This window comes from Hyla sarda, chromosome 2 (genome assembly GCF_029499605.1).
Source record: "Hyla sarda isolate aHylSar1 chromosome 2, aHylSar1.hap1, whole genome shotgun sequence".
NCBI classification, from domain to species: domain Eukaryota; kingdom Metazoa; phylum Chordata; class Amphibia; order Anura; family Hylidae; genus Hyla; species Hyla sarda.
Window position 1 is genome coordinate 263,458,961 of NC_079190.1, and position 72,089 is coordinate 263,531,049.

Sequence of the window (72,089 nt, forward strand, 5' to 3'; positions counted from 1 at the left end):
CCCAAATTTTTCATTTTCACAAGGGGTAATAGGAGAAAATGGACCCCAAAATTTTAAGCCCAATTTCTGCCATTTAAGAAAACGCCCCATATGTGGGTGTTTATTTCTCTGCTCTCACACTACAATGCTCAGAAGAGAAGGAGCAAAATGTGGCTTTTTGAGAGAGAATTTTGCTGAAATTGAAGTCAGGGGCCATGTGCATTTTCAAACCTCCCATGATGCCAAAACAGCAGAAACCCCCCACATGTGACACCATTTTGGAAACTAGACCCCTCCAGGAATGTAACAAGGGTTACAATGAGTACTTACACCTCACAGGTTTTTTGAACAGTGGGCTGTAAAAGTGAAAAAGTAGATTTTTAACACTAAAATGATGGTGTTACTCTTAATTTTTCATTTTCAAATGGTGTAATAGGAGAAAATGGACCCCAAAATTTGAAGCCCAATTTCTCTCGATTAAAAAAATGCCTTATATGTGGATTTTAAGTGCTCTGCTGGCGCACTACAGGTCTCAGAACAGAAGGAGCGCCATTGGTCTTTTCAAGAGAGACTTTTGCAAAAAAATTGAAGTCGGGGGTCATGTGCATTTTAAAACCTCCCATGATGCCAGAACAGCAGAAACCCCCCACATGTGACACCATTTTGGAAACTAGACCCCTCCCGGAACGTAACAAAGGCTGCAGTGAGTACTTACACCACACATGTTTTTTAAACAGTGGGCCGTAAAAAGGAAAAATTAGATTTTCAACACTAAATTACTTGTATTAACCAAATTTTTTCTAGTTTCACAAGTAGTAAGAGAAAAAAAGCTCCACAAAATTTGTAGCCCAATTTCTCCATAATAAGGATAAACCCCATATATGGTGGTAAAGCACTATGCAGGTGCAAAACAGGGCTTAGGAGTAAGACAGCACCGATGAGATTTGAGGCCTAAAGTAGTGCTTTGCACTGCATTGGTTGAGGTTCTGATGTAAAATCTAAAAAAAAAAAAACCCCAGCAAGTGACCACAATTTTGAAACTACACCCCTCAAGGAAGGTAACAAGAGGTACAGTGAGTACTTATACCTCACAGGTTTTTGAACAGTGGGCCGTAAAATGAAAAATTAGATTTTTTTACACTAAAATGCTCAATTTTTTACATTTTCACAATGGGTAATGGGAGACATTGGGTTACATATTTTGGAGGGCTTTTTCTCCTGACTATGGAAACACATCCACATATGGGGCAACGTGCTGGGCGGACGTTCAACAAGGCTCAGAAATCATGGAGGTCTGTTTGCATTTGAGGTCTATGGCATATCAGTAGCTGACAGTTACATTCAGAGAAAAAAATACAAAAATGAAACACCCACATGTGAGCCCATTACAGAAAGTGCCCACCCTGAGGAATGGGTATATGGCTAAAGAGGACATTTTGACCACATGGGTGTTTCCTAAATTTATTTTCCAGGAATGGATGAAGGGTAGCTTTTAAAAATTGCAATTTTCAGCCTATACTCTGCGTCATCTTTCTGGGAACAACTAACATGTGACTCTGAATTGTCGCCTGGAGATACGACAGAGCTCATGAGCGAGAACTCTTCGGGTCTGAGGCCGCTGTTTCTTACGGACCTAACAGTTACATACTTTAAGAGGAAAATACAAGAAAGGAACACCTACATGTGAACCTATTACAAACAGTACACCCCCTAGGGAAGGTGTATAGGGGTAAAGTGGACATTTGGAACAGACAGGTGTTCCCTAAATTTATTTTCCAGGAATGGATGAAGTGTACTATGGGGGGGGATGAAAATTGCAATTTTAACACTGATATGCCAATTGAATGGTGACCCAGAGTATAGCCAAAAGTAAAAATTATGCCCGCCCCAAACCCTATGCTCTGAATCATCATTCTGGGAATGTGATTTGTGTGGCTGTGGCCGTCCCTATTCTGTTACCTCAAATGCGCACCCCGCTCAGGTGGAGAGAGAGCGCTGCGCATTTGAGGCAACTGCAAACCCTCAATTCTGCTGACTCTGTGTCCCATGACCCATTTTTTTTTCGGAAAAAAAAAGATTTCAGGGATATTGGGAAACTCTGCATTTTTTCTGGTATCATCCCTTCTTTCCAGTGTGGGGGACCTCACCTGGAAAGTGTTGTCCGGGGGCCCACAGTTCCAGAGGTGCTCTGACCCGCTCCTTGGCGGCCACCAAAGATCAGGGCCTTTAGAATGACCTCTTGAAACTGTAGGAATGTCCCTGTGTTGCTAGCGTACTGGGACAGTACAAAAGAGTTGTACATGGCAACCTGTACCATGTAGACCGCAACTTTTTTGTACCATGTCCCCATGGCATCATATGGCTTGAGGACTTGATCAGAAAGATCAACTCCCCCCATATACCAATTGTAGTCCAGAATACAACCGGACTTGAGGACCGGTCCCACAGTACCTCGAACAGGGACAGGGATGCTGCTGTTCCCATGAATTGTGGTGAGCATAAGGACATAAGGATCTCTTGTCCTTATACCTGACCAGCAACAGGTTTTCATGGGAAAAGGCACGGCATTCACCCTGGGGGATAGGGGCGTGTAGGGGATGGGGCGGAAGGCCTCTTTGATTCTTCCGGACTGTCCCAGAAGCAACCGTGGATCTGGCGTCGAGGGATGTGAAGAGAAGGATACTAGTATAAAAGTTATCCCCGTAAAGGTGGTAACCTTCATCTAGCAATGGGTGCAAAAGGCCGCAAACGATTTTCCCACTAACACCCAGAGTGGGGGGACATTCTGGGGGTTCAATACGGGAATCTTGTCCCTCATACACCATAAACTTGCAAGTGTACCCATGTTCCGCTGGCTGAGTCCAGACAAGTTTGTCGGTACAGGGCACCAGTAAACTTGGCTGGGGGGCTTGACTAGTATGAGCGCCAGGGGGACTCATACTAGCATGGGGCACAGGGTCAGGAGCAGAGGAGGCTTGCGGCCATGCATGACGGCGTCTCCGCCGCCTTGGTGGCTTATCATCAGAAGATAATGAGGAGGATGAGGAAATAAGGAAGGGGGGCCTTCCTCGTCCTCTGAGGCGCTTTCAGAGTCAGAGGCAAGTAAGATATATGCCTCCTCCGCTGAAAACGCCCTTGATTGGCAATTTCCCTACTCTAATGGGGGGTGAAATGTGTATATGTGTGTGTGTGGGGGGGGGGGGGGAACTTTATTGGTTTGTGTGCTGTGTGTGGTGTAGTGCAATGCTACCTCCCTAACCCACCCTAACCTAACCTAACTCACTAACCCGCCCTGAGAACAAAAATATAAAATAAAACTAAACTAAAAAAAAGAAACCAAAAAAAAAAAAAAGACTTCTAGTGCAAAAAACCCTGCGCCAAAAAAAGTGTTTACCTAATCAGTGGTGTGCACACTGATTAGCGCTTGGTGGTGACAGGGAGCACAGAAGTCAGTGGGGGGTCTGACCACTCACCCCACACAAAAAAAAAAAAAAGTTTTACCCAAAAAAGCACCCGCTCCCAAAAAACGCAAATCAGTGATAAATCACTAACAGTGGTGGGTGTGCTACTGGTGGCATTGACCACCTATTGGTGCAAAAAATAAAATAAAAACGATGCTTTAATTCCCAAAAAAGCACCTTCACCACAAAAAAAACGCTGATCAGTACTACAGGACTGACCAGCGGTGGGCTTTAGCTAACGGTGGCAGACCACTCTTTTATAGCTAAGAGGGCCCGCCACATGTTTAGCAAAAAAAAAGGTCTGCGCTCCCCAAAAGACGCTGGGGGCAGACCGCAGCGACCCTGTAGGGCCGGGGTCATGCAGCTAAAGATGCTGCGAACCTTCGGACACCTACAGATTGTACGCTGAAAAAAAAAAAGGTCTGCCCCCCCCAAAAAAGCAGGGGGCAGACCGCAGCGACCCTGTAGGGCCGGGGTCATGCAGCTAAAGGTGCTACGGACCCACAGACACAGACGGTATGCCAAAAAAAAAAAAATAATAATAATTTTAACCCCTATCTGTCCCTACCTAATCTAATGCTTTCCCTGACTGCTTTCTGTGCCAAGGGGCCAGGGGGCACTTTTTAACACTTTTTAGTGTATGAGGGGGGAGATGGCAGCAAGCGACTCCGTCCTGCACACCAGATCACTGAAGAATGGTGGGCAGAACGGAGCAGCGTGCTCCTGCACCCACCTCCCCCCTCCCCATACTGCAGTGATTGGTGCAGTCACTACGGCCGCCCAATCACTGCTGTTCTGGGGGGACCATTTTAACCTTAAGGACCAGGCCAATTTTATTTTTGCGTTTTTGTTTTTTCCTCCTTGCCTTCTAAAATCCATAACTTTTTTTTATATTTCCATCTACAGACCCATATAAGGGCTTGTTTTTTGCATGGCCAATTGTACTTTGTAATAACACCTCAAATTTTTCCATATAATGTACGGCAAACCCCAAAAACATTTTTTTAGGGAGAAAATTTTAATGAAAACCACAATTTTGCTAATTTTGGAGGCTTTCGTTTTCACACTGTTCACAAAATTACATGTTTTCTTTATTCTGTTGGTTAATACAATTAAAATGATACCCATGGTTACATACTTTTTTATTACTGTACTGCTTTGAAAAAATCTCAGTATGTTTAAAATCGCCCTATTTTGACCACCTATAACTTTTTCATTTTTCCTTATATGGGGCGATATGAGGGCTCCGTGATCTGTTCTTTTTTTTATACCCCATTTGCTTACATAAAACTTTTAAATCACTTTTTATTGTCATTTTCTTTGAATAAAATGTGACAAAAAAGCAGCAATTTTACGTTTATGCCGTTCACCATATAGGATCATTAACATTATATTTTGGTAGTTTGGATATTTGGTGATACCAAATATGTTTATTAATACTTTTAACGCTTTTGGGGGCTAAGATGGGAAAAATTGACAATTTCCATTTTTATTGGGGAAGGTTTTTTTTTTAATTTTTTTAACTTATTTTTTTGTTTTATACTTTTCATGTCCCCCATAGGGGACTATCACAATCCCTTGATTGCTAATACTGTTCAGTGCTATGCATAGGGCATAGCACTGATCAGTGTTATCAGCTATCTTCTGCTCTGGTCTGCTCGATCTCAAACTAGAGGAGAAGACCCCAGGAGATGGCCGGAGGCAGATGAGGGGACATCTGGTTACAATCGCAGATGATTGGAACCCCGTGGCAGCGCCGCGGGCGATCCAATCAACTTTTTAATTGTGCGCATTGCTGCAGATGCCATGATCTGTATTATCTGCTGATAGCAGCTGGGACCTGCAGTGCATGACGTGAGCACCGCTCCGATGCTCACTGTCATGTACAGGACATAAATGCAGATCCTGGTGCGCGAAGTACGTCCGTGGTCGTTAAGGGGTTAAAGGGGTACTCTGGTGGAAAACATTTTTTTTTTTTAAATCAACTGGTGGCAGAAAGTTAAACAGATTTGTAATTTACCTCTATTTAAAAAATCTTAATCCTTCCAGTACTTATCAGCTGCTGTATACTACAGAGGAAGTTATTTTCTTTTTGAATTTAAAGGGGTTATCCACCATAAGGTGATTTTAGTATGTACCTGGCAGACAGTAATGGACATGCTTAGGAAGGATCTGCGCTTGTCTTGGGGCTAAATGGCTATGTCATGAGATTACCATACACTGTGGCTAGCTTTTTGTGAACTCGTTTTTCCTGTTTGACTTTTCTTTTTTTACTTCAAATCCCACAATTCCATCTTCCTCCCTCCCACACATCAGCCACCCCACCCACTGAAACATAAATGAGCTGCATCCATCAAAAGACCTGTGGTTTCCAATCAAGGTGCCTACAGCTGTTGCATTAGTTGCAGATTGATCCCACCAAGCAATCTCTCCACCCATTGAAGCAGACAGGCTCCCTGTCATCAGCTGACTAGTGAGTCAGGTCTCGGCCACATTGCAACCTGGGAAAAATCTGAAACAACAGTCATTTTGTATGCTATTAAAAATAAATATTGGGTGAAAATCCCAAAAGAATTGTGAGTAAACCATCACACACAGGTACAGACACTATATTATGAACTACACTAACTTTACAGCCCCTGTGGCATAGTCAAATAAACTCCCCCCCCCCCCCCATGTCAGCGATCGTGGCAAATCGTTGGTCAATTCAGACCAGTGATTTGCCCGCGATCCGGGCTAATCGGGTCACTGGTGACCCCATCTTCAGGAAAATAAGCATGATCGGAGCTGTCAGCTGCCACCCCCTCCTATCCCCTGCCATTGGTCGGTCAGGCTCATTTCCCCCGCTCTGCCCACCGATCGGAAGCCGGTGCAGAGCGGGGGGAATACGGGCAGCGAGGGGGAAGCATGGTCCGGCTTACCCGGACCGGTGGAGGCATCCTGGACCAGCGGCAGTGGCGGCGGCATCGACGGCAGTTGGAGCGGCGGGAAAGTGCGGCGTGCAGAAGGCTGCAGTGAAGATCGCGATAAGTGATCTTCTCTGTGGCCTTCTAAAAGCTGCAAAACTACAACTCCCAGCATGCCCACACAGCCAAAGGCTGCCTGGGAATGCTTGGAGTTGTAGTTTTGCAACATCTGGAGGGTCACAGTTTGGAGACCACTGCATAGTGGTCTCTAAACTGTGGTCCTCCAGATGTTGCAAAACTACAACTTTCAGCATGAACTGACTGTCTGGGTATGCTGGGAGTTGTAGTTTTGCAACATCTGAAGTGGCACAGTTTGGAGACCACTATAAGGTGGTCTCCAAACTGTAGCCCTCCAGATGTTGCAAAACTACAACTCCCAGCATGGCCAGACAGTCAGGGATGCTGGGCATGTAGTTCTGCAATATCTAGCCCTTCATATGTTGCAGAACTACAACTCCCAGCATGCCTGGACAGTCTGGGCATGCTTGGAGTTGTAGTTTTGCAACATCTGGAGGGCCACCGTTTGGAGACCACTACTTAGCAGTCTCCAAACTGTTCTTCCCCAGTTGTTGCATAACTACAACTCCAAGTATGCCCAGACTGTCCAGGCATGCTGGGAGTTGTAGTTCTGCAACATATAAAGGGCCAGATATTGCAGAACTACACGTCCAGCATCCCTGACTGTCTGGCCATGCTGGGAATTGTAGTTTTGCAACAGCTGTAGGCACACTGGTTGGGAAACACTGAGCTAGAGTCTGTTTCCTAACTCAGTGTTTCCAACCCATGTGCATCCAGCTGTTTCAAAACTACAACTCCCAGAATGCACTAACAGACCGTACATGCTGGGAGTTGTAGTTTTGCAACAGCTGGAGGCAAATTGGTTAGAATCACTGAGCTAGAGTCTGTTTTCTAACTCAGTGGTTCCCCACCAGTGTGCCTACAGCTGCTGTAAAACTACAACTCCCAGCATGTACAGTCTGTCAGTGCATTCTGGGAGTTGTCAATTTGCCACAGCTGAAGTGGCAAATTTTCCGCCACAGCTCAAACTCCCAGCGGAAAAATTATTGTGAACCCCCACCTGTGTGAATGTACCCTAAAAACACTACACTACACTAACAAATAATAAAAAGTAAAAGACTACACATACACCCCCTTACACGTCGCCTCCCCCCCCCCCCCCAATAAAAAAAAAAAAACGTCTCATACGCCAGTGTTTCCTGAACAGAGCCTGGCAGGCTGGGAGTCTTGCAACAGCTGGAGGTACCCTGTTTGGGAATCACTACTGTAGGGTCTTACTGTAGGTAACTGGGTCCGCCCCTATTGCAAATTCCTTATTCAGGCCTCAAATGCGCATGGCACTCTCTCACTTCAGAGCCCTGTCGTATTTCAAGGCAACAGTTTAGGGCCACATATGGGGTATTTCCGTACTCGGGAGAAATTGCACTACAAATTTTGGGGGCATTTTCTCCCATTACCCTTTGTAAAAATGGTAAATTTGGGGGGAAAAACTGCACTTTAGTGAAAAAAAATTTTTTTTTTCATTTACACATCCGACTTTAACGAAAAGTCGTCAAACACCTGTGGGTTGTTAAGGCTCACTGGACCCCTTGTTACATGCTTTGAGGGGTGCAGTTTCCAAAATAGTATGCCATGTGTTTGTTTTTTTTGCTGTTCTGGCACCATAGGGGCTTCCTAAATGTGACATGCCCCCCAAAAACCATTTCAGAAAAATTCACTCTCCAAAATCCCACTGTCGCTCCTTCCCTTCTGTGCCCTCTACTGCGCCCACTGAACACTTTACATACACATATGAGGTATTTCCTTACTCGAGAGAAATTGGGTTTCAAATTTCTTTTCCTCCTATTACCCCTTGTAAAAATTAAAAAAACTGGGTCTACAAGAACATGTGAGTGTAAAAAATGAAGATTTAGAATTTTCTCCTTTACTTTGCTGCTATTCCTGTGAAACACCTAAAGGGTTAACAAACTTTCTGAATGTCATTTTGAATACTTTGAGGGGTGCAGTTTTTATAATGGGGTAATTTATGGGGTATTTCTAATATGAAGGCCCTTCAAATCCACTTCAAAACTGAACTGGTCCCTTAAAAATTCTGATTTAGAAAATTTTGTGAAAAATTGGAAAATTGCTGCTGAACTTTGAAGCCCTCTGGTGTCTTCCAAAAGTAAAAACATGTCAACTTTATGATGGAAACATAAAGTAGACATATTGTATATGTGAATCAATATATAATTTATTTAGAATGTCTGTTTTCCTTACAAGCAGAGAGCTTCAAAGTTAGAAAAATGCTAAATTTTCAATTTTTTCATGAAATTTTGGAAGAAATGATGCAAGTATCGACAAAAATTTACCACTAACATGAAGTAGAATATGTCACGAAAAAAAAAAGATCTCGGAATCAGAATGAAAAGTAAAAGCATCCCAGAGTTATTAATGCTTAAAGTGACAGTGGTCAGAATTGCAAAAAATTTTCCCGTCCCTAGGGTTATAATGGGCTCCGTCCCCAAGGAGTTAAGGCTTCATTTTTTTTATTTTATATTTACATGAGGACTGTGGTGGTATGAAGTGATAGTACGGAAAAAGTAGATTATTTTCATGTTTTACTACTTTCATTTCAAATTAGGGCATTAAAAGATCTAATTTTGCTAATAATCAACCAATCAGCCCATCAGCTTTTATCTTCCCAGAGCTCCTTAAGATGTGAAAGCTGAGCTGTGATTGGTTGTTATGGTTGAAGCCAGACAGTTTTTGTTTTTAATGTCTTTATGCCCCCAACATGTTGGAAATATGTGGTTCGACAGCTTAACAGTATCCACCTCATAAGTATAGACAATCTACCGTAGCTATAAATCTAGTCATAATTCTCAAATATGTGACTCTGATTATGTTTTTAACTAGGGAAATGAGAAGTAAATACATGTAATTGGATTTATAATTTTTATGTGCAATTGATGTTTTGGGCAAAGTGCCTGTGTCAATTTTAAGCCCAAGAAGACACAAAATGAAGAATGTTTTATGGGAAAATATATGCATGTTCATTACTAAATATCTTTAATACCATCAATTTCAGGCATGCAAATTATAACAGGAGGCTGCCATTTTGCTTTGGGCAGTATGGAAGTGTTAAAAATTCTCACCCCACCCGTATCATATTGCAAATTATATAGTGTCAAATTAGACAATTAATGATTAATATTTTTGTATGGGAGTCGCTTTCACCAACCATTATTTCATAAACAAAGTAAGCATGCCCTAAAAACATATCTTTTACATAGGCCTATCATATTTATGAACTGACTTTTTTAATTATAATTCTTGTAGCCAAATGTACTTCACTTATGTACTCCACAAGATATGTGTGAATGGGAGGACAACTCCTTTAAGACTAGGAGAAGCTTGATAAAAGAAACCCTTTAGAGATGGCGCTGCGGTTCCCTCTACTCAGTACCCCATCATCGCTGGGGTGAAAGGCTTTTATTCATCTTCTTTAAGGTGAGCGGCCATCCATATGGTTTTTGGGCTAAACCCTGAACCCCATTGCTCCTGTTGCCAAGGGTAATGCTCTAAGCACCGTTATCGGTCTCTTTCTTTTTTCCTATACAGAAACTCCTTTAAGAGATTCTTTTAGGCATTCATTTGGCTATACTTTTGCATAGAACTAAATATCACAAAAGTATACTGTTGCTCTCTATCTACAGTATCTATCTATCTATCTGATATTCCACAGAAGAAGCAGCACAACCGGTAAGTTGTTCGTAGTAGGTGGGTGCCAGCAGAGAACAGGCCAGGTCACTGTCTGTATACTTAAAGACACAATGCAAAAGAGGATCCGCAGCACTCCAAGTAAGGTGAAAATCAAACGTGCACTTTATTCACCCATGTTTCAAGGCCTCTTGCCATCTTTCTTGAGCAACTAATGCTAAGACAGGGCATCATAGGCTCATGCGTACTATATGACGCCCTTTGGCATTCTGTTTTAGCATTAGTCATTTGCAATTATTTGCCCTCTTCCAATATGGCCACAACAGATGCAGAATGCTACTGCCCATTGTCACAAATTGGGCTTCACTTTGATTGGTTACAGCCATTTCCCAGGAGCCCTTGCACGGCTTGTAAATGCAGGAGCATGGATTTGTCACTAAAAAGGCCAACAAACTTACTGTATACTCCGGTGAGTGTGACGTCTCCCCCTCTAGAAGAAATATGATTGTTTTTAATAACTTTTAATTGTGCTATTACACTTTGGGGATAAATTTAACACTATTGAGCTATAAGTCTACACCATTTGCTGAATACACCGCTGAGCATATTATCACTGTAATATACTTGAATTGGAATTGTGATCTATACACTGTATTTTTGATGTTTATTGATGATTTGTGATGACTGTACACTAATTAATGATGATTAGTTATAATTATTCTAATACCACATAAATATGTAACACTTGTAATCCTCTGCATGCTTGAGAAAGATGGCGAGAGACCATTAAAATTTGTATCTTTAAACATTGGTGAATAAAGTGCACGTTTGTTTTTCACCTTACTTGGAGTGTTGTGGATCCTCTTTTGCATTCTATCTATCTATCTATCTATCTATTTAACTTTCTATCTATCTGCTGTGTATATATCGAAAAAAGAAAAAAAAAACTAAAACCTAAAAAGTCAGCATATCCATAAAAAGCATTTATATAACTTAAATATGCATTTGCACACTGCACTGCCATGGCTGCAACATAAATGCAAACATACAGGGGGAGATTTATCAAAACCTGCCCAGAGGAAAAGTTGCTGAGTTACCCGTAGCAACCAATCAGATTGCTTCTTTCATTTTTTAAAAGACCTCTGAAAAATGTAAGACGTGCCCTGATTGGTTGCTTAGGGCAACTCAGCAACTTTACCTCTGGACAGGTTTTGATAAATCTCCCCTGAGATTACAGCAGAATACTGCAAGATAACCACATCACAATGGACCCACTGTTAAATAAATATCTATATCTATGTAGAGGCCAAAGAGCACATGTAGGTGAATTGCAGAGTAGCTGGTACTTGTAGTCCTTTCCTCAGCAATAAAGAGGCAACTGTGTCATAAATGGTTAGAGTGGGAACAAATTGGATCCCAAGTGTTGTCAGAAGGTGAGAGGCTGCACTAGCGTGATGGTGATAACTGGTCCCTGGCTGATGGATATAGGGCGCCCAAAATGGTGTAGGTTGAAGTGATACCAGACACAGGGAGATAAAGAGGAAATACATAGGGTACTTAAAGGGGTACTCCACCCCTAGACATCTTATGCCCTATACAAAGGCAGCGGGACCCCCATGATCTCTCCAGAAGACCCCCTGTCATCTGGTGCGTGGAGTGAGCTTCGTTCCCTGTCTGATGACTGCCGATGCAAGGACCGGAGGATGGTGATGTCATGGCCCTGCCCCTCATGACATCACCTCCCACTCCCTTAATGCAAGTCTATGGGAGGGGACGTGGTGGCTGTCAAGCCCCCTCCCATAGACTTGCATTAAGGGGCGGGACGTGATGTCACAAGGGGGCAGGGTCATGACATCACGATGCTTCGCTCCCTGCATCACCAGTCATCAGGCAGAGAGCAAAGCTCACTCCGTGCACCAGATGACAGGGGGTGCTGCAGGAGACTGCTGGGAACCCTAGTGATCAGACATCTTATTCCTTTGGATAGGGCATAAGATGTCTAGGGCCAGAGTACCCCTTTAACTGGGAGATTTGCAAAATTTCTTGTTGACCTCCCACTTCTGGTGGTGGAGAAAGGGTTACTTGTGTATAGAGGGGGTCTGTCACTGAGAGTATGTCCATGTTCCTTAAATGTTGCTGGCTGTTACTGGACATTACTGCCCTTAGGTGATTTGTGAATGTCGCTAGTTGGCTCCCAGGTATTTTGCCTTAAGAAAAAAGTCAAGAAATATACAAAAATTATATATATGATCCATTTTTAGACCCTTGAAAAAATCCCCTTTTAGAAATGTTATTTAAATGATAAAAGGAAAACCTAATTTTGCATTGACTTAAGTATTCAGACCCTTTGTTGTGACACTTTAAATGTAGCTCTGGGGTGTCCCATTTCTCTCCATCATCTCTGAGATGTTTCTACACCTTGATTGGAGTCACCTGTGGTAAATACAGATGATTGGACAGGAGTTAGAAAGACACAACCCTGTCTATATAAGGTCTCATAGATGACAATGCATATCAAAGCAAAAGCCAAGCCATGAGGTGGAAAGAACTGCCTTGGTAAGAGAAGCGGCCAAGAACTCAATGGCCACTCTGGCTGAACTCCAAAGATCCTATGGGGAAAACTATGGGTGGGGAAAACTTCCAGAAGGCTAACCATCACTGCAACACTCCACTATTCTGGGCTTTATGGCAGGGAGGCCAGAAATAATCCTTTCTTCAGTAAAAGACACATCAAATTCTACCTGAAGATTGCAAAAAATGCACCTAAGGGACTCTCAGACTGTGAGAAACAAGATTTTCTAGTCTTATGAAACCAAGATTCAAGTTTTTAAACATGATCTTGAGGAAACCAGACTGAAACGCTGCTGGATGTGGATCCACTGACCTGTGTGGCTGATGACACAAGCGTATCGGGGAGCGGAGTCTAAAGTGTCACTGATCTTCACCAGAGTCCGCCGCAGGGCAGGATGGGCTTGCTGCGGCAGGCGACACCCAGGTCACTACCCCCAAAACGACTCGACCACACAGGGAGCTGGTCGAGGTGAAGTACAATAGGATGAGGCAGAGACGAAGTCGGACTTAGCAGAAGGTCAAGGCAGGCGGCAAGGGTGCGTAGTCAATAATGCAGCTGAAGGGTCAGAACACAGGCTAGGCAAACAGACAAGGGTACGCTTAATCTCAGGCAAATGGCACTGAAGATCCGGCAGGGAAGAGTGGGGGGTGCAGTGAGTATATTACTACTTATAGAGTAGTGTCAGGTGTTGCACATAATTCTGGGCGTTTTGTAGTCAAAACATTGACTGTTCTATTTTTGACTACAAACCCCACAATTCTATTTTCCTCCATCCCACACATCAGCTACCCCACCCATTGAAACATAAATGAGCTACAGACCTGTGGTTTTCAATCAGGGTGCCTTCAGCTGTTTCATTAGTTGCAGATTGATCCCTCCACCCATTGAAGCAGACAGGCTCCCTGTCATCAGCTGACTAGTGAGTCAGGTCTCGGCCGCATTGCAAGCTGGGAAAAATCTGAGACAGCAGTCATTTTGCTTGCTGGTAAAAATAAATAGTGGGGTGAAAATCACAGAAGAATTGTGAGAAAACCGTCTCACACAGGTACAGACACTATATTATGAACTACACTAACTTTACAGCCCCTGTAGTATAGTCAAATAAAAAAAAAATCCTGGAATACCCCTTTAAAGCTTTGTACTAAAGAAAAACAAAAATCAAGTTTTTGCCATCATTCTGCACACAATACCCTATAATGAGAATATGAAAAATGTTGAAAATCTTTGGTAATTTATTCCAAAGAAAAAAAATTGCATTGACATAAGTATTTAGACCCCTCACTCAGTACATAGTTGAGGCACCTTTGACAGCGATTACAGCCTACAGTCTTCTTAGAGATGCTGCCATACGGTTTGCACACCTGGATTCAGGTTGGATGGGTACTGTCAGTGGAAGCCATTATTAGGTCACTCTGGAGATCTTTCAGGGTTCTGGCTGTGGCATTTAAAGACATTCACAGAGGCCACTCCTTTATTGTCTTGGCTGTGCGCTTAGGATCATTGTCTTGTTGGAAGGTGGACCTTCCGCCCAGTCTGAGGTCCAGAACACTCTGGATCAGTTTCACCCCCTGCATCATAAGGAATACATATAAAATGAATTCATTAGAATTGCATTACTGTGAAATTCACTGCATACATAAAATGGAGATTATTAGCACACCATTTGATCAATAGTGTATACCATCCAACCACTGTAAGGTAACTACATCAGGATAGATCCTACACTAAATCTATATCTATATGCACATGGTGGTAAAGTGCAGGTGTTGCTGGTTCTAGCCATTTGGTACTAAGTGCACCAGGGTGTACATTTATGCCCTGTTGCATGTGCAATCTATGAAATGAGCATAGAAGCTCTGCTCGCTTCACAGACCACAGTTTGCCACTAATGATGGACACTAGCAATCATGCTGATACCCGCCATTAACCCGTTAGAAGCCGTGATCAATTTACGGGGCTTTGTAACACTACTCGGTAAGTGAAGATGGTGGCTGAAGGTGTCTTTACCTGCTCTATGCTGCTCCTTCTGGATCCACTTGTATGGTCTGCTTTCTGTCTGGTTGTACAAGTGGAGCAAAGATATTACTGCTATGCCAATGCATAGTACTAAACAGTACTAGCAATCAGAAGATTGCTATCAATAGTCCCTTACAGAGACATAAATGTAAAGTCTGTAAAAATATGAAATTGTGTTCTAAAATCTGAATAAGCTCCTCCCTCAATAAAATTTTCAGTCACCCTACTTTTTCCCAATTTCACATAAAAAAATAAATGTCCGAACTATTACAATATAATGTGAAAGATGTGAATGGGGTAAATTGCTGATTTTTGGTCACATCATTTTCCAGAAAAAGTGGAATAAAAATGAATAAAAAGTCACATATAAGCAATGAGGTACAGATAAAAACTGCAAATCATGGCACAATAATTTAGCCCTCATACAGCTGTGAATACGAAAAAACAGGAAAGTTATAGGGGTCATAATATGGTAATTTATATTTTTTATTTTAAAAAAGTTAGATTTTTTTTCCAAAGTCAGTACAATAATAGAAAAAAAGTGTAACATGGTTATTGTTTTACTCATATTGACCCACAGAAAAAAGAGAATATGTTATTTTTCCCCTAAAGTGCACAAAGAGTAAAAACAAAACCCTCCTAAAGTTGCAAAATTGCAGTTTTTTTTTCAATTTCCCCCCAAAATAAAAATGTTTAAGCCCCTTACAACATAAACAGGACCAGAGAGATAATAAAGCTTTTTGTAGATGTTATCTCTATGCTACAAGTACACATCCGTACTGGGCTTAGTCTGCTCATGGGAGAATTTAGTGTGAACAAGCAATATGCCACGGAATTGTCAAATGACAGTGTAATGAGGTACGTACTCCTTAATGATTGCCTTGCTAAGATAAAGGTTACTTTTGGAAGCTGCAATCCAAGTCCAGAAAAGTGTAAAAAATAACTGCTATCTCTATAGTTACATCCAAAAGGAGCCGCAGCAATGCCAGAAGCTGGAAGCAGGGCACCTAGGAGCCTATCTAGCACTTCACAGACTAAAATAGGGCTTTACCTTGGACCTGTCAACAAGCAAGATAAAGAAACACTACTGTCAACATTTTTTGGTCCAACTTCTCATCCAGTCAGAGCAATAATGAATCACTCCTTTAGAAACGCTAGAAACCGTTCTATGGAAAAATATGGGATCACTTCTGAGATTAGCTTCCCTTCCATTTCCCCCTCTTCTGTGCCATGATTAATAAAAACAACGTCAGATCCCCAAACACGTGTATATATCCTTACAGGTCTTTCTCATTTTTATGTGTGGTATAGAGTTTATAGTGCTACTCAGATGTCAACAGTAACATAGTTCATAAGGTTGAAAAAAGACCAGAGTGCATCAAGTTCAACCTATAACCCTAATGAGTCCCTACTAAGTTGATCCAGAGGAAGGCAAAAAAAAAAACTCATACTAGAGGTAAAAATTCCTTCCCGACTCCAAATATGGCATCAGAATAAATCCCTGGATCCATAACCTGTAATGTTATTATTCTCCAAAAATGCATCCAGACCCCTTTTAACTTTTACAGAGTTCACCATGACCACCTCCTCTGGCAGAGAATTCCACAGTCTCACTGCTCTTACAGTAAAGAACCCCGTCTGTGCTGGTGTAGAAACCTTCTTTCCTCTAAACGTAGAGGATGCCCCCTTGTTATAGATACAGTCCTGGGTATGAATAGATCATGGGAGAGATCTCTGTACGGTCCCCTGATATATTTATACATAGTTATTAAGACTTCCCCAAAGCCTTCTTTTTTCTAAACTAAATAACCCTAATTCTGATAATCTTTCTGGGTACTGTAGTCCTCCCATTCCCTGTATTACTCTGGTTGCCCATCTTTGAACCCTCTCCAGCTCCACTATATCTTTCTTGTACACTGGTGCCCAGTACTGTACACAGTATTCTATGTGTGGTCTGACTAGTGATTTGTACATCGCTAGAATTATTTCCTTGTCGTGGGCATCTATGTCCATATTGATGAACCCCATGATTTTATTTGCCTTGGCAGCAGCTGCCCGACACTGGTCACTACAGCTAAATATACTGTTAACTAAGATTCCCAAGTCCTATTCCATGTCAGTCTTCCCAAGTGATCTCCCATTTAATACATAATCCCAGCCCAGATTTTTCTTCCTCATGTGCAGTACCTTACATTCATCAGGGTTGAACCTCATCTGCCACTTCTCAGACCAAACCTCCAACCCATCCAGATCCATTTGTAACAGTGCACTGTCCTCTATTATGTTTACTGCTTTACAGAGTTTAATATCATCTGCAAAGTTTGCTACTTTACTATTCAACCCCTCAAGGTCATTAATAAATATATTAACCCCTTAAGGACCAAGTGTTCTTCTGATTTTGCACTTTTCCTCCTTACATTTAAAAAATCATAACTCTTCCAATTTTGCACCTAAAAAATTCATATGATGGCTTATTTTTTGCACCACCAATTCTACTTTGTAATGACATCAGTCATTTGTTTACCCAAAAATCTACAGCGAAAAGGGAAAAAAAAATCATTGTGCGACAAAATTGAAGAAAAAACACAATTTTTTTACATTTGGGGGCTTCTGTTTCTACGCTGTGCATTTTTCAGTAAAATTACACCTTATCTTTATTCTGTAGGTCCATATGATTAAAATGATACCCTACTTATATAGGTTTGATTTTATCGTACTTCTGGAAAAAATTTTAACTACATGCACGAAAATTTATATGTTTAAAATTGTCATATTCTGACCCCTATAACTTTTTTTTTTCCACGAATGGGGCAGTATGAGGGCTCATTTTTTGCACCATGATCTGAAGTTTTTATTGTTACTATTTTTGTTTTGATCAGACTTTTTGATCGCTTTTGATAATTTTTTTATGGTATAAAATTTGACCAAAAATACACTATTTTGGACCTTGGAAAAAAAATTTTTGTGTACGCCATTAACCTGGTGGTTTAATTAATTATATATTTTTATAGTTTGGACATTTACGCATGTGGCGATAAGAAGGAAGGGGTTAATGCGTGTTATTTTTTTTTTTACTTTTATTAAACTTTTTTTTCACACTTTATTAGTCCCCTTAGCTGACTTTTAGGAGGAATCATTAGATTCCTCATACAGATCAATGGGGTTCCATAGAACCCCATTGATCTGTGTAATAAAGCCTGGTCCTGCGACAGCCGGGACCTGCACGGAAGGAGAGATAAGCCCTCCAGCTACCTCCGCAGTGGATCGCCCTCCACGATCGCGCTGTGGGGGGGGGGGGGGGCGGTCAATCCACCCCACCAGGGAGCATTTACAAGGTTCTTTAGACACCACTCTCAACTTTGACAGCGGCGATCTAAAGGGTTAATAGCTGTCTGCCGCCTCATGTTGGCTATTAACGCTAGTCCTCAGCTACAAGAATCAGCTGGGGGCCAGCTGGTATGACGGTTAACGGCACATGGATGAGTATACATGTCCTTGGTCGTTAACTAGTTAAATAGAACAGGACCCAAGACTGATCCCTGTGGTACTCCACTAGTAACAGTCACCCAATCAGAATAAGTACCATTAATAACCACCCTCTGTTTCCTATCATTGGGCCAGTTACTTATCCACTTGCACACAGTTTCCCCTTCAGCCCAAATGCTTTGGAAAAATCCAGATAGATAACATCACAGTGCAGTGAGTGGTGTAGCAGTCCCATGTTAACTCTCCCAGGTGCGCAAAGCTTTTGTCAATGGAGGGCTGCACTTGGAAGTATGGCTGGATTGTTGGGGAGCATCCCGGTGTACCATGTGTTATTAATGGAAGTCGGGATGGCCTTGATGTTTGTGGGTGCAGATAACCAGACACAGGAAAGTAAAGAAATTATATTAAAGGGGTACTCCGGTGGTTAATTTTTTTGACTATATGGCATCTTCTTTGTAAGTTTAGTTTTTTTGCAATATACATGTGTTATATGTTTTGGCAGCATGTATGTGTTTTTCTTACCTGTTTGTTGGGAAGGAAGTTCTGTAGTTCAGAGAGTTTTCTTTTACTGTTGTCCACAGTTCTGAGTCTGTTGTGGACAAGATGTCACAGCTTTTTTTTCTCTGTCTGCATGATAAAAAATAAGCCACGCCCCGTCATCTCATCCAGCTGAGTATACAGCTCGTCACCTCTGCTCCCCCCTGCTCTGTATTCTGAGGACGCAGGTTTGCACAGGTGAAGGACCTCACAGAGAAGATAAGTGTTATCTGAAGGGGAGGATGAGAAGGTGCATGGTCTGGGGATGTATGGACTGTAGGGGAATACATCTCATACTGGGAATGATCTCTATATGTGAAGGGGGAGGGGGTACTCCTGAATGACACATGCTGGGAGTTGTAGTCCCTCTTGTGTGTGTGTATGCTAGTGTTTACAAACCAGTGTGCCTCCAGCTGTTGCAAAACAATAACTCCCAGCATGCCCTGACAGACTCTGGGCATGCTGGGAGTTGTAGATTTGCAACAGCTGGAGGCACATTGGTTGGGAAACACTGTTCTAGTCTATTCAGCATACACATCATGTTACACCAGTGTTTCCCAACCAGTGTGCCTCCAGCTGTTGCAAAACTACAACTCCTAGCATGCCCAAAGGCTGTCAGGGCATGCGGGGAGTTGTAGTTTTGCAACACATGGAGGCACCCTGGTTGGGAAACACTGGTGTATGCCCTATAGAGGTGTGGTGAACTACAACCCCAGGAGACTACAGAGGCAGCCTGCTGGTGTTATACCACAGACTGAAGACTCCTGAATGACACATGCTGGGAATTGTAGTCCCTTTTGTGTGTGTATGACAGTGTATCCCAAACAGGGCTGATTATATTAGTGTGCTGTATATAAGGGGGTCGACCCGGGAAAATAGTAGGATGGGTAAAGGGCGGAACAAACAAACAAAAAAAAAAGGAGCGTCCCCAAACCAGCAAGGCATGTGGCATGCTGGTATTTGTAGTTTTCAGCACAGCAAGAAACAGGAAATAGAAGCAAACATAGGAAAACAAAGTGATAAAAAGACAACAAAGAAAGGAACAACAAAGAGTAGGCTAAACAACAAGAATAGAAATGAAACAAAACAAATAGAGTAAGTCAAAAATGGAAAAACAAGTTGACCACCGGAGTACCCCTTTAAGCATTAAACAGTTCTTTAACAAAATCTGGGCTATAGCGTTGCAAGGGTTACAAGTGTGTGCTTAGGAGAGGTTGCCGTTTCTGTTTATCAGAGACGTAATAAGCTTTGCTTAACCACTTAAGGACGTAGGGCGTACAGGTACACCCTGGCATCCTGGTACTTAAAGGGGTACTCCGGCCCTAGACATCTTATCCCCCATACAAAGGATAGGGGATAAGATGTCTGATCGTGGGGGCCCCGCCGCTGGGGACTCCCGCGATATCTCCTGCAGCACCTCCTGTCATCTGGTGCATGGAGTGAGCTTAGCCCTCTGCCTGATGACTGGTGATGCAAGGACCGAAGGATCGTGATGTCATGGCCCTGCCCCCTCGTGACATCATGTCCCGCCCCCTTAATGCAAGTCTATTGGAGGGGGCTTGACGGCCCCCACGCCCCCACCCATAGACTTGCATTAAGGGGTTGGGACGTGACATCATGAGGGGCGGGGCCATGATGTCACAATCCTCTGGTCCCTGCATCGGTAGTCATCAAGCAGGGAATGAAGCTCACTACATGCACCAGATGACAGGGGGTACTGCAGGAGAGCTCTCGGGGGTCCCCAGCGGTGGGGCCCCCACGATCAGACATCTTATCTCCTATCCTTTGGATTCTGTTAATCAGAGACGGAATAAACTTTGCTTAAGGTATGCCCTGGTGTCCTGGTACTTAAAGGGGTACTCCAGCCCTAGACATCTTATCCCCTATGCAAAGGATAGGGGATAAGATGTCTGATCGCAGGGGGTCCCGCCGGACCACTACAATCTCTCCTGCAGCACCCACTTATCATCAGCCTCACGGAGCAAAGATCCTCTGATGACTCACGATGCAGGGGCAGGAATATCGTCATGTCATGACTCCGCCCCCTCGTGATGTCACTCCCCGCCCCCACAATGCAAGTCTAATGGAGGGGGCGATGTCCAGATCAGCTGAGAGGACAGCGAGAGGGTGCTTACCTCCCTTCTCACTGTCCATGCAGGCTGGAGCAGCAGAGCACCGATAACACAGATCAATGCTATGCTATGGCATAGCAATGAACAGTGTATGCAATCAAAAAATTACATGGTATAGTAGGGCAAAAAAAAAAAAAGTAAAAAGTGTTAAAAAAAATTACAAACCATGGCGCAAAAAACTTAGCCCTCAAATAGTGCTGTATGTGGAAAAAAAAAGTTATAGGGGTCAGAAAATTAAAATTTTAAACATTATCATTTTGGTGCATGTAGTTTCATGCATCTACATAAATTGGGTAACCTTGTAACCGTATGGACCTAGAGAATAAAGATAAGGTGTCATTTTTAACGAAAAGGGCACTGCGTAGAAACGGAAGCCCCCAAAAATTACAAAATGGCATTTTTTAAATCTCACCCCACAAATACCGTATTTATCGGGGTATACCACACACCGGCCTATAACACGCACCCTCATTTTACCAAGGATATTTGGGTAAAAAAAGTTTTTTACCCAAATATCCTTGGTAAAATGAGGGTGCGTGTGTGTGCATGTGTATACTCTGATACACTGTTTCTGACCCCGCAGAAGCCCCCAGGAAAGGTAGGGGGAGAGAGGCCGTCGCTGCCCGCTTCTCTCCCCCTGCCTTTCCTGGGGTCTAGAGCCCTGCTGCCGCCGTTTCTCTCCCCCTGCTATCGGCGCCGTTGCCCCTTCTCTCCCCCTGGCTATCGGCGCCGCTGCCCCATTGCCGGCGCCGATAGTCAGGGGGAGAGAAGCGGAGCCGGCAATGGAGCAGCGGCGCCGATAGCCAGGGGGAGAGAAGGGGCATCATTACTGTCAGGTTCCTGGCTGCTATCAGCAGCTTGGACCTGCCGCGCATGACCCGAGCATTGCTAAGTACCACTTCACCAGGACGTACATTGACATCCTACATCGTTAAAGGGTGGAAAACAATTTTATTTTTAATCAACTGGTGCCAGAAAGTTAAACAGATTTGCAAATTACTTCTTACTACTTAAAAAATCTTTGGCCTTCCAGTACTTTTTAGCAACAGGAACTGTCCAGACCTGAAGAAAATCCCCATAGCAAACATATGCTGCTCTAGACAGTTCCTGACACAGACAGAGGTGTCAGCAGAGAGCACTGTGAACAAGACAAAAAATAAATTCAAAAAGAAAAGAATTTCCGCTGTAGCATACAGCTGCTAAAAGGAATGGTAAAGATTTTTTTAATAGAAGTAATGTACAAATCTGTTTAACTTTCTGGCACCAGTTCATTTAAGAAAAAATATTTTTCACCAGAGTACCCCTTTAAGGCCAAAATGGGCTGAGTACTTAAGGGGTTAAGGGCTCATTCACATGAGTGGATTACTTTTCAAACCAGCAGTGGATTTCCCACTGTGAGCTTGAAAAGGGACAGGGGCCTCCGTGCACTACCGCAACAGATTTTCACCAGCGGAATCTCTGCTGTTGAAAATCCGCCACAGACACCATTGAAGTCAATAGAGTCTGCAACAGATTTTCAACAGCATAGATTCCACTAGCAAAATCTGCTGCGGGTAGCGCACGGAGGCCCCTTTTCAAACTCGCAGTGGCAGATCCGCTGCGGGTTTGAAAAGATATCCGCTTGTGTGAATGAGCCCTAAGAATAACTTTACTTGGTTAAGAGTTGTGGACTCAGTGGTCAGGTATATCTCTGAACTTCTTATAGGTCACAAAATTGTGATGGCCAAACTTGTTTCTTGACTATGGAAAAATTACAAATAATTGTGGGGCTCTCTAGCGCAACTCCAACTTCATAATCACTGAACCAAGGTATTCTCAAGGGTGTAGCTGAGATGACTTTTAGAAGACTTTGACATCAGATCCCACACAACTCTGGCCCTGATGAGAGACTTTCCATCCGGCGCATCCAAATGGGTATCCCCCGACGTACAATTGATCTGCTTAACCATGTGCAGTCAGGCTTTTACTCAGTGTGGAATAGGCTAGTCCTCCTTATTCTCTACTCATGCTCAACCTAAGGACATGTGAAAATGGTTTTTAAAGACCCTGACTCACGAGTATCCTGCATGTGCTTTGGCCCTTAAAGGGGATCCCCCATACACAGATCACAGACCAGACTTCTAAACCCCCTAAATGCAAATCCCCAACCAGAAACTTCCATGTTCACACCCCAGAGCAATCGGCCGATCTATACAGATTCTATTTTATATTTAAACATGTTCTATATAGTTCCAAATTATAATGCTGATGTCTTAGATCAGTTAAAATCATGGTGGATTCCCATATGTTACAAAGTTTCTCAACTACGTGCACTATTATGGTATAACTACTTACCGAATCATAATCTGTCCACCAATATCTGTGTGGGAGTCGGTGTCAAGAGTATGGGGAATAATGCCTAAAACTTATTCACAGGGTTATTCCTGACTCTAACTATACTGAGTGGATAATAAAGAGGATAAAAACAATCTTGGATAACTTTGATGATTAGGGGCTTCTCCCATTTGAGCAGCTGGTGGATAAATATCAGTTGCTTTTCTAGAGATTTTTTTTTTTTTTTATGGGCTTGGAAAATATTTCAATAACGGGAAAAGGTAGTACAGAATGAATATCTAAGGTCTACCAAGCTCTAAGAGAGAAGGATGTGATTATGGCATGTTGTGTGAAATGGGAAAGGGAACTAGATAAATCACCTACTGACAAATGGACTCCCATGTAGTCAATCAGTTCCGAGGTGTCTCACAATGGTATCCATCTAAAGGCCTCAAATAAACTAATTTTAGATGGTTATCTAAAATACACCCTACTAATTCTGCCCAATGTTGACATTGCCATACTCATGTTGGCAATTTAAGGCACTGGTGGGACTGTAAAAAAAATTAGACCTTTTTGTATTCAAATTTTTAAGGAAATCGCCCTTATTCTTGGATCCATACCACCATGTGGCCCAGAGGTAGCACTTTTAAATGTAATGATGGCGGATCTGCCCTTAAAAGATAAAACAGTAATGATTCATCTACTGATGGTGGCTTGAACAAAAGTGGCCTCTAGATGGAAATCCAGAGAATTAACTACTTTATGGAAAATAATGTGATGATTACCAAATGAGTAACAAAAATTTTTTGGATCCATAGCCAAATGGGGTACTCAGCCTCTAGACATCTTTTCCCTATGTCTAGGTCCCCCTGCGAGGCCAGAACATAAGGAACAATATTTTTTCAGAACGCTGGGTGCTGCAAGGAGATCGCAGTGGATCCCAGAGGCTGGACCTCGCGATCAGACATCTTATCCCCTATCCATAAAATCCCTAAATCAAATCAGCTTTATAATACAACTTTATAAAGAATTTGTCCAAGGCCACAGCCCTGCTTCATACTAGGATACAGTAAAATGATATATTTCTGGTTGCTTGCTGCCACCATTAGGTGGAGTTAGATGCATACACATTTATGCAGCTCCTTTGTAGAGCTATGTTTTATCTCTATGGTGGATGCATCACAGCTGTTTTAACATAGTTTATCTTTTTACATTTCTTCTTTTTAGCCACAGACTATAAACAGTTCTCTTAATAAGTGAATGCTGACTTTCCAGCAGCTTGTATTCTGTCGCTAATGAAGTGATGAAACATGCAGAAAAGACTGAGCACACACGTTTATCATTTCCCACCGAACTTCCAAGGGTGTGTGTGTGGGGGGGTTTGGAAGCAAGGAACCTTGTCCTGCTCCCAGTATCAAATTTATTTTCTCATACTGGAATACACAAGTAAACCTACTGCATTGAATTCAATATACAACTAGCTGCTGTCATTTTTACATTCATAAGTTAATATACATAATAAGTCATTTAGATGAAGTTAATTAATCTATTTTCTTTGGTCATACGCTTTCACCTTAGTTTGAGGTCATGGTGCACACGGTCTGACACTCACATAAAGTACAGTATGTTACTTAATTAATCTCTTTAATCTTTTTCTCTGACTGTAGAGATGCAAAGATACCTCAGGGATATTATTAAAGTGTAAAATATGTAATTGCATTGGAGCACTTAAGTTAGGGTGTTGTCTGCAGATCTGTTTTGTTTAAGCATTGTATAAGATATTGATTTTCCGCTTTGAAACCAAACATTGTATTGGCAGCTTTACTACCCCTGAATTCATGACACTATTACTTGGAAAAATACAATAAAGTTTTAACAAATAACTCAAAAAAACAACAACAAAAACCAGAACACAGCAAAAAGTATGTTGTGGCTCTTATCTAGGTTGGTAATGTACATGGCATTTACTGGATGTGTTTTTATGCATGGTAGTTATCTTTTTTGGCATCTTATTTATACATTGTGCTGTTGTGTATATGTATTTCATGATTATCCGTGGATGGTTCATCCAGTGAAAGTAATCCACATGTTTTATCTGCCATGTTTGTTGGTCAAGTCCATTGTTTTTTTTTTTTTATACATATATATTTTTTACATCATGCAGTAATAAAAAAACAGCATGTTTTATATTATTATTGTCATCCCTTTTCTTTTTTGCGGAGGGATATGTACTGTTTGAACAAAAGAACAGCAACAAATTGCAACAAAGGGCTGATTTCCCAATTGTGCAAAACTCTAATACTTGCTTAACTTTTAATTGTACAATTTAATTGTTAGTTTATTTTATAGTACAATTAAAAGTTATTAGTGGTTTGCACAACTGGGAAATTGGTATTTTGTTTGTCCTGTAGGCAATTTGTGTGTATATATATATATAGAGCGAATTCTTAGCTAATCAACAGACCTGACCAAGGGTCCTACATACTCCATAGTCCAAGAAAGCAAAAGGCATCACTTCAGCGGTCCAATAGCAAAATGGGATATTTATTAGCCCATCCAGTCAATACAAAAATGAAATAAGTCCTGCTCGAAGAGTTCCTTTTCAAGCAAAATAAAAAAAAAAGCTAAAACAGACTCAATTTGCTATAGGACCACTGGAGTGCCATTTTTTTTTGCTTTCCATGCCTATAAGGCCTATATGTCACTCTACGGCCTGGTTCACATGTGTCTGGCAATCGGGAGTCACCCTGGATGGAAATTCTGGATGCAACAATCTGGATCCATTGCATCCAGTAGCCTAGGGGGGAAATTGGTTTTGGAGTCATACCTAATATCAGATCTACAAAATATGACTTTTGATTAAAAAAACTATAATTTTTTTTTGCCAGGTGTGATCAATAAGATTTGGTGTTCCTTTGAAAACACTTAACCTGACAGACTTGCCAGCCTGGCCAGGCCAGAGCAATGTTGATATGACCACACAGGAGTTATGAAACTGAAGGCTTTGGATCTGTATTATCAAACACATACATCTTAGTTTCCTGATAAAGACAACCCCATTTTAAGGAGAAGTTGTTATCACCGATAGAATTTATAGCTAACCATACATTTGCTTTACATTAATGTCAAATTTGAAATGCAGTTTTACATGCAGCCATTCAGGTGACATAGACTGCTCAAGTCCAGTAGAACAAGATATACTCTGATGGATCAAAGGGGAAGGTCCTTCCTATAAGCCTTAGAAAATATAGACAGCTTGTCTTAAACAACCCTTTTAAAACTTGTTGTTACATTGTACTGTACAATGAAAAATCTTTAAGGTAACATTTTTGGCCGGTATCCTTTGGTGCTTTATTATGGAGCAGTGGCACTGGTTGCTACACAAAGCAATATGTCTTATGCTGCCTTCTCAGTCATTGTCAATATCTTAATTCCCTTAGGAGAATTTGGGACAGATTATTTTTTCACCATAGTTTAGATCAATAAGAGGCAGAAAACAATCTACCCTCGGATTCTTTATTAAACTAATAGGATTTTAATTAATATGTGCTAAATAGGCAAAATTTTGCCAAAAAGTATAATTATTTTTATAAGACATTTTCCCTAAAGGGTAATTGAACACACAATACCCAGTCTTTGTTTTGGGATGTTATCAAGGTAAGTAAACAAAAGTTCTATGGTGGAATGGAGTGCTGACGCTGGACCGGGATCGGTGAGCATGGCATAGTTAGTTGTTTTACAGTGCTAACTGCCGGTTTCTTACTTTTAAAACAAACTATTAACCCCTTTAAGGGTCTATTTACATATAAACATATTTACTGCGCAGGATTTGAAGCTGCAGATTTGAAGCTGTGTTCAGTTATTCAGTTTACATTGATCTCTTCAGGTTCAAATTATGCACAATAAATATGTGCATGATACTGTATGTGTAAATACACCCTAAGGGTAGGGTCACAGATGCCGTATTTTGATGTTCATTCTTCTAGCTTATTTTGCTATTCAAAATTAAAGAGGATGTCCAATTCTAAGAAATGTACCCACTATCCTCAGGATAGGGGATACATTTCTGATCTCAGGGGGTCCGACCGCTAGGACCCCCCACGATCTCCTATACAGGGCCCTGACACGGCCTGGGGTGAGCTGCTGAGTGTGATGTTTCGCACACAGCAGGTCAGAGTTCCTGTGTCTCCTGCGGATAGGGCATAAGTTTCTTAGCACTGGATATCTTTAATGGGAAGGAAAATATGCAGCAGCAGAAACGCAGCAAAATATGGTACCTGTGACCAACCCCAATGTACAAAACTATTTGTCATTAGGTATGACTGCTGGGACCTCACCATAATCTCCACAACAGTGCTCGAATTCCCCCTCCATGTATTTTGTATGGGAGTTCTAGAGATACATGTGTGTTGTACTCGGCTGGTTCAGGTGCTCCCATACAGAATGAATGGAGGTGGCGTGTCAACCTTGCTCAGTGCACAGGGGGATCTTGAGGGATCCCAGGTGTTAGACCTCCCACAATCACACATTTATCCACTATACTGGGGAAAAGGGATATGTTTTCATATGCTGGATAATCCCTTTAATGGGTACATTATTTATATTAGATGGATATATTGTTTATAGAAGTCTGGTTCTGTAACACTACTTAGCTGCTTAGTGTAAGGAAACCATTGACCCATATTTAGTTCTTCAACCTCTACTTTTAACAGTACGTTGTGTCTTACTGCTCTTACTGTAGCCCCATCATAGGGGAAGCCACAATCACACTACATTACAATACCCTTTGCTTGCAGACTAGTCTTGAGAATAGGTTATAGAAGGCATATTTTACCCCTTTCTACAACTTTTCTTTGATATAACATACTACTGAAACAGGTAACTTCCTACAACATAGTTAATAAAGATTCATTGGTCAAGTGCAGGAGGACACCGGAATATATTATTTAGATTTGTTAAATTGCTTTGTTTCATTCTTTTTCATTATATTTTATTATTTTGTCCCCCTAGTCTGTTTGCCTTTTTGAACCTATGTGCTGTACTTTTATGTTTCTATTTTTCCTGGACATTCATTATTGTTTTATTTAGTTAAATGTATGGCCTGGAGAAAAAAAAAATAGCTCCTAGTTTCACCAATAACCACAGGCTGCAGAGCTGTTATGTAGAGCGAACATTAATATCTCACATTTGTTTTAATTTTGAAAAAATAATTGTGTGTAATTATGGCGCCAGTAGAAGAAAAAATCATTAGCGATAAAAGTACCATTATTTTGTTTGTGGAGGTAGCGTCCAGCTCTTAGCATATTTAAGATGGTAGAGATGTGGTCTGTTTCTACGGTGACAATTTGTTTCTAATAAGTAAATTAAATAAATTGTATAAAGTGACACACACAGAATTTGTATCATGGGGTCAAGACACCGTAGCATAATATTAAGCATTATTTATTAATGTGCTTTGCTGTGAGTACAACTGTTTGGACTGTATATTAGATTTATTACCAGAATGGCTATTAAACTAAGGGTAAACAGTGGCTGGAATGTCACCAAGTTTGCATGTCATTTGTAGGATAAATGTGCATAGGGAACAGACTGTATAGAATTTTTGCCTCAAAGTGGCATTAAACCAGTCTATAGTATTAAACTGTTTTTCCCATATAATAGAGTCATGGCAAATCAATGGGATATTTCATTATTTTATGATCAAAAGGGGTCTGATCTATGCCCAGCCACTGATCCTGTCAATAAATGTGAATTATCAATGCAGCCTCTTTACTGTTTTAAGTGAAATAGTGATACATATTCTTGAGCAGAACAGACCCTGAAACGGGTTGGAACAGAACGGTCACACTCGGGGCCTGAAGAACCCCTTTCACTTCAATTGGGTCCATTGGGGATCCGGTAGTTTAGTGGGGTTTACTGGAGAAAAAAATAAAATAAATGTGTGGGCACTACCCACTGTTGTCCGTACGAGTCCAACGGCAATGTGAACGAGGCCTTAATGATATGCCACACTTTACAAACCCTTTAAACAAATCCAAGCCTAATATAATTCAATCTTTCTACCACACAATGGATGTTAGCAAGTCATTGTTTAAAATCAATAAAATATAGGTACCGTATTTATCGGCGTATAACACGCACTTTTTAGGCTAAAATTTTTAGCATAAAGTCTGTGTGCGTGTTATACGCCGATACACCCCAGGAAAGGCAGGGGGAGAGAGGCCGTCGCTGCCCGCTTCTCTCCCCCTGCCTTTCCTGGGGTCTAGAGCGCTGCTGTCGGCCCTTCTCACCCCCTGGTTATCGGCGCCGCTGCCCGTTCTGTCCCCTTGACTCCTGCCAGGGAGAGAGAAGCGGCGCCGACAGCCAGGGGGAGAGAAGGGGTAGCGGCACCCATTGCCGGCGCCGCTGCCCCGTTGCCTCCCCCCATCCCCAGTGGCATAATTACCTCCGCTCCGCTGCTCCAGGCCTCCGTCGTGCGTCCCCGGTGTCATTGCTATGCGCTGAACGGCGCGGCGCATGACGTCAGTGCGCCGCGCCGCGCATAGCAACGACGCTGGAGACGCACGACGGAGGCCTGGAGCAGCGGAGCAGCGCGGACCGGACTCAGGTAATTATGCCACCGGGGATGGGGGGAGGCAACGGGGCAGCGGCGCCGGCAATGGGTGCCGCTGCCCCTTCTCTCCCCCTGGCTGTCGGCGCCGCTTCTCTCCCTCTGGCTATCGGCGCCGGCACCGATAGTCAGGGGGACAGAACGGGCAGCGGCGCCGATAACCAGGGGGTGAGAAGGGCCGACAGCAGCGCTCTAGACCCCAGGAAAGGCAGGGGGAGAGAAGCGGGCAGCGACGGCCTCTCTCCCCCTGCCTTTCCTGGGGGTATATTGGGGTATACACGCGCACACACGCACCCTCATTTTTTCATGGATATTTGGGTAAAAAACTTTTTTTACCCAAATGTCCGTGGTAAAATGAGGGTGCGTGTTATAGGCCGGTGCGTGGTATACCCCGATAAATACGGTATATAATCTCTAAAACAGGGATGCTTGTTATTTCATAATTGTGCCACCTACAATTCCTAAACTATAAAAACTTTCAGTAAATTTAACTTTTTAATTAAATTCTGTTCATGCTCCTTAGATTGTACCATACATATATTGATTAGTTAGACATACATTCTTTCATTTATAACAGTTGTTCATAACATTTTTACAATGGCATCTGTTTGTTCAAGCCTGCTAGTAGTTAAAGGCTTACTCCCCCCCCCCCCCCCTAGACATCTTATCCCCTATCCAAAGGATAGGGGATAAGATGTCTGATTGCGAACGTCCCGCAGCTGGGGACCCCCACGATCTCGGCTGCGACACCCCAGACATGCAGTGCAAATAGGGAACTTCGCTCTGTGCTGGATGACTGGCAATGCGGGTGGAGGCTCGTGACATCACGGTCGCGCCCAGCTTGTGATGTCATGGCCATACTCCCTCAATGCAAGTCTAGAACCTCTGGCGCTGCACCCAATGCTCTAAACAAACGCTGGGTGCAGCAGTGATATCGTGGGACCCCCACAATCAGACATCTTATCACCTATCCAAAAAAAAGGGGTCCCAGGTCACCAAAAATTGTGCTGTGGGATTATAGGTATTGTCCATATTCTTGAATGAAGAATGTTATGGAATTCTAAATGATTTACAGTGTGTAGAACAGTTTTTTTTTTTTTTTTTTTTAATCTACCTTCTATGTAAATAGAAGGTTAGTTATAGATAGTTATTGTTCAGAATAGTCATTTTTGCTCTTCTTGGAATAACTTCCCTGAATGCTAAGTGGTTGTTCTGTAGCAACCTTAACATTTTGAAATTCCATACTGTGCTCCTATGGCTGGTTTCATGGGTGTGCAAACTGTGCAATCATACAAGCTTTGTCTCTATTAAAAAGTGTACCCAAACCTTGCACCCCTAAATCCACATTTGATACCCAAAGCTATGAATATTCATATGCAGCTACATTCAGTAGTTTATTAATTGAGCAGAGCAACTGTCTGGCAGTATTATTTGGGCAGCAACAATATTTTAGATCTTTAGTAGTGATGAGCGGCATTGCCCATATTCGAATTCGCAATACTTTGTGAATATATTGACGAATATTCGGCCTATATTCGCGAATTTTGCGTATTCATTATATTCGCATATGCGAACATTCGCATATTCACGTATTCGAGGAAGAAAACAGTGAGGGGGTGGGTAACTTTACTATTGGTTGCTAGGGTTGTTGTTGATAACCTCTGACAAGTGTATTTGCATAATTTAAGTTGGCCCACAAGTGAAAAGAAGGAATATGTGAATATTCGCATATGCGAATATGAGCATATGTGAATATGCAGGAAAAAAGTGAATATTTGTAATTTCAAATATGTAGTGAATATATTCGCAATATTTGTGAATTCACAAATTTGTGATATTCGCGATAAAAATTTGAAACACGAATATTTGTGCCCAACACTAATCTTTAGGGTTTCTTTACTTGTGCACCCTGTCATGGTGTTATTTGGCCACTATTTGGGGTTAAGGATCAGAGTGTCCTGCATTGGACATCATTCAATCTAACATGTGCTTTACATTTCCCAACAAAGATAAATTCTGATGAACGATTAGAAGCTCACGGTTTACCACTATTTTCTTCTCAGGGCACCAGTTATTTGACTCTAATGGGGTCGATAAGGTTTATTTGACAGGATTTGACCAGGCAACAAAATACTGCATGTTGCTTTTTTTTCGGACAGATTCCGTGATTGCCCTAAGCAGAGCATCCCATGCATGCAGATGTAGCCAGCATTATCCTGATCCCTTGTGCATTAAGGATTGCACTCCTTCAAATAAGATAAAGTTATCATAACATGTTGCCCAAACCTAATTTTAACATTACCCCTCAATTACTAGAATTACAAGATAACCATGTATGTGAACATAGCTTTAAAGATGATTAAAGCATGTTCCACTTAAAAATAATTTAGCGGACAAGTGTCAGATAGCAGGGGGTCTAACCACTGGGGCACCCATGATCTCCAGAATGTGGTCAGTCTGACACTTAATCCCTATTCTGTGGATAGAGGATAAGTAAATTTAAGGAGGAACACCTCTATTTCATATAGATTGCATTTTACAATACGTTTTTCTATTATCTATAACCTTTTGAGCTGCAAGTTATCTTTAAAATAGCTGTCAATGTAACTTGTATTCTTGATTATTTTCACTTTTTACTTTTTTGGATCCTTATCTTTTATTTCTCAGCTGTATATGAACAAAATTACAGCTACAGCATTGCAATGTGACTTTTCCTGATGTATTGCTAGATAAAGAATTACTCTTTCAAGCGTTGGCACTGGTTATTTCTCAACATCTATGGGTGTGGAATCAATTTATGACAGCATGGCATACATGTACCCAAACAGGCTTAGGCATATCAGAAAGTAGACCTGTACCTACCTGTCAGTTCACTGCAGGCTGGTGTGGGAAGTATAACCCTTTCAACAAAAAAGCAAAATGATCCAAGAAACATAGGGTGTTGATGTTGAAGCATCTCCAAAGTTTATGAAACATCCACAAGGGAGCAATGACATCTGTCTCTTGTATGTGTTGTATAGGGACAATTACAATCAGGGTTGGAGAGGCATGCCATGCCTTGTAAAACAAGTTTCATTAAGCAACCAGCATCAAAAGATAGTTGATGACAACCTTAATTACCGAGAATAATTAAACCAATCCAGTCCGGTGGTGCAGCCGGAGATCATATGCACTGCAAAAGTTTTTTTTCTTCTTCTATGCTTCCTTGTAATAAACACAATTGGCACAGTATGTATACAATAAGATCTAATTACTTTTTATCATCACAATGCAAGAATTAATTATAAGGTCTTTAGATCAATCCTAATTATATTATGTAAGAAATATCATACAGTCTTTTCTCTATAGCCACTAGAAATCCTCTTTCCTGATTATCACATTTTATCATTCTTGGTCTTCACTTCACAGGAAAGAGCTGCAACATTTGGTACGATGCATTTGTATCCATGTGGCTACGGCTGGTACTGTAACTCAGAGGACCCAGCATCAGTTGAGGGTATAAAATCATTGGGTATATTATGATTACTTAAAGTGACACTCTAAACAGAAGTTCTGCTTTTGCTTTTACCAGGCAGCCCTGTTCCTCGGTAACCACTTGGTTTCAGTCCCAACACACTGCGTTGTGACCAGTCGATTTACGCTGGGGTTTGGTTGTAAAGATGAAGTCACTTTCTTTGTTATTCTAAGTTTAGAGAAGCTTTTAGAATTACATAGAAAAAGAGAATACTTCTTCACACACTAATCCCAGCAAGAAGCAGCTGGTCGCAAGGAAGTGTGTCAGAACTGGAACCAGATGATTATCAGGGGAATAGACCCAGACAGAGGAGGAACATGGTGGCTGTTCAGCCTCACCCTACTAATGCCCATTATGAAATAACATTTATGGCTGGAGTGTTGCTTTAAAAGCCACAACAATGCACAGAGTTACAACGAACTGACGGGCTGGAGCGGCAAATGGACGAGCAGAAGCGGCGGGGACATGTGCGCATCATTGAGCACCTGTCTGTGTGCCTCCATGTATAGTGTCAGTGTTCCCTCAACATACGATGGTTTTTAACATACGACGGTCTGCCTGGAACCAATTACCATTATATGTTGAGGGACCACTGTATATGTTTTAGGTTATTATCAGTTCTTGCAAAGAACAAATGCTGAGGGCAGAGCTGGAGTTGTAGACACAGTTGTATGAATGAGAGGGCCATGGCACTGTTTTTAGCAGAACTGTGTTTTTTCAGTGGTCAGTGGTAGTACCAGAGATTGGACACCCAGTGGACACTTTCTTCACAGCCGATCAAGTTTATATCCATTACTTATAGCATCTGAAGCTGACCTGGTGAATCTGTATTCATTTATACTGCTGATACATGTTTTCTCTAAGTGAACATCAATTCAACAATACATCCTAAGGATCATATCTGAGAGCTGACATAGTGAAATATTGTACATATTGAGGACCAGACTGTTCAACCGGGTGGGGGCTAGGGGTTGCCCATTCCAGTTGCACTTCTAAAAGGAAAGCTAAATGGCCTTGATGTTCACATGATATATGCTATTGCCAATTCAAGGCCAATTCAGCACTAATAAAACACCCAACTGTGCTGTTCATGTGCACATCAAGAATGCTTAATGGGATCAATGGTCTTAATGTTCATTCCAATGACATACAGATACACTGTATCAATTGGCTGGCTTGGATGGTGATGTAAACTTGCCCACATCAACAAAACCTAATCTTCGCTGAATAACTTTAAAATGAATGCCCGCCATTGTAACATCATTGTAGTGTAATCTGAGGAGGTCAAATATTTCATACTGATCTGTTCCTCAATATGTCTTATAGAGACCCATATTTATCATACACTGCTGAAAATATTTTATACAGACATTGGCCCTGATTTACTAAGAGTGGAGTATAGTTTTCTTTGTGGGTTTTAATTCCCTACAATTTAACATGGTATTTAGTAAGGTTTCCCTGCATTTCCCTTTTCCTTCATTTTTTTTTTACACATGCTCTTATCTGTCGGGTTTTCTTCAGCTCAAATCTACAAAATTGATGGGTTTTTGTGAAAATGTTGGGGATACGCCCCCTTTTCAACGGCCATGCCCACTTTCCCTGGTGGCCACTCCCCTTTTTTGTTTAGTTTTTTCAGTAAAATGGGGAGTTAGTTGGGTATTTTTCAATTCTGGCGCAGATTCTGGCACAAATTCTGGTGCAGGCAGAATTTCTGACGCACAACCCGACAAAACATGTCAAGTTTACAATAGTAAATCTGGGCCATTGGGTTACATAATAACATTTATCCTGCTCCAGCAGAGGGAGCTAAATATGCAGTACACAGCAACGCTCCCTCTAAAGTTGGTAGCACACAACCACTTCATTTAACCTTATATCAAAATAAACAGTGGCATGCAAGTTGTGCAGGCACTTCACAGCATATACTATAACAAATGCAGGATTCTTCACTTACACATAAGTCTCAGAGCAGCATTTAAGTGGTTAAACATCTTATACAGATTAATTTTTTTGACCCAGACTGCACTTAAAGGGGTACTCCGCCGCTAGACATCTTATCCCCTATCTAAAGGATGGAGGATAAGATGTCTGATTGTGGGGGACCTGCCGCACAGCACGAGAGGGCGTGGCGTGATGTCATGACCACTGCCGCCGGAACCCAGGGTTCATTCAGAACGTGGGTGCTTTGCGGAGATCATGGGGTTCCCAGCAGCGAGACCCCCGCGATCAGACATCTTATCCCCTATCCTTTGGATAAGGGATAAGATGTCTATCAGTAAAGTACTCCTTTAATGTAAACTTTGTAGTTCACTAATAACTCAGCAGTGATCCCAGCAGCTATACTTATTAAAGAAACCCAGCTTTCCTGGATTTCTCAATCTTTATCCATTTTACACGTCTAGTATTTCTCCTGCTATATACACACTGTATTTCTGTCAACTAAACATCTTCCTTTTAGTTTTTACAAGTCATACAATCCATTGCTAATGAGTGAAAAAAAGGCCAAAGCCACATTTGATCTCTTGATATTAAACAGGGTTAAATAAAATGACAGAGCTAGTCATTGAGCACCTTTAACCTTTTAAAAGTAGATTTCTTAGCTGTAGAAAGAAAAGATAATAAAATCAATTAAAGATAAGGTAGTCCAAGGTATTCCTGGAATTAAATGTTAAATAGTTCAACCTTGGACAACCTGCAAGTCTTGGAGTAAATCATTTAACTCATATAGAGGCATAGTCTACAGAACGCCAGCTTTAAGTGAAATGTTACATTTGGTATCACTGTTCATCATCTTTAATTGAAAGGATAATCAGGGAAGGATTTAGCCAAATTTGTCAATAATATTTAATATATTCAAATGAACCGTAACATTAAAACCACCAGCCTAATATTTTGTATGCCCCCTCATGACATCAGGACAGCGCTGATCTGTCGAGGCACTGACCCCACAAGACCTCTATAGGTCTTTTAAAGCATTGTTGTCATTTAATAAAAATATTTGACATATCACACAGACATGTCAAAAGATTTGATGGATGGGGTCTCACGGCTCTGTGCTTCACTCTCTCACCATTAAATTAGACTCATTGGAGGAGACTGGCTTCATTGTAAGTCTATGGAGACTGTCTTCTGCAATTAGTCAGATTGGGTGGAGAGCCAAGAGTAACTATATCAGCACTGAGACCCCAACTGATCAAAACTTTTTACATCTCAATGATTTTTTTTTTTAAATGACAGTAACTCCATAAGTTGTAAACTGTAAGTTGCCTCCATGGAGCCCCAATGGATAAGACGTGATTTCCCAGCACATTCATCAGATTGCTATCTGCCAAAGTCACCTGGAACTTTTTGTGTTGTTCCTCAAAATATTCCTATTTTTCCATTTTTTTTTTGTGAGGCAGGATGCACTATCCTTCTGAAAGATACCAAAGACATTATACTGGGAGTTGCAGTTTTGCAGTAATGTTCACACACCGGAATTTCCATGTGGAATTCCGTATTGGAATTCTGCATGGAGATTCTGCTGCAGCAAAGTCTCATTGAGTTCAACAGGATTCTGCTGCACTGTGTGGAATATCCGTGCCAGAAACATCTTAGTGGCGTGAAACTTCCGATTTCTGTGTTTGCAAAAAGAATGAACCTGTCCATTCTTTCTGCGGACTCCGCATGGAAATGCATGGGTGTCTATCGAGATGGTGCATCTCCGATCGGTCTCGTAGTTGTAGAGATTTTCCGTGCAGATATTCCATAAACATAGCCTTATGTAGAACAAATATTCTATTTTTTTTAATCTTTATAATATATATATACACAAATATATATATATATATATATATATATATATATATATATATATACCATATTTTTCGCCGTATAAGACGCACATTTTCTTCTGGGGGGGAAAAGTTGGTGCGTCTTATACAGCGAATACACACCTATCGGGTTGGTCCCTGTGGCAATCAACGGCCGGGACCCGCGGCTAATACAGGATATCACCGATCGCGGTGATGCCCTGTATTAACCCTTCAGATAGGGCAATCAAAGCTGACCGCTGCATCTGAAGTGAAAGTCGGGCTGTTCGGGACCGCCGTGGTGAAATTGCGGCGTCCAGAAAAGCTTACAGGACACCGGGAGGGACCTTACCTGCCTCCTCGGTGTCTGCTCCGTGCTGGGATCTCCTGCATGGCGACACTCTCCTTCGACGTCATCACGTCGTCGCGCACGCCGTCCCGTCATCCAATAGGAGCGGCGTGCATAGCGACGTGATGATGGCGACGTGATGACGGCGACGGAGAGCGTGGATCCCGGGGAAGAAGACGTCCGGAGCGTCAGGGACACCCCGGGGACGCGGCGACAGCGATGGAGCGACATCCAGGGCAGTGGTGACGGGTCCGGAGCGTCGGGGACACGTGAGTACTACCTCCTATCCAGTGGTCTTCAACCTGCGGACCTCCAGATGTTGCAAAACTACAACTCCCAGCATGCCCGGACAGCCAACGGCTGTCCGGGCATGCTGGGAGTTGTAGTTTTGCAACATCTGGAGGTCCGCAGGTTGAAGATGACTGTTGGGTGCAGAATCTTTTTTTTTTCTCGATTTTGCACCTTTAAAATTGGGTGCGTCTTATATGCCGGTGCGTCCTATAGGGCGAAAAATACGGTATATGTATATATAAGTGAGTGTGTGTTTTTTATTTGGTAGACGGCAGATTTGTAAAGAAAACCATTACATCCTTTCTCCACACAAGCAATATACCCTTCATATGATGAAGCAAGACTGAATAGGCAAAACATTAACAAAGGGTTGAAAGAGTTTTATGAGATGTTTTATCCCATCCATCCGAGAGTAGCCCCTGATTCCCTTTGTCATCCTATGGCGTTATCTCCCAGTATAAGACTGAAGTATATCATTAGTCTAGGACATAATATCCTCTCTTCCCTTTTTAATCAACACACCATGCTCGGTGTAATCAGTCTTCGGTGACAGCTGGCTTGGATGCACACCCATCAGTATGTTTTCTCTGCTGTATGGGTGAAAGGTGCACTCCCTGCAGCCACTGACATCACACCTCGGGTGTTAGCTTCCTTGAGAAACATATGTTAAGTCCGCAGTCTGTTCCAGCATGGGCCACTGTCTGCCTTTTGAAAACCTTCGACCTGTAAGGGCGCGTGACATGAACCACATCTGTGCCAGAGGGATAATAGCCCTAATGACTGACAAGGCAATCATATTTGTTTGGCAGTTTATAGGTTACAAGAGGTTACGGAAAGTAGAGACCAAAATGCACGGTAGGAAGCAGTAACAGTATGTAAATGAAAACAAGGCCAATATTATAATAGTAATATCACAAGTTTAAACAGATGGTTTAGCAAAATAAAAGGCAAATCAGTGGAAAAGAAATCAATGTGTTTGTGAAATACATAGATCCTGGGGGAGATTTATCAAAACCTGTCCAGAGGAAAAGTGCCCAGTTGTCCATAGCAACCAATCAGATGGCTTCTTTGAGTTTTGAAAAGGCCTCTGAAAAATAAAAGAAGTGATCTGATTGGTTGCTATGGGCAACTTAGCAACTTCCCCTTTAGACAGGTTTTTATAACTCTCTCCCCATATACATAGTACTTCACTTCAGAAAAGTAATGACAACGTTTTGGTGGAACTGTGAAATTGATTTAATATAGTTTAAAACTGAGATATCTATTCAACGCTCTGGTCACTGTAATCCAGTGAATGCTTTTGTAACCAATGTATAGCCCCATCAAAGATTCTAGCTATCTATCTATCTACAGTATATATCTTTCTATCTATCTATCTATCTATCTATCTATCTATCTATCTTCAGTATCTATCTATCTATCTATCTTCAGTATCTATCTATCTACAGTATCTATCTATCTATCTATCTATCTATCTATCTACAGTATCTATCTGTCTATCTTCAGTATCTATCTATCTATCTATCTATCTACAGTATCTATCTATCTATCTATCTTCAGTATCTATCTATCTATCTATCTATCTATCTATCTATCTAGCTATCTACAGTATCTATCTATCTATATATCTATCTACCTACAGTATCTTTGTATGTATGTATCTATCTATCTATCTACCTACAGTATCTATCTATCTATCTATCTATCTATCTATCTACAGTATCTATCTACAGTATCTATTTATCTATCTACAGTATCTATCTATCTATCTACAGTATATATCTATCTTCAGTATCTATCTATCTACAGTATCTATCTATCTATCTATCTACAGTATCTATCTATCTTCAGTATCTATCTATCTATCTATCTATCTATCTATCTACAGTATCTATTTATCTACAGTATCTACCTATCTACAGTATCTATCTATCTACAGTATCTATCTATCTACAGTTTCTATCTATCTATCTATCTATCTATCTATCTATCTATCTATCTATCTATCTATCTACAGTGCCTATCTATCTATCTATCTATCTATCTACAGTGTCTATCTATCTACAGTATTTATCTATCCATCTATCTACAGTATCTATCTATCTATCTATCTATCTATCTACAGTATCTATCTATCTCATATCTATCTATCTATCTATCTATCTATCTACAATATCTATCTATCTCATATTTATCTATCTATCTACAGTATCTATCTATCTATCTATCTATCTATCTACAGTATCTATCTATCTCATATCTATCTATCTATCTATCTATCTATCTACAATATCTATCTATCTCATATTTATCTATCTATCTACAGTATCTATCTATCTATCTATCTATGTACAGTATTTATCCATCTATCTATCTATCTCATATCTATCTCCTATCTATCTATCTATCTATCTATCATCTATCTACAGTATCTATCTACAGTATCTGTCTATCTACAGTATCTATCTATTTACAGTATCTATCCATCTATCTATCTATCTATCTATCTATCTCCTATCTATCTATCTATCTATCTATCTATCTATCTATCTATTTATCTATGTAGGTCCAATACAATAGTAAATAAATGCAGCACACCAAGCAGATGAAATCAAAAGTGGTGGTTTATTCCATGATGTAAAGACAACATTTCAGTGGCCTCCTGTTTAAGACAGGTAGCAAGAAACTATTGAAATGTTGTCTTTACATCATGGAAAAAAACACCTTTTTGTTTCATCTGTTTGGTGTGCTGCATTTATATATTTACTATCTATCTTCAGTATCTATCTATCTATCTATCTATCTATCTATCTATCTATCTATCTTCAGTATCTATCTATCTATCTATCTATCTATCTATCTGTCTATCTACAGTATCTATTTATCTACAGTATCTACCTATCTACAGTATCTATCTATCTATCTATCTATCTATCTATCTATCTATCTATCTATCTACAGTATCTATCTATCTACAGTTTCTATCTATCTATCTATCTATCTATCTATCTATCTATCTATCTATCTACAGTACCTATCTATCTATCTATCTATCTACAGTGTCTATCTATCTACAGTATTTATCTATCCATCTATCTACAGTATCTATCTATCTATCTATCTATCTATCTACAGTATCTATCTATCTCATATCTATCTATCTATCTATCTATCTATCTACAATATCTATCTATCTCATATCTATCTATCTATCTACAGTATCTATCTATCTATCTATCTATCTATCTATCTATCTATCTATCTATGTACAGTATTTATCCATCTATCTATCTATCTCATATCTATCTCCAATCTATCTATCTATCTATCATCTATCTACAGTATCTATCTACAGTATCTGTCTATCTACAGTATCTATCTATTTACAGTATCTATCCATCTATCTATCTATCTATCTATCTCCTATCTATCTATCTATCTATCTATCTACAGTATCTATCTATTTACAGTATCTATCTATCTATCTATCTATTTACAGTATCTATCTATCTATATCTATCTAAAGTCCTAATAGAGGCGGCACATACAAAGAATGAAAGGGGTGCAATCATGCATAGGACTGTGGTTCCCAGGTCCAATACAATAGTAAATAAATGCAGCACACCAAGCAGATGAAATCAAAAGTGGTGGTTTATTCCATGATGTAAAGACAACATTTCAGTGGCCTCCTGTTTAAGAAAGGTAGCAACAAACTATTGAAATGTTGTCTTTACATCATGGAAAAAAACACCTTTTTGTTTCATCTGTTTGGTGTGCTGCATTTATATATTTACTATCTATCTTCAGTATCTATCTATCTATCTATCTATCTATCTATCTATCTATCTATCTGTCTATCTATCTATCTAGACAAAGAAAGAGAAGGAAGCAGCACAACCTCTTGATATTTACTGGTGACAGATGCAAGCAGGCACAGGACCCCGGTCACGGATCCAACAGACATCCAGATAAAGGAAAATCCAACTGCACTCTGGTATACGTGAAATCAAACTAGTGCAGTTTATTCCCCCATGTTAGTGACGTTTCTGCTACCCACTTATGCTTGAGAAAGGCTACAAGCGGGTAGCTGAAATGTCGCTAACATGGGGGAATAAACTGCACTAGTTTGATTTCACATACACCGGAGTGCTTTTGGATTTTTCCTTTACTTGGATATCTATCTATCTATCTATCTTAAAAAAAAATCAAAATAGAAGCAGCACATCAAGTAGAATCAGATGATAGTCAATATGGGGTGCTTGCATAATTGGAGCCTGGGTCCACCGGTTCCTTAATCCAAATAGGCAAAATAGAATGCAGCACACCACTGTTGCAGTCAAAACAAATAGATTTATTCCATAGCGTGCAGAGGACTACGTTCCACCGGTCTCACACCGGCTTTATCAAAAAACGTAGTCCTCTGCCCGCTATAGAATAAATCTATTTGTTTTGACTGCAACAGTGGTGTGCTGCATTCTATCTATCTATCTATCTATCTCATATCTATCTATCTATCTATCTCATATCTATCTAACTCAGAAGAAACTGTAGCACTCACAGAGTAGTGGAAAACGGTGTAGAAGTTTATTTCAACTTAGACATCAAGGCAACATTTCGGCTGCATGCAAACGTTGCCTTGATGTCAAAGTTGGAATAAACTTCTACACCGTTTTCCACTACTCTGCGAGTGCTACAGTTTCTTCTGAGTTAGATAGATATGAGATAGATATGAGATAGATGGATAGATAGATATGAGATAGATAGATATGAGATAGATAGATAGATAGGCAAAATAGAATGCAGCACACCACTGTTGCAGTCAAAACAAATAGATTTATTCCATAGCGTGCAGAGGACTACATTCCACCGGTCTCACACCGGCTTTATCAAAGCCGGTGTGAGACCGGTGAAACGTAGTCCTCTGCACGCTATAGAATAAATCTATTTGTTTTGACTGCAACACTGGTGTGCTGCATTCTATTTTGCCTATCTATCTATCTATCTATCCTTGTGCTGGCAGTGTGCTGCTGCATTCTTCTGTTGCTGTATATCTAGCCTAGTAGCGTGCACCTGTAGGCCAGGTCCATATAATAGTTTGGTATCAACTAAAGTGCTGGCTGACTTATTCTTTGTCTGTATTGCACATACGGGGGAGTGGCTACCTCCATGTTGGCCTTGCACCCCACCCACCTCTATCAGGTGTGTATATAAGGTGGCTTGGATGTTCCAGATCCTGCCATGCTTACTGAACTGTTCACACAGAGGCATATTCACAGTGTAGGGTCCGTCCCAGGAGGCTACCTTATCGCGGTGGGACGGTCCAAGCTATTTGACCGCCGGCGGAGACAAATTTGCGAGCTAAGTGTCTCACTATTTCATAGTTTCACATTTGCATCTATTACACCATAGCTGTATAGCTCTCCATGTTTTAACTGCATATTCATGTTGCACCTATATCCTTGTGCTGGCAGTGTGCTGCTGCATTCTTCTGTTGCTGCATATCTAGCCTAGTAGCGTGCACCTGTAGGCCAGGTCCATATAATAGTTTGGTATCAACTAAAGTGCTGGCTGACTTATTCTTTGTCTGTATTGCACATACGGGGGAGTGGCTACCTCCATGTTGGCCTTGCACCCCACCCACCTCTATCAGGTGTGTATATAAGGTGGCTTGGATGTTCCAGATCCTGCCATGCTTACTGAACTGTTCACACAGAGGCATTTTCACAGTGTAGGGTCCGTCCCAGGAGGCTACTTTATCGCGGTGGGACGGTCCAAGCTATTTGACCGCCGGCGGAGACAAATTTGCGAGCTAAGTGTCTCACTATTTCATAGTTTCACATTTGCATCTATTACACCATAGCTGTATAGCTCTCCATGTTTTAACTGCATATTCATGTTGCACCTATATCCTTGTGCTGGCAGTGTGCTGCTGCATTCTTCTGTTGCTGTATATCTAGCCTAGTAGCGTGCACCTGTAGGCCAGGTCCATATAATAGTTTGGTATCAACTAAAGTGCTGGCTGACTTATTCTTTGTCTGTATTGCACATACGGGGGAGTGGCTACCTCCATGTTGGCCTTGCACCCCACCCACCTCTATCAGGTGTGTATATAAGGTGGCTTGGATGTTCCAGATCCTGCCATGCTTACTGAACTGTTCACACAGAGGCATATTCACAGTGTAGGGTCCGTCCCAGGAGGCTACCTTATCGCGGTGGGACGGTCCAAGCTATTTGACCGCCGGCGGAGACAAATTTGCGAGCTAAGTGTCTCACTATTTCATAGTTTCACATTTGCATCTATTACACCATAGCTGTATAGCTCTCCATGTTTTAACTGCATATTCATGTTGCACCTATATCCTTGTGCTGGCAGTGTGCTGCTGCATTCTTCTGTTGCTGTATATCTAGCCTAGTAGCGTGCACCTGTAGGCCAGGTCCATATAATAGTTTGGTATCAACTAAAGTGCTGGCTGACTTATTCTTTGTATGTATTGCACATACGGGGGAGTGGCTACCTCCATGTTGGCCTTGCACCCCACCCACCTCTATCAGGTGTGTATATAAGGTGGCTTGGATGTTCCAGATCCTGCCATGCTTACTGAACTGTTCACACAGAGGCATATTCACAGTGTAGGGTCCGTCCCAGGAGGCTACCTTATCGCGGTGGGACGGTCCAAGCTATTTGACCGCCGGCGGAGACAAATTTGCGAGCTAAGTGTCTCACTATTTCATAGTTTCACATTTGCATCTATTACACCATAGCTGTATAGCTCTCCATGTTTTAACTGCATATTCATGTTGCACCTATATCCTTGTGCTGGCAGTGTGCTGCTGCATTCTTCTGTTGCTGTATATCTAGCCTAGTAGCGTGCACCTGTAGGCCAGGTCCATATAATAGTTTGGTATCAACTAAAGTGCTGGCTGACTTATTCTTTGTCTGTATCTATCCATCTATCTATCTATCTATCTATCTATCTATCCATCTATCCTGTCACAGCAGGAAAAATTAACAGCTTTAAAACAGGATTAGATACATTCCTGGAACAAAATAACATTAATGCTTATGAAGAAATATAAAATCCCATCCCCTCCTCAATATCGCACCGCACCCCTACCCTTCAATTCCCTGGTTGAACTTGATGGACGTATGTCTTTTTTCAACCGTACTAACTATGTAACTATGTAACTATCTCATATGTATCTATTTCATATCTATCTATCTATCTATCTATCTATCTCATATGTATCTACCTATATATCCACACCAAAAAGAAGATTGCTGCAGCACACTGGAGTCAGTTTTAAAGTGGTTTGTGCTCGGGGCTACAAATAGCGAGCCTACCTACTTAATACTAACTCAACTATGGCTAGGCAGTCCGAACTGTGCCATATACTGCCGCGTAAGGGTACACCTTGTAAAATAAGAGGGCATACCTTAGAAGAAGTAAAAGAAAAGAAGGGAGGGCAGGGTGGGACAACGCGAGAGCCGCGGCGCACTGAACACAGGGAGCCGCGGCTTTTAAGCGCAAGTACCGCCCCTCCCACAAACACAGGTTAAGTGACTCAGTCAATTAACCTTCGCACTTGTGCTCGGGGCTACAAATAGCGAGCCTACCTACTTAATACTAACTCAACTATGGCTAGGCAGTCTGAACTGTGCCATATACTGGCGCGTAAGGGTACACCTTGTAAAATAAGAGGGCAAAACTCACACCAAACAGGCAACTCAGAAATCAAAACAAGCTTTATTAGTAATTACAACACAAGCGATTCAAAAGCACACTGCATCTCCAATTTCGGGTTTGGAACATAACGTATGTACGCACTGGACTTCCAGCGACCTAACTTCCTGATAACATGAGCAGGAACACCATGACGAGAGGCAGACGCGGCTGCCCCTATGCGTAGAGAATGACCGGATATGACCGAAGCATCATGGCCTAAGGATTTAACTAAAACACGTAAATAACGAACAAAAACTGAGGAAGTAAGAGCAATGTTATTAAACAACAACAAAGGACATTCTGGACTGTCATGAACACGAAGAGCAAGTAACGAGTTAAAGACCAAGACCGGACACCATTTGTGAGAGGTTTTAAAATATTTGACGTGCACCTTCTGACCGGGAAGTGATGTCTTAGTGTCGTTCAGAACGAGAGTGAAATGATCCGTGGCTCGCTGCAATTGCCCCAACTTGAGAAATGGAGTGGTACTAGTTCTACTCGTGAACTCGCCCGGCCTCAGAAAGCCATAGAAACCTAAGAAGAGGGCTGCTTTTAGCGTTAAACTATTACCTAAACCAAACGGGGAGTGATCCAGGGCATCTGCCAGCTCCCTAAACAGCGACCCCGAGATGGGCTGCCGGCCTGGCGGCTTTGGTACTCTACTTTTGGCAACCCCCTTAAGGGCAGCCTTAACTGCATGCATGGTAAACAATGATGCCCGATCCGGGAACTTTAAAGTAACAAAGTGTTGTATGCCTGCTAAATAAATCTTTATGGTGTTATATGCTAGCCGTAAGGAGGAGTGGCAAAACCCTATAAAGGCTAAAATAAAAGATACTGAAAGGACATCGTTATGCGGGTGAGACTGACAGAACTTAGTAAACAGATTAAAGGCCGTACGGTAAACTTTCTGAGTGTTACGGGAAAGTGAACTATTAATCAAGTCCTGACCTACAGACAAATAGGCATTTAATTCAAAACCAAATCCTGGAACGCTGGAACCATGCATCCTGATGGATCGGCCTCTGGCATTACCTGGAAGAAAAGTGCAAAATTGAGCCTAGACAGTGCATCAGCAACCGTGTTCCTAACACCATCTATATGAGCACTAGAGAAGTGAAAATTATGTAACAAAGATAACCATACCAGTTTACGCATCAAAGACATGACCTGTGGGGACGAGGATCTACCTTTAAGCAGAATATACACCGTAGCTTCATTATCAGAAACAAACAGTACTGACTTCCTGAACCATAGGTGACCCCACACACTGGCAGCTGCAACTATAGGGTACAACTCAAACAATGCTGAGGACCTGCTAAAACCCGGAGACTGAAATACCTCAATTGGCCAAGCACTGGCCAACCAATGATTCTCCCAAATGGCTGCAAAACCCACTGAGGAGGAAGCATCGGAAAAAACTAAAGGAGAAGCATTATCGATACCAGGGGTGAAAAAGGATACCCCATTCCAGTTAGTCAAAAATGTATGCCACATAGCAAAATCGGCAATCGCTTGTTTATCAAATATGACTACGTCGCTTTGGCCAGGCACAGAATTCATAGCGTCTAACAACCTGGACACAAAACTCCTACCCTGTGGAATTACACGCATGGCAAAGTTCAGCATGCCGAGAATGGATTGCAGCTGTACCTTGGTCACCCGGGGTGAATTGACAAGATCATGCATGGCCTGTCTAATACGTGAGAGCTTGTCGAGCGGTAATCGGGCTTCCATGACCTGTGTGTCTAGAACAATACCTAAGAAAGTCAGTGACTTGCAAGGGCCCTCAACTTTTTTGTCTGACACCGGAACCGCCAGTTGCTGGAATACTGCTAACGAGGTTGTCAAGTCCCTGGGGCACACGTTACCTGGCTCAATAAACAAAAAATCGTCCAAGTAGTGGATGACATGGGAACAGTCAAACCTGTTTTCCAGGAGCCAGTGTAGGGATTGCGCAAATTTATCAAATAACCAAGGACTTCTCCTGGAACCAAAAGTTAACTTAACAGCAAAATAATACTTGTCGCGCCATTTAATACCGTGCCACTTCCATAGCTGAGGCATAATAGGCAGGAGCTTAAAGGCATCGGAAATATCGATCTTGGACAGCCACGTGTTACCGCCCATGCTCAGTATGACCGCTATTGCCTCATCTATGGAAGCATATTTCAGGGAGAACTCTTCAGCGGGAATAAGAGAGTTTAAACTAGGTGTGTGTGCAGAGTAAGGGGCGGACAAATCATAAATTAAACGAAGTTTATTACTGAATTTCCCAGCCACCAACCCCAATGGACTAACTCTCCAAACGTCAAAGGGGGGCTCATCAAATGGACCAATAACAAAACCCTTGTCTATTTCAGCTTGTATCAGGGTATCTACAGCCCTAGGGTCCCTTAGAGCAGAACGTAAATTGTCACACTCATACGTAGCAGAGGGCAAAGTAATGAAACCTGTGTGGAAACCTGACCGGAATCCATTAATCAAAAACTGAACAAAACACCTATCTGGATGATCAGCAAAAAAATGTTCTAAACACAACACGTCTATCACTGCTAGTCATGCTTTCGACTTCTGTGGACAACTGGCCTTAGGATGGGCCCTGAAACAGAATGCACAGACATGTAAAAGTCTACACTGGTTATAATTGCAAGACCCAAAATTGAAATTATTGCAAATTTGAGATTTACCAAGATACTTGATGGGCCTACCTAACTTGTCAATCAAGCCCGAGTGTTTCTGATTCCTAGGCTGAAATGTGGGTGAAGACGTGCCGGGATTTACCTCGGATGGGGAATTAACAGTATTGCACCATTCAGTGGTATGGGCGATGGACTGACACCGAGAGCAAACGGGGGCTTTAAGACCTGCAAAATGATTGCAGAAAATCTCGGTGTCAACCAACGCCCAATTAACTGTATAGTTGTACTGCACTAGAGCTGCCGCCGCCTTAGCTGAAAATGACTTATGGTAATCATAAAACGTGAACCCACCATATTTATGAGCTAACTCTGTGACTTTGAACAGATACATGTCAAGCTCTTCACGTCTTTCTGGCTTGACTGAGCATAAAACGTCACGATAAATGGCGAACGCCATACTGAATTCAGCTAATGTAAGCTTGCGACTTAACCTTACATCTTTTGCTTTCAGAATGACCGACACCTCACCGCAAGCAATAGTCTTGTTCTCGGAAACATCATGAGACGCAATAAGCAAGGAAGCGAGATTAACATCCTTACCATCAAGAATGTCCTTCTTCAGATTAGTCGGGATAAAATGAGCTGGCGCGACATTTGGTACGAGCATATTAAGTCCAACCGGTAATACTGAAGCCTGCGGGGTAGCAGAAACCTGAGGGGGAACGGAAGTGTGTGGAATGGCCGAAGTCAAACCCACCACTGGGGCCGGAGCGGGAGCCTCCGAACTCTTACATTCCAAGGTATCAACTATAGAGCACAGCGAGTTAATTAACGTATGCAACTGCAAGATGGACGTATTGAGTGTCTGCATGGACACTTCTTCACTGCTAGGGCCTGCTTGATCGCAGGGTCCCGAGTGCTCAGAGACCAATAAACGATAAAGTTCCGCCTTGCGGGCAGTAGCCGGGAACGGGATGCCTTTGCGGACGAGTTCAGCCGTCAGTTTAGGAATGGTCCAGTTACGAAGAGATGGGACGCTACCCAGATCCGATGTTCTAGCGACATTGTCCAGAACAGAAGCTGCATCTTCAATGTCTGATGCGTGAGACATTTCTGAAAATTAGATATACAACAATCAAATCCTGACCCAAGGGACAACCAAAAAACGAAATACACCTGTCAGAGCAAGACTAACCCGGAAATCAAAAACCACTGCCACCACAGAATCGGACTAGAAAGTGAAGAGTACCGAGTGGTGACTAGACACATGCTAACAGCGTGACACGTAAAGTTACTCGTGACTAACGAACCCCTTGGCCCAAAGACGTGATGAGCAGGGGATAAAGAGTACACCCAAGGACGTGATGGGTAACGAACTAAGACATGAATACCTGGACTTCCGGAAGCCTAAAACAGACCGCACCTTGACAACTGGGTTATGACGGTCAATCTCGACACGAACAAGCGCTGGAACAACGTAGAAGCTGAAACGAGGCGAGACCACCAGGATGAACACTGCGAGCCATAAGGAGAACCGTATGAAGAGAATGTTTACTATAACTAACCCAAAAAATGGACTGCACATACCTGTACCGAGGGTGGTAAGCCAACACGAAGTTCACGACAGCAGACGTTTAAGCCACAAGAGCGTGCGTGGACAACTGCTGAATAAACACACAGGCATATAACTTAACAACACATAGGCTAAGGCAGATCCACACGAGGACCCAAAGACGAGTTGAGTCGGTGGAAAGGCTGGAATAACGTAGAAGCTGAAGCGAGGCGAGACCACCAGAATGAACACTGCGGGTTAAAGGAGAACCGTATGAAGAGAATGTTTACTGTAACTAACCCAAAAATGGACTGCACGTACCTGTACTGAGGGTGATAAGCCAACACGAAGTTCACGACAGCAGACGTATAAGCCACAAGAGCGTGCGTGGACAACTGCTGAATAAAACACACAGGCATATAACTTAACAACACACAGGCTAAGGCAGATCCACACGAGGACCCAAAGACGAGTTGAGTCGGTGGAAAGGACATGAACCGAGCCCCAAAGGGCGAGTTGGGGGAAGAGAAAACAACTTGCATAAACATAAATATTTTTTTTTTTTTTTTTTTTTTAATTAACACCTATATACATATATGCAAAATTCCAAATATATACTTTTATCTCTTTTACCTAAAAAACGACCGGGCCAAGGACAGCGAAGTAGCGTAAAGATGAACTTTGAGCCTAGACAGCCACACAGCATTACTGAGCTAGTAAGACGATAGTCTAATGAAGGAGGTAGAACGTGAAAACAAGAACAAGGGCAAAGGTAAACCCACCACATAACTGAACAGGTACAGGTGTGGATCAACACCTACAAGGCGCTTAGTGAGGCTATGACGAAGGATTTAGCTAGTAACATGACAAAAACACTTAACCAGGTAAAAGAGTAACCATAGGAGCACAGGAACAACAGAACAGCAGCGCACATTGAAGACCATGCTACAAGCCAGGCAAACTAATTTAGGAACAACCGCCTTATTCACTACCACAACAAGTTAGAGTAAAACGGTACCAAACAACGAGCAAAGTAAATAACTACGACTAGCAATAAATATCATGAAGCAATAAATACCATGAAAACAGAGGCGAAACAGCGGAAGGCCAATTGACCATGTGAGAACAGAATTATAGTACCAGACAATAGCGGAGCATATAATGGTAGTGTATCAGCAGCGTATGCAACAGACTCATGAGTTAAAACATGACTAATACGGACCAATGTATGCGGCCGAAGTGTAGATACGAGAAGCAATAGTGTAAAACACATGGAATATGAAACAGATTAGGTATATGAGAAGCAACTGCGGAACAAACGCGTCAACCAGTGAAATAAACAGCAGGGACATCTGTGACACATTAACAAAGCGTGACCAGTAGACAACGTGTACTGACACTAAGACTAACACCTGGAACTACAAGACTATAATACCTACAGTATGCAAACAAGCACCCAACATGCAGAGCTGAGCCGCAGGAGGTGTGTAACGAACTGGCTGCCGGCTGAGACTGGCGACCGAATAAGAAAGCCGGCATGCGTAAGGCAGCGGAACGGGACGGGAGAATACTGCGGAGCTCCGAAGGACATATGCTCTGAAAGGTAACTCCCGCTGTCACCTCCCCCAGCCAGCACCAAACATCTGAAAAGAAACCCCCCGACATGCGCCGGAAGCGCACAACGTAGCTCAGCAGCCCGCTACGGCTGCTGAACAACAACATCAACATGCTAAAGGCAGGGCACGGGGGACTCATACGAGACACGAGCCCCCAGACTCCTGCAGTCACTCCCCGGACCTGAACTAACCTGAAATGACGTGCACAGCAGAGCACAGGAACGAACACAAGGCTGGAGAGACTCCCCACGGCGTCTGACGTCACGGACTCCAAACAACGCGAGAGCCGCGGCGCACTGAACACAGGGAGCCGCGGCTTTTAAGCGCAAGTACCGCCCCTCCCACAAACACAGGTTAAGTGACTCAGTCAATTAACCTTCGCACTTATTCCACGTGCAAAGAGCTCTTTGCATATGGAATAAACCACTTGAATACTGACTCCAGTGTGCTGCAGCAATCTTTTTGGTGTGGATGACTATGGGCCTTGGACCTGGGCTATTTCTGCTGCTTTGCACCTAACTATTTGGAAATACTGAGGTGCTGCTCAACTTCGAATCTTTTCTATCTACCTATCTATCTAAAAAAAAGAGAAAACTGCAGCACACAAAAAGTGTCTTTAGTGCAAAAAGTGATAGTTATTCCATCTTTAGCAAGAATAAAAAAAAGTGCAACGTTTCGGTAGTCTCATACCACCATCTTCAGGCATTGTGCAATGAGCAAACACTGGCTCTTAAATAGCCACAAATGACATCACCAATTATTACATCAATTATTCATCAAAATTTATATACAAAAACATAAAGTGCATGCGCATGATCAAGTAATATAAGTGATACCATATATACATCATCATTAACAAAGTGCATTGTGTTACATGTGCAAATACATTTTAAGGTATTTACTGTCCCTATACCTCATATTCAGCAAATACAAAGTGACAGTGCAATTAAAAACATAAGTTAGACAGGATATCGGGGGTGGAACACTCGCCATTCAACTGTAAATGTAAACAAAGCTGTGGGTTAGTGTGGGATATTTCCCACTGCGCAGCTGCAGGCAAAAGCCCACGACTGAACATCGGCGGGGCCAGAACTGCATCACACAGTACCCGGGCAGAGTAAACCAATCAGTCAGTGGCATCACGTCTCCATAGTGATAGCAAGCACTAAGGCTTGCGCATGCGCATATATGCTCTTAAGCTCACAGCACCATATTGTTATCTGGCAACATAAACATCCATTGCACTGCGGGTAGGGCTGCCAGATCCGAACAGTGTATGAGACCCAAAGGCTCCATACCTGTCAGGATGAATCTGGGAACACCGCAGCGCCCATCAGACGTCACAACTATTCCCATGTTCACTGGCATACCTGTCCACCGTGCCCTGCATAAAGCATATTTCTAGTATTAAGGTGCCAAAAAAGTTTTAATAACGAGAGTGCAAATAAGAAAAAACGGCCACTGGCACTTCCACTACTAGTAGTCACACTTCAATTCACATATATTCTTTGCCATACTTCAAGCACCTCCCCTGTTTAGGTTGTGCACAGTGCTATATAGCATATGTCAATTTACAAAGGTAGAATAGAAGACAGTAGCCAGCACTCACCATCCAGGGGTCACTTTATTGCAGGATACGGTGCCTATACAGAAGGTCAGCAGGCAGGTTGAGGAGGAAGGGGGTCTCTGTAAAGCACTGCTTCGCGCTACACCTGCACTTCCACTAGCCGATCCTGGATTCATTGGCCTGTGAGTAGAAAACAGATATCATGATGTTACGTAGTGTAAATGACAATCAAAGGCATAAATTCACAATTTCATACTCTCTATAGAGACCCCTTGGTTTGAGAGTTTGTAAAGTATAGATCCAGAAGGCCTCTCTTCTTTTTAGATGTCTCACTCGATCACCACGGCGTCTGGGTTTGGGGACCTGTTCTAAGACCTGAAATCAAAGTTGGGCTATGGAATGACCTGATGCATGGAAATGCTGTGGGGCAGGTAGTGGGAGGTTTTGCCTCCTCATGGTGGATTTATGTTGCTAAATCCTATCACGTATTTGTTGGGTAGTTTCCCCCACATAGGCTAAGCCACAAGGATTCTTGATTAAATAAACCAAAAAGCAGGAATCGCATTTGTAGAAATCATTGATGTTAAAGGTTTTGCCTGTATGAGGATGTGTACATTTTTCACCCCCTAGTGATATTACTGCAGTGTAAGCAGGGAAAAGTCCTTCTCCTTGGGGTTTGTAATGTAAGTTGTCGTGAGGTAGATTCTGACCCAATGTCGGCCCTGACCAATTTGTCCCTGAGATTAGAGGGTCTTTTGAAACATGGCAAAAAGGGATTTTGAATTCCTGTACATTTGGATATGCCTGCTTTAATAGGTGCCAATGTTTCCGTATGATCCACACTCACTAATATTCCACCTTTCACTTTTTCCACATGCTGCTGTGTTGCGGCTTTCAACTAAAATGAAAAAAATTCAAAAAAAAGTTTCTCCTTATCATTCTGCACTTGATACCACATAAGCATTTTTGCTAATTTATTAAAACAGAAAAACAAAATTTTTTCATGGACTATGGAAGTATTTAGATCCTGCAGATCTGCAGAGAAGACTGTCAGAAAATCGCCAAATCCAAGTATGTAAACCTTGTGGCAAGAAGACTGAAGGCTATAATCGCTGCCAAAGTTGCTTCGAATGAGTACTAAGTAAAGGGTTTGAATATTTATGTCAATGCTATATTTTAGTTTTTCCTTTTTAATAAATTTGCAAATACTGTAAATCAGTTTTTTTAGATTCTCATTGTGGAGGCACAATTTTCATTTCTCTTTATTTTTCACAAGATTGCAAAATGTAAAGAAAGTAAAAGGGTGTAAAAACTTTCCAAATGCATTGTATATTATCTTTTTTCTTATATCTTTATATAAATCTTCCTGCGTTTTCCAGTAAAACTAACGTCCCCTTTTAGAGGTTGACCCAGTCTTTCAGCATGTCTCTTTTTAAAATCTGCTTTAAGCACTTTATAGAATTTTCTTAATGCATTCACTTTTAAGAACACATGAATGACATTTCTGTCCTTTTGTTGAATGTATTGCCAAAACTGGTCTTACTCCAGTTTTTCAATGCAACACCAAGGTCATTTCAAAGTTAATTATCTTTGGGGCCTAAATGGGTGATGTACTTGAAAAAAAAAAAAAAACATTGCTTAACAGCCCTATGTAAAAAATACATGGACTGAATTCTGTTGTGTGTAATACGCAATATGAAGACATCTAATTGAATACTATGTAAATGCATATTTTGCATGTTTCTTTCAAGTTAATAAAACCAATATTTAAAGGTACTGTAAGACCCCACAGACTTTGATGCCATAATATTTGGACAGTTCTAAAGTACTAATCCTATAAATACAACATGATTCCTTATTAGACAATAAGCTAATACATGAGAGAGTATTTACATTGCATTGTAATAATATTTTGTACCGGTATTGGCCAGATTAAACCTTGTCTACAGTAAAACTAGTTATGTATCATCGACAAGCAACTGGCTGGTGGCCAATGGGCTCATTATACGTCACCAGATTTTATATTGTTTATTTTTTTATGCAATACAGGCTGAGTTTTGCTAACATACGGTACTTCCTGAAGAAAATAAGTTAGAGAAAGCCCAGCAAGGGGACTGTTTTTCTTATCCTGCTCCTGCCCACTCCCACTGGTTTTATGACCATTACTGCTCCGTCAAAATGTGTGTCCAATCCCCTCTGCTTTTGCAAAGATTTTGTCACAGCTTTTAGAAATAGTACCCCTGAGCCTTTCTTTATCACCCCTCCCCCCATTATTTATTCCCCCACCCCATGGCATTTCATTAACCCCTTGTTCTATTTTATCACCCCCTTGTGCCATTTCATTAGCCCCCTGTGGCATTTCAGAGGTTTGCGGGACTGCGCAGGAATTTTACAGGGCCCGCCTTTAACATCTACTACCGCCTGCAATTACCGCCCACACCCGCAAGTTTTTTAGTGGGGTTCCCAATCCCGATGTAGGGCTTTAGAGTGACAGACTAAACAAATCCAAAAATGAACCGCAATAAATAAATAATTATAATACTTTTAACAAATTCAACATTTTTGCTAAATTGACTGGATCCAGTTTGTGCCAAATTGGTTCCTTTATCTCTGCTTACTAGAACTGAATAACCGGACAGTCCCACTAGGAATAACAATGTAAAATCTTGCTGGGTGTATAGTGTTCCCATGATTTATTGCTTATACTAAAATGAAGTTATCAGTATGGAAGTATTTTTGCTTCCAATTCTTCTACTGCTCCATTGGTATAGCTGAACTGCTTAGATGTAGCAATAACCCCTTACACAACAAATGTAGAAACTGAAGGATATGGGACACTCCAATGAGCTTTCTGGGTGGAAGCTCTGCCTGCAGTTGAGTAAGTGGGGAAGCCAAGAAGTCTACGTGACTGGGATAATATTTTATACACTATAGCTAGACATGGTCATGGTGATGAATGTTGTAAAACTTTCTCACTTATACTCTCTCATTTTTTCACAGCTTCATCTCTTTCCCAACATGCTGTTCAATTTCCCCTAGGTGAACATGAAGATTTATTGACCAAAGTTGTAAACAGTGACAGAGTCAAAGCTAAGGTCAATATTTCCCCTGAGAGACAATGCATCTTAATGATTGCTGGAGCAGAAGTCAATACATCTTGTTACGTACTGTTCTGTGAATCATTTGAAAGGTACTAATAAGCTGGGTGGATATATAGCAAAAAAAAACAATTCAATGTAAAAGCTGGGGTTAGCTTACAAAGTTCTGAATAAAAAACGCTAAGTGGTTAGGTAGGGTTTTGTAAGAGGAGAATATAGTGTCATGCTATACAGGAAAGTAATCCTTTGGCAACCACTGAGTTCCATGCTGTGAGGATGAGTGTGCGTGGAAATCCAGTCATTTAGACATTCACTGACCGCAGGAGGAGCTGCTGTGATCTCATCTAACCCTATGTACGCTTTTTATTTGCTACAAGCTTATACGTTATTGTTACATTCTTCTTCCTTCTACTGATTTTACCAGTCAAGGAAGAGAAAAACTGTACCATAGTTTGATCTCTAACTCCTGTCATATATCAAAAGGTACTCGCATCATTAAAATCATTATATGATGTGCTACTGAAGAACAATAGAAAAAAGAGGCTCCAATGGAATTTACTGAATGTATCTGTACGGTGCTCCCGCAAAGATCAGAGGCATAGCTTGAAGCTCCTGAGCCCCAGTGTAAAATCTTTAACAGAAACCTCCAACAAACGTATGCTATTTACTGTATAATACTGGCGTCTTCTTGTGTGGGGAAGAGATATTGGGCCCTAATATGTTTGCTACCTCCTAATTCTTCATTGATACGCCTCTAGCAATTAAATCATGTATGTCTGCTGCTTAGGGCCCTATTAGGGTTTGTTCACATGCTCACGTTTAAAATTGAATTTAAAACCAGGAATGGACTTGAAAACAAGAAATCTTAGGTAACTATTACATGATGCGATCAGCTGATAAACGAGCAAATGCTCATTCGTCATCTAGTAATGGCAATATAGGCCTTCTCGGCCAATAATTGCCCTACATAAAAGGACCCTCAGTCTTTCCATTATACATGTCTTCCATTTATTATCTGTTAATAATTGTAATAAAAACCTGAAAATGTTTTGGCCAATTAGGTGGCTATTGTCCTGTGTACTAGGCCTAGCGATTAGCTGACAAACGAAAATGCTTAAAGGGGTACTCTGCTTCTAGACATCTTACCCCCTGTCCAAAGGATAGGGGATATGATTTCTGATTGTGGGGGTCCCCTTGCTGGCCCCCAAGATGTCCCAAAACACCCAGTGCTCTATGCCAAGTTTCTGTGGCAGTGGTCGTGACGTCACGGCTACATCCCCTACTGACATCATACTAAGCCTTATCTATTCATGTCTATGAGAGGGGGTGTGTCGGCCGACACATCCAGTCCCATAGACATGATTGGGGGGGGGGGGGGGTGACGTCACAAGGGGGCATGGCCATGACATCATGATCACAACCTCTGGCTCCGAGCATTCTGAACACAATGTTCAGAACGCTGGAGCACCGGAGTACCCCTTTAAACGCAGATATGACATGTGACCAGCACCACAAGGAACAGGTGTAGGTACATGTTGCCTAGGAGAGTTTGGCTAGTATGGCCCTAACTAGCTTAGACCAAGGATGCAGGACAGGGACAGTACCACCAGAAAGAAAGGTTCTTAATCCAAGTTTATTCCAACATGCAATGTTTAGCCATATAATACAGCCAAAACATTACATATGGAAAGAGCCTTGGATTAAGATATTTTCTCTCTCTATTGGTGTTTTCACTGTCCTGAACCCTTAAATGAACAAATGCATGTTCATCAGCTGACTGCATATTTTAAACAGTTTTAAAAAACCTTCAAATATCACCCGCACGTCTTCCAATGTAATAGCCATATCTGCACCTTAAGGGAGAACTCCAGTACACCATGCCCCCTCAATGGGGACCCAGAGATACCCGAACGCTGTATCTACACCTCTCCAATAGAGATACATGGAGGGGGCATGTCAGTCGCTGTCTGGTGCGGGGAAGGGGGGGGGGGGGGGGCGACACGGACAGGGGATAAGGGATAAGTTTTACTGCACTGGAGTACTTCTTTATGGAGTCATGAAATAGGCTGATGTATTAGATCACTACTTGCTTTGGGCACAGATCGTCTGTCCGTGTAATACCACCCATACAGTATATAACAATAACATTTTCCTCGGCACTGTACATATTGCCACTAGTCACATTAGTCCCTGTCCCCAGTAAAGCTCATTATGTAATTAACTCCTTTTGGTTGCACAAACATACCGTGCATGAGTCAGTTTTCCTAAAAAATGTGCTTACTTTTCAGTATTTTTTTTAAATGTGGGAGGAAACTGGAGTTCGGGAGGAACAGTCACATGAACTCAGGGGAATTGTGCAAACTCCATGCAGATGTCTTCTTTGGTCACATTTTAAAGAAAGACCATAGTGCTTTAAGGCAATGATGCTAACCACTGAGCCATTATGCTGCCCTGGCAATGGTCAACAATACAAATATGGCTTTCTATACTGTAGACAGCACTCATGGTACCCTGTTGTCCCTACATTACCAGAGGTGAAATATGTGAGCACCAACTATGCTCTTGCACTGTTGAATTTGCAAGGTATCTCTTTTCCAATGCCTTTTCCCTTCAGTCTTCTCTTCTTTACCTTGACTACTTTCCTAATGGGAAATTGTCCCACAAATCATTATTTATAAAGACTCGTTGTAAAAGTCTAAGGGGGTGCTGGACTGAGCTAGTGCGAGAAAAATGCTATCATGACTAGAAGGAACATGTAAGGAGAAATGTATAGGTCAAATAGTTGTTCCACCATCAACTATCCATATACTCTAAATTGTAGGAATCTTCACATATGAAAATAAGGCTACAATATTATAAGGTGCTTCAGATCAGAAAATAATTTCAATTTTGCATACTCAGTTGACTATTTTTCTACACACCACCTTTTAATATTTTATCATTAGACACACTTACTTATATGACCGTTCCTTTTTGTGTTTTAGCTAAGAAAATGACAATGGAGTATTTATCAAAGCTTGTGCAGAGGATCAGTGGAGTAGAGTGAGCAGTCACCTATACCAACCAATCAGATGCATTCTTTTATTTTTAAAAAGGCCTCTGAAAAATGAAAGGAACAATCTGATTGGTTGCTATGGGCAACTGGGCAACTTTTCCTTTGCATAGGCTTTGACAAATCTCCCCCCTATGAATGTGTGGAACGGTCCACCTCAGGGGTTGGTCACAGCAAAAACAGTGGAGGGCTTCACAACAGGCTTAGGGCTAGTTCACATTTATTACACATCAGTACCCAAGGAGATATACCGTATTTTTCGTCCTATAGGACGCACCGGCGTATAAGACGCACCCAATTTATAGGTGCAAAATCTAAAAAAATAAAGATTTTGAACCCAATAGTGGTCTTCCACCTGCGGACCTCCAGATGTTGCAAAACTACAACTCCCAGCATGCCCGGACAGCCTTTGGCTGTCCGGGCATGCTGGGAGTTGTAGTTTTGCAACATCTGGAGGTCCGAAGATTGAAGACCACTGCATATGAGGTAATACTCACGTGTCCCCGCCGCTCCGGACCCATCACCGCTGCCCTGGATGTCGCTCCATCGCTGTTGCCGTGTCCCCGTCGCTCCGGAACGTCTCTGCTGCTGGCCGGGTATCCTCTCTCTCCGTCGCCGCCATCACGTCGTTACGCGCCGACGCACGTACGCGACGACGTGATGACGAGGAAGGAGAGCGCCGGCCATACAGGGGATCCCTGAACGGAGAAGACACCGAGGAGGCAGATAAGGTCCCTCCCGGTGTCCTGTAAGCACTAACCCGGCTATTCAGTCGGGCTGTTCAGTCGGGCGGTCCCGAACAGCCGGGTTAGTGTCACTTTCCCTTCAGACGCGGCGGTCAGCTTTGATCGCCGCGTCTGCAGGATTAATACAGGGCATCACCACGATCGGTGATGTCCTGTATTAGCCGCGGGTCCCGGCCGTTGATGGCTGCAGGGACCGCCGCGATAGGGGTGTATTTGCCGTATAAGACGCACCGACTTTTCCCCCCCAGTTTTGGGGAACAAAAAGTGCGTCTTATGCGGCGAAAAATACGTTATTCCCTTTTTATCCATATATTTTCCCCTCTCTCGGTTAAACTTGATGGGCATGCATATTTTTTTTAACGTACTATGTTACATATATTTTATATATGTTATATATCTTGTATATCGTGAAGTTGTATTCATTGTTTTATCAGTTGAATTTTTGCTTACCACTACCCTTTTCATTTTTGACACAGGGTTTTCCTTACACACCACGGGACACTCATTGGACTGGAAATGGGGTGAAAATAAAAGCATTTTACTGTCCAAGGTTAAAAAGATTTGATTTGTTGGACATATCACATTTTATTGCATAATAACTATCACTCACTGGAAGTCACTATATGGCAATACAATCCTACATGTAGACCTCTTCCATACAAAACCTATAAAAAGAAAAATACCAGTAAAGGCATAGGTCAGAACCAGGGGGAATTTCTCTCATGATTCCTTTTCATATATACTCCAGAACAAAAAAAGGTTTATCTTTGATTAAAACAACATAGCTATGTGGAATGAGCATAAAAGAACGGTAATAAATTGTGTGCAATAAATGTTAGCAAAATTTGAAGTGCAGTATTTTCTATATGATAACCTGGAGACACATTGCAATAGCTGTTATGAAGCTTATCTTAGTTGTATATTTCTTCAGAAAATTAGCTTCTTTATCATCATAAAAATGTTTTTTAGAATGTGCCTGAGTGCCATAGAGGCGTGGCTCAGAACACAGCGCCTCTTCCTGCCAAAGTTTGGCCCGCTCCTCTTGTTGATTCACACATAGGGTTTCATCTGCCCTGTGGTTAGTCTGTGCATGCACAATCAATGTGTACAATGGAGTATATTCAGTAAGTCTGCAAGCAGTTGTGAAGCTCAGGCTCTTGGCAAGTGTGCCATTGTATCCATTGGCGGAGCATGCACAGACTTACCACAGTTAGGTGAGCTCTGTGTGCCAATCAATAGAAGAAGCAGGCAAATGGTCGGCAGATAGATGCATTAAGGCCCCAGGGCATAACAGACTCCAGTATACGCCTCTCCGACACAGTCTAAAAAACGTATTTTCATGAATTTTTTATCAATGTTTGAAATGTCTTTATATCTTAGGACAGGACTGGACACTAGGTGAAATCATACAAAATGGTGTTCAAATGATTCCAAAAAGGCTCCAGCTACTGGGAAGATGTTATAAATGTCCCATAAGATATACAATGCTGCTGATCAATTTTCCTAAACCATAATGGCACCATATATAGAATAAAATCAGGCACAATACATAGAATAAAGATCTCTCCTTTTATAGATCAAGGGGGATTAAACCATGTATTTCATACGTTACGTTTTTATTCAAAGTTCTCAATAGCCATGGAAGCCTCAGTAGGAGGATGGCCGCAGGTCTGAACTATAGACATAAAATTATGTATCATTATCATACAGTAACTACTTCCTATTAATGTGCTATATTTTACACTTTCATTTAAAAGGTTTTAATGTTTTGATTTAGAGTTGAATTTGTTCTGGTTGTAATAATGTGCAGATTGTCCCTCTCGTATAATGGGCGGTAATTAATAGACAGGCTTTCTTTGTTCAAAAAGAAGAAGAAACACGCAAAACAGCGCACACCCGTAAATATCAAAATGTTCTCTTTATTATTACATAGATCAAAAGGACAGACAGGATTATTAAAAACATTTAAAACAGGCCAAAAACAGCCAAAGCACAAAACAGGGTGAGCCCCCTCAACAAGGGAATCCCACCCAGGGCACCTGCCTATTACAATACATCAATAACGTCACTATGATATACACATAAGCTGCCACATAGTACTATATTCATCTCAACAGCCCATATACAACCTGTATTCTCATGTAGCAAAGATATAATGAAATGACACAGGACGGTAAATGGAGAAGTTACCAGGCAAGTGCCCCCCTAAAGACCCCACGCGTTCCGTTGCCAGGAACACCCCTGAGGAAGTTGCCGACGGGCAATGGAACGCGTGGGGTCTTTAGGGGGGCACTTGCCTGGTAACTTCTCCATTTACCGTCCTGTGTCATTTCATTATATCTTTGCTACATGAGAATACAGGTTGTATATGGGCTGTTGAGATGAATATAGTACTATGTGGCAGCTTATGTGTATATCATAGTGACGTTATTGATGTATTGTAATAGGCAGGTGCCCTGGGTGGGGTTCCCTTGTTGAGGGGGCTCACCCATGGGTGATTTGGAACACTTGCATGAGCTTTAGAAAGGCTGGGAGAGCCAGCAGAAATGTCGCTGTATGACATTCACATGATGGAATAAAGTTTTTTCTTTTTCACCATATTGGACCTGTGTGCTCGGATTTATATGGACTACCTATCTATCTATCTATCTATCTATTTATCTATCTGTCCATCTATCTATCTACAAGCATCTATCTATCTACCTATCTATCTATCTGTCCATCTATCTATCTACAGGAATTTATCTATCTATCTATCTATCTATCTATCTATCTTTTTTTTTTTTTAGCAATATTTATGTTATTTTTACTACATTCCTGGCTGTCATTGCCAAAATCCTGTTTAGAACAGCAGACTGGAAATACAGAGGTTCTGGTAGAGGAGGGCCCACATGCAGGTACCAAAAAAGAGGGAATTGAACATAATGACATCATAATATGCCCATTTCTTTGGCTAATATCTGGAGTGTCATTCTAACATGGGTGTCTTATTTAATAGAAGTTTATCTCTTAAACAGTGTATGTAAGCCGTCATTAAATTCTAATCACTCCTGCTGAGCAACATAGCAAAAGCTAATTATCTTTTCTTCAAAAGGGCCTACCTGCTGTAATCCACAGGTTTATATGCTATCAATTGGATTACTATAAGGTATTAAAATGCTGCCGAATGATCCTGTTTCAAATTGAAAAAGTCTGATCTTCCTGTCATTGCCAAAGAAAATCTGAACATCAAGGGCACGATTCAATTCAAGATACAATTTGTTTAACAACTCCTAAGAATATTAAACAATTTTAGTAAATTATATATAGTATTAATTAATTTTTTTAATGGTTTTATATTACAAAATTCTTTCCCTGTAAAGGGTAAAAACTTGGGGTGTAATGCCAAGAGGAGCAGTGGTAACAGTCACAGTCACTTCATTGTTTAATGGAGCTAAATACTTTTTCTGTCATACCAGTATTATAAATGGCATTTGGCCCAGGAAGTGCAGGTTGCATTTCTTATAAACATTATTTAAAGGGATATTCCAGGATTTTTTTCTTCACCCTTTGAGCCCATGAAGTTATATTACTATGTATTTTTGTTTTGTTTTTACTTGCTCCTCCTCTCAGTCCAGTCCTATATAAATTGTCAGGAAGCTGCATAGGGCCCTATTCTTTCTGGCAGTCTCCCAGTCTTTGACTGGGAGCACATGGTAAGTGAGCTTTTTCCACCTGTTCACACTGGTGCTGCGCTGTGTGGTGTCCATTGCTGTGGGGAGGCACGGACCAGGGACTGGTTCGGGCAGCATTGGGGCTGCTCTACCAGTGGGTTGTTCCCCCTGTGGGCACTGGTGTTGCAGCGGTGGTGGCCGCCACTAAGTTTGGCGTCATTTTATGCTAGGGACGTTAGGGACCCGCTACTTTCAGGTGGCTGTGACATGGCTAGTGAGCTTGCACTTCATGATTATTAAGTACACTAATGACCTGTTAGTTTAATAAATGTTGCGGAGAAGCCTTAGATCAAGGTGCATGTTGTGGATGTGTGACCATGTCTGTTTTTTTTCTCTACTTGAATTCATATTACTATGCAATATGCTTCTAATACCTCTGTGCACCGCTTCTCATTTTTATTCATGGCACAACTCACAACTGGAAGTGCAGTAATGCAAGTCTTTTTTATCTTACCGTTGTTTCTGATTTTTCCCAGCATTCCATGCAGTCATAGACAATGGCCCTCATTTACTATTCTAAACCCGACTTGTTTTGTCGGGTTTTTTTGTCGCATCTTTGTCTGCGATATGTCGCAGACATCGTGCACCAGTCTGCGACACGATGCAACATTTTTTCCCGACGGACCCGATGTGGATTCTCCCAAACCCGAGAAAGGGGCGTAACCCAACATTTCTGAGCTTTCCCACGTACTTATAAAGCTTTCCAACCCAAATTTGTTCAATTGTTGTGGATTTTTTCCCGACAACTCAGAGGAGTTGGAAACCAAGCCAAAAAGACGCACATGCGACAAACAGGATGCAACATAATAATAAATACCAGGGGAAAAAAGCAGTCGGATAAGAAAGCAAGATAGACTTACAACCCGATTTTTTAAGTAAATGAGGGCCAATATGTCATAAGTCACATAGTCTCCAGGGTGTGTGGCTATGCTGCAGAGGGTGGAGGATAGCATTCCAGAAAATTTCTTTCACCTTACTATAAACCCACCCGCTGCAGCATACCCACGCTACCCTGGAGACCATGTGACTTATGACATTTTGTCTCAAGCCACATGGAATGCTGGGAAAGGTAATTTATTATATTTTGTTTACCAATTATTTTATAAAATTTTATAAATATATTTTTACTGTAAGGCAGTGGAATATCTAAACAATATAATACTGTACATTATTGTCTGTGCACATACAATATTTGTTAAGCCAAAGGCTATCCCTTAAAATGTCAGCCTGGTGATCTTTAACCCCATTATTTAACAGGTAGTAAAATCTTCCCTCCTGATGTTTCCTATTCCTTCTCTTTCGGCACAGCTGAAGGCACCCTGATTGAGCACAAATAATATTAATCTTAATACCAGCCATTGACTCTGCAACCATGTAAGTAGGTCTCTGTATTGTAGAAGGAAGAAATCCATGTACAGTTGACTGCAGCACTTCATATACATAAACTTTGTTATTGATGTTTACTACTAAAAAAAACATTAGACATGGCTATTAAAGGTGTTTATGAGTAATAAATGCCCTAAGACGTTTTACCCACTCTTTTTAAACACTTCCTGTTTGCTAAGGTGTGAAAATATGATTCACCCATCTTGAGTAAGATATAGGGTGTGTATGTGAATGTAAAAGCTTTTTAGAAGGTAAGGGAGTTTCTGATATGTATCACAATCCCAGTGGGTGGAGAATCCTGTTCAAAGGTAAATGAGGATACACACCAAGAAGATTCTTGTATCACTGAACTTGCTACATGTAGCCACTTAACAGTACACGATTTTGATGTAAAGTCTAATATGTGCCCTGCTAGGACTAATATATTTCTGCATGTTTTTTTTTAATCGTTTTTTTTTGGTAATATATAAGGGTCATATATTTTAGTTTGTTTCATGATAAGGAATACAATGAAAAGTGGTAATGTACCATGAACTAATCACATTCTCACATTCTCTTAACAAACTTTTTACTTGGAATTATTCATGTGACACAAATATGATAAAGAATATACCTTTTTGGATCAATTTTGCATAAAATGTTATTTTCCTTACATTGGAGCAATAAAATGAAAAAAGATGCAAAGACAGGTCTTTTTTTTTTCCCCTACAAAAAACCTTGAGAAGAAAGGTTAGTATTCCAAAAGGGAAAAGTCAGTGAACTGCCCAAGTGATTTGTTTGTGTTATGTATTTATTTGTACATGCAATGATCTGAACAGAGTCAGGAAAGCCAAAACAATAATCTATGTGAGCACCTTACCTAAAAGTGTACCTGTCACTTAGGGACATGTCAAAAGTTTTAATTGGTGGGAGTTTGAGTGTTCGGACCTCCATTGATCAGGACAACGTGCCAAGAGAAGAGTGCGTGGCTGCTCCTCTCCCAGCTCTGTGGCACATGATTGAGACATGCTCCATAGACTGACATTAAGAGTGTGTCTTGATCATGTGACACAGAGGCTAGAGAGAATGTGCTGAGCACAGACTCCTTTCGACTCATTCTCCTGATTGGTGGAGGTCTCCCACCGATCAAAACGTTGCCAAGCGCATGCTCTATGTCTGAGGTCTTAAAGGGGTACTCCACCCCTAGACATCTTATCCCCTATCCAAAGGATAGGGGATAAGATGTCAGATCGCCACGGTGCCACTGCTGGGGAGCCCCGGGATCCCCACTGCAGCACTGTGCTATCATTACAGCACAGAGCGACTTCGCTCTGCACGTAATGACGGGCAATACAGGGGCCAGAGCATCGCTACATCACGGCTCCGCCCCTCGTGACGTCACGGCCAGCCCCTTTCAATACAAGTCTATGGGAGGGGGCGTGGAGGTCATCACGCCCCCTGCCATAGACTTGCATTAAGGGGACGGACCGTGATGTCATGAGGGGCGGAGCCATGACGTCAGATGGCTCCGTCCCCTGTATCGCCCATCATTACGCACAGAGCGAACTCGCTCTGTGCTGTAATGATAGCGCAGTGCCGCAGCGGGGATCCCGGGGCTCCCCAGCAGCGGCACCATGGTGATCTGACATCTTATCTACTATCCTTTGGATAGGGGATAAGATGTCTAGGGGCGGAGTACCCCTTTAAAAGCATTGTCCTCTTTAGAAGACCCTTTTTTTTTTATAATGTGGTGTCAACAGAAAGAGGAACCTGGATTCCCTTTACTAACCAAAAGAAATGCATGTTTTAAAGAGCAGCTTTTTCATCTGAAGGACTAGTGGCATTTGTACAGTGTTGCCAATTGATTTCAATAAACACTATGTAGTTCTAGGGGAAGTCCTGCTGCAAGATTGGCAAAACATTGGCAAGGGAACCTGCTTAAAGGAAACATGTCACATTAAAAATGCAATATGATCTGCCAGCAGCAAGTTGTAAAGCAGAAGAAGCTGAGCAGATTGACAGATAGTTTTGTGAGAAAGAATCCAGTATTCATGTAAATCCTTAATTCTGGTCTTACCAGTCAAGGGGGCAGTCCTACTCATTGAGAGTGCTTTCTGTGTATTCTTGACTGATTAGTACTACCTTCTGAACTCTTAACCATAAAAACAGGCAGATGTTTCTCTGAGAATTTGAAAGCTTTGTCCTGTGTCTGCAAGACAAGCAATACAAGTCTATGGACGGGTGAGGAGGAAGCACAGCCTACCAACTCTGGGATAACTGCTAATTAGATATAAAACCTGCAGAGCAGAAGTTTGCTGAACAATACTATATAATATACAGAAATAGTGCTGCTTCTCATTTACACACACAGGACAGCTTATCCTGAAAAGTCACCTGAAATGACAGGAGTGCTGTAACCAATGTGATAGTGAAGTAATAGTTACCAGCAATTTCTGATAATATTCTTAATGTATACCTGTTGTTTCAAAAGATTTATAAAAATGTAATAACTTTTGTTAGATTAGCCCTTCAGAGTGCTGGCAAGGTGGCAGGGGCGGACTGACAACACTCAGGACCAATAAAAGCAAGGGCCCCCTCCCCTGCGAGGCTCCGCTGCTGGTCACACTTTGGTGATGCTCCTATTCCACCCAAATCTCTCCCCCACCCCTACACACAAAATAATCTAGGGACTCACAATTACGTCTTTTTTGGTCGGTGGCATCCTCTTTCCTTTTCTTCTCCATCCGGATCAGACCACCATGTCGATCTCTTAACATCTGCAAGACAAACATGTTAGATGCATTTTTCAAGTGCCCTACCCTCCTCTACACAATCTTCCCATGCTTAGGCCCACAAACTGTAATAATGCCCTCCTTGGTGTCCTGCACAGTAAAAGGGCAAGTAGGTAGGTAGCCAGGTAGGTAGGTAAATCAGGAAGCCAGATAAGTAGGTAGGTGATTAGCCAGGCAAGTAGGAAGATAGCTAGCTAGGTAGTTAGGCAGCCATGTATGAAGGCTAGGTATGTACATAGTTAGGTATTTAGGTAGCCAGTTATATAGTTAGGTAGTCAGGGATGTAGGTAAGTAGAAAGATATGTAGGTACTGCCATTTTTTATGTTGAACATACTACCTGATGAAGAGCCCGGTCCGGGCTGGAAACACTCTTTTATGCATGGCACTTTTATGCAAATAAAAGCTGTATACTTGATAATACTCCGTTCCATCCATTTCTTAGAGAAGCTCCTTTGCAATTGAGGTCCCAATTTCCTCCTGTTGTAGTCCTATTGTGGTTTCTAGGTAGGTAGTTATGCAGCCAGGTATGCAGGCCATGTATGTAGTTAGTTAGGTAGCCAGGTAGGTAGGTAAGTAGTTAGGCAGCCAGGTATAAAGTTAGGTAGCCGGCTAGTGTGTCAAGTAGGTAGCTAGCACCCCCGTCCACCCAGTGGCGGATCCAGAGTCTAGTCTTTGGAGAGGCACTATCAGAGTATTTTGTGTTAGCAGACAGAAAATAAGGTGTTGCTTACGGAACTTATAGGTAGGAAATGCTCCAGGTAGGTAGTGCCCCCAGTAGGTAGTGGCCCTTGGTAGGTCATGCCCCCAGGTAGTTAATGTCCCCACAGGTAGGTAGTCATGCCCACAGATAGCTGTCCCCTCTGTGAAAACCCCCTATGTAGGTAGTAGGTAGCCCCTCTATTAGTTTGGTAGTTTGTCCCCATATTAGCTAAGTAGGAAGATAGTAGATAGTCCCCCACATTAGCTAGGCAGCAGAAGTGCCCCACATTAGGTAGGCAGCAGAGTTCCCCCTCATTATGTATAGGCAGTAGAGTTCACCCACATTAGGTAGGCTTCCCCCTCACCCTTTGATCCGCCACTGCCTCTACCCCCAACCCCAACACCCCCTTCCTTGCCCCAGGATGAAAAATAAAATGTTTTTTGCTCACCTGATTATGTCCCATGCAGCAATCTTCTCTGGAGCACAGCAGGAGACAGTGTCTTCCATCCTCCACAGTGCAAGGGGCGATGAGTGAAGTCATTGGCTCCTGCACTGCTCAGCAGTCACATCTCCTCTCTGTGTAGGCCACAGATGCAGCTCACACAGAGAGGAGGCTTTCTGCTGTATGCATGTGAGTCTTATTTGGTAAATGAAGGAATTTACAGAAAAATTTGGAAGCACATATGCACTCAAATAGAGGGGGGTTATTATTAAAAAAAACAGTGACCATTTTAGCACTCTGTGTCTTTCTCATCATTTACTGTGGAATCTATTACCAAATGCAAACTCTCTGATTAAAACTAATATTTGGATATTTTCTGAACGCTGAATTGTTGATGTTTTCTTTTTTTTTAACGTATAGAATTACAACTCATATCTTCTCGTGTATAAAATCACTATATCCCTTTGATGATTACATCAAAGAAAATGTACTTCTCATAGGGTCAAAAACAAAACTGCAAATAACAAGTAAGAATAGAACGGAAACTGAAAACTCTAATTCTCTTCAGATAGTATTGATTGACATGCTTTCATTGTATAATGTTCTGCTTTTATCAATTCTAAGATGTCACTGTCATTATGACATTTCAAATCTTAAATCATTTTCCTAGAAGAATATGTCAACATTCACTATGCTATATGCATGACTGAAACCTTTATTGTGTCATGTTACAGAACAATTACAAAGATTTGCTACTTTAGTGATGGGATGTTAGGAATGCCAGTGAAAAAAATAATATATATATATATATATATATATATATATATATATATATATATATATATGTAGCCAAAAGTGCATTTGCGTGTATATGGCCAAAAGTGCATTTTTCTTTATTGGTTGGCACTAGAGATGAGCGAATCAAAGCTGACGGACTCAAATTCGAATGTGAATATTGCCACGATTCTATCATGTGAATCGCTTCATTGAACTCCATTTACTGCAGTGTAGGCTCCAGGGCATCTAAAATGGCGGATCCACATGTCAGTACATGGGGCAAGGAACGCTGGGAAGGCGGGAAGGGAAGTAGGCGGGATGACCCTGAATCACATGCAGGATGCAGCCAGTCACTCCTGTGATGTTGACAAATTAATTAAAATGATTCTGACTGCCGATCAATATATATATATATATATATATATATATATATATATATATATATATATATATATATATTATTAATACTTATATATTTAAATGCCATTTCTAATGCTGAAAAAAAGATATTTGTTACCTACTCTTAACCTATACACCATGCTTCTGATGTCATGTTCCTGATCTTGCTATCTGCTCATGACTCAGATGGAAACCTTGGAATGACGCCAAGATGAGACGTTAGAAGACAAAACATTTGAGGAAGATACAAATTGTATAGAAGGACAAGGATCTGGAATTTTCAAGTATGAGAGCCAGAGGGCCGCATAAATTAACTTTGGCCAAGAAAAAAATAAAATACTAAATATGCTTATATATACAGAGATAAAGCTCAAATAACCAATCAAAATGTGACATGATGATTTTGACATCATAACTAAACCTCTCCTTTTTGTCAAATGTAAGAACAATGTACTTCCGTGGAATTGAACAGAACTCCATTGGGGCAGCTGCTTAGCAAGTATGCTGAGAAGGAGATATTATACATTCTGTCTGGTGTGTATTCCTTGTGCCAGCAATCAGTGGTATATAGCAGCAGTCACTCACATTTTAATGCCTCACCTCAGGCCATCCTTGACATTGTCCCAATATAATCAGCAGCCATATTGCGCCCAGTCACTTCATTACAATACAATGCACAAGGATCATAGGATGCAGAGCCTGTGTGTGTTTGTTACAGCAGAGAAAAGCGCAGTCCAGCAGTGTTTAACATCCTCCTAGTCACATCAGCGTTCTCGTGGACTGAGAGTATTGTTTTTTTTACTGCAGCTGCAGGCATTAACCTCCCAGTCACTTTCTTCGGCATAGTATTACAGAGAGGGACACATAGCTGTGTGTTGCCTCATACATTTCAACAAGCTGCATCAACTTCATAAACCTTAGCAGAGGAGGCAGGAATAATTTTTCAGCGCAATTCTGTGTCTTTGTTCCACAAAAAATCATCTGCTGGTTATACTAGTCTGTAGACGGTATAATACACAGCAATCCATTCCTAACAGTCTGCGACAGAGTGCAATTTTGTGTTTAGTACACAGTTTTTTTTTCCGCTGCAGTACTGTTGTGTACTGCTGGTGTTTTACTAAAATAAGTATTTTTTAAGGGTGCTGTAACACATTTTTCTGCCCTCATAAGGGCCTACATACTGTGAAAGGACAGATAAAAGTAATCACTGGCTGGTGTTACAAAAATAGAGTTTTTAGGCATACTGTAGCGCATTTTTGTGCCCTCATCAGTGCATACCGCATACGTACTTCTGAGTAGTGTACTATTTTGTACCTGTTAATATGTCAAGGACCTACATACTGTGAAAGGACAGACAAAAGTAATCACCGGCTGGTGTTTTACAAGAATACAGAGTTTTTAGGCGTACTGTAGCGCATTTTTCTGCCCTCATAAATGCATACCACATACCTATAAGTTAATGTCACTGGAACACACAATATTCATATTGTCATCTAATGAAGGATCCTTCTCTTCAGAGAACGTATGCATAATTTTATTATTTTGAATCTCAGGTGGCATTCTGACAATTTCTGATTATAAAGGAATTTTGGAATCTGGGAGACAGGTAAAAATAAGTATTTTTAAGTTAAGCGTACTGCAGCACATTTTTCTGCCCTCATAAGTGCATACCACATACCTACATCTAAATAGTGTACTATTTTGTACCTGTTAATCTGTCAAGGGTCTATGTACTGTGAAAGGACACCCAATAGAAAACACCTGCTGCTGTTCTAGACAAATACTGTTTTAAGCTAAGTGAAGCGTATTGTACTCCCCTCATATACGCAATAAGTATGTCAGGCAGAGTAGTGAAATTTCAAAATCCTTAATTTCAAAATCTTAAATTTAAAAATCACAAATTTCAATGGTCTCCTCATGCTGCTGCCAACTCTAGGCTGTGCCATTCAGACACTATATGGTCTCCTCATGCTTCAGCCAACTCCAGGCTGTGTCATTCAGCCAATATATGGTTTACTGATGCTGCTGGGCCTGGGTCTGGGAATGAAAATTTTTTTATGGTAGCACTAGCTACCCATAATCTTCAGTTTAAATTTCAGGATTCATCTTTTAATCTTAGGGATTGTGATGCCCTAGTGTCTACTCATGCTGCTGCCAACTCCA

General features: G+C 41.6%; 1 long non-coding RNA gene across 1 annotated transcript; it reads right to left on the minus strand.

Moving 5' to 3' along the window:
* Nucleotides 1-13,969: 13,969 nt before the first annotated feature.
* Nucleotides 13,970-58,959, minus strand: LOC130357855 (uncharacterized). The gene is made up of 3 exons (XR_008889299.1): nt 58,895-58,959; nt 52,884-53,021; nt 13,970-14,266 (listed from the first exon to the last, which is right to left on the minus strand). It is a non-coding gene; the product is annotated as an uncharacterized LOC130357855 (long non-coding RNA).
* Between the last annotated feature and the right edge of the window lie 13,130 nt (nt 58,960-72,089).